Source organism: Oncorhynchus masou, unplaced genomic scaffold (assembly GCF_036934945.1).
Source record: "Oncorhynchus masou masou isolate Uvic2021 unplaced genomic scaffold, UVic_Omas_1.1 unplaced_scaffold_2138, whole genome shotgun sequence".
Taxonomy (NCBI): domain Eukaryota; kingdom Metazoa; phylum Chordata; class Actinopteri; order Salmoniformes; family Salmonidae; genus Oncorhynchus; species Oncorhynchus masou.
Genome location: NW_027008615.1, coordinates 1 through 72,089, shown reverse-complemented (window position 1 = coordinate 72,089; position 72,089 = coordinate 1). Strand labels below are relative to the sequence as shown.

Here is a 72,089-nt window from a genome sequence, read left to right as displayed (position 1 = left end):
GGAGTGCCAGAGTGCGCTTGGGCGTTCGTAAATTCAGAGCGTTGTCAGACTGTCAGTTCGTATCGCTCTCGGAGCGTTCAGAGCCACACTGGACGCTCTGGCGGAGGAGGAGGGTTGATTCAAGCGTTCTGACCTCACAACGGCAGTCAAGCATCCAAGATAACTGGTTAACATTGGCTTGCTTGCTTGCTAATTCCAATACAAATCAGAGAACCTTGACCATTTTACTCGCCTTAAAAGAGCTGGTTAGGCTGTGTTCATGTTATCCAGAGCATTGGTGACTTCAAATGTGCTACAGGCAACAATTTAATTACGTTTTTTTTGCCGACGTTTACTGACACCGGCGTATTCCCTTGAATATTATTATTCTGCCCTCTGGGACTCAGACGAGAGTCCTCTGAAATCGGAGCGAATTTAGAAATGCACTCTGTCTGAGTGTTGGAGTGTGCCCCTGACTATCCGTACATTTAAACAACAAGAAAATCGGTTGCTTAATATAATGAATTTGAAATGATTTATTTTACATTTGATACTTAAGTATATTTTAGCAATAACATTTACTTTTGATACCGCACGTACAATTAATCTTTACAATCGGTATCCTTCAACTGGTGAACGACGTTATGAATCTCAACAGGCTGTGGGGACATCCACTGCCATAGCTTCCTCAGCACCAATCGCTCTTTAAACTATTTCCTGCGCCTCCCAGTATGATAACTACTGTACAGTTTATTTTTGTGGATGTTCCCTGATATATATTTTTTATACATGCCATTGGTCAGTTCCAGTGTTATGAAACTGACGGAGACTATTTGGTAAAAAAATTGTTTTATATTTTTTATTTAACTAGGCAAATAGCTTTACATAACAGGTTAGGATAATTAAAGTGGCAGGTTAGGAGACTGAGGTTAACGTTAGGAAAAGGTTGAGGGTTAGGGATTTGTTTACAAAGCAGGTTTGGATAACTAACATGGCAGGTTATGATAATTCAAGTGGCGGTTAGGAGACTGAAATTAAGGTTAGGGTTAGCTACAGTGGAAAACAACTGTTGTCTCAAAGCAAAAGAAACGGCCACGTACCAATGGGGAGCATCAATTGTTGCAAACATGATATCGTTAAACACCCGATATCAGAGAACGCCCCTATTTGCGGTCTGCAATTACACCCTTCTCGGATCAAGGGGCCAGGCTTCCAGTCTGTAAGCATGCTTTCCACTGTGCTCAGAGGGCATCTTCAGTACTGCAGTTCAGCTGAAGCACGGCCCAACTCCCATTGACGGCCCCATAGCGAAGTCACTTAATTAAAAAAACATATATTTTTTTACAATTTACTCATCAAGTTTGTAAACAAAACATCCATTGAATTTGTCAAGTAATTGCCTTGGAGTCTGATTTTCCCCAATACTCACAGCCAAGGTTATTAACCATTTTAGATTCATGCTGTGAGGTGGGTGAGCTTATGCCACATGAAGATGCTGAAGGGAAAACACACCTCTTGAACTGCATGTGCATCATGTAGGTCAAGGAGCAGCCTCATCTCATAGACTAAATGTAACATAGCAAATATAAATCTGGGACTGAAAATAGTATGATACGTTACGTTTTTATGGTTACTTAAGACAGTTGGTTACTTAAAAAATGGAATTTGGTGGTGCTGTACTGTAACAGCGAGCTGAGCCAGTTGAAAGTATTGTCGCCAGGGATATATTGTTGGTGACTGTGTGTTCCTTCATTAGTTTTGTGTTTTTTATTCATTAAAATCTGGTATTCTCCTACCTGAGAGGCATGAGGCCTGTGTGGCGTTGCACTGTTAAAATCATCCCAGTGTGGAGATGAAATACTTGTGTGTTGCAAAGCCACATGCTCTGTCCTCTCTGTTCTACCTAGGTGTTTTAATCTGGGTAATACAGAGATAATACTAATACCGAGAGAACCACTGCTCTACCTAGGTGTTTTAATGTGGGTAATACTAATACAGCGAACCATTGGACATGCATTTTCCATTATGCCATTGTGTTTATCACTTCAGTTCCTTAAATGTGTAGTTTAAAGCATATACAGGGCATTATACTTTCCAGCCTTATTCGAAAATTGATTAAATGCATTTTTTTACCCCTCATCAATATACACACAATAACCCATAATGACAAAGCACATTTTTAAGCAAATTTATAAAAATGAATACCTTAATTTGCATAAGTATTCAGACCCTTTGACCTGAGAAAATTGATGCCAAATCATCCTGTTTCCATTGATGATTCTTGAGATGTTTCTACAACTTGACTGGATTTACCACCTGTGGTAAATTCAAATGATTGGACATGATTGGAAAAGGAACACACCTGTCTATATAAAGTCCTACGGTTGACATTGCAAGTCAGAGCAAAAACCAAGCATTGAGGTCAAAGAAATTGTCCATCGAGGTCCGAGACAGGTTTGTGGTGAGGCACAGATCTGGGGAAGAATACCAAAACATTTCTCAAATCTCTGTTGGCTGGGCTCCCCGCTTGTGCTGTCAAACTCCTGCCCCACGTTGGGCGCAAACCTTTTAAGGTCCCACGAGTGGCGCAGCTGTCTAAGAAACTGCATCTCAGTGCAAGAGACATCACTACAGTCCCTGGTTCGAATTCAGGCTGAATCACATCAGGCCGTGATTGTGAGTTCCATATGGAAGCGCACAATTGGCCCAGCATCGTCCGGGTTTGTCCGTCATCGTAAATAAGAATTTGTTCTTAACTGACTTGACTAGTTAAATAATGATTAAATTTAAAACATTAAAAAGTGGGATGCATTCCAGCAAAGCCACTACACAACACAATACTAAACAATACATTAATTGCACAATAATGGTGCCCACAAACTGTTAGGTCCTACATAAAGCTGACCCAACAGCATAGTCACAACAACTTACCACTGGCACTTCTAATGTAACTCTATGGCAGCACCCAAGGGGCTTGAATTTTCAAGTTCTACCCTTAGACTTGGCAGTGACGTATTGTCCCCATGAATGACAGAACACTGAGCCAATCACGGCACATCGTTCCATATTTTCTCCTGGCTTGCCCCACCTCCACAGAAGGCAATGAGCTTGGCTGAAAGACCTGCATTTTGGAGCTGCCTTACTCAAGAAAACAAAAAAAGAGACCATGTTTTTATTTTACCTTTATTTAACTAGGCAAGTCAGTTAAGAACAAATTCTTATTTTCAATGACAGCCTAGGAACAGTGGGTTAACTGCCTGTTCAGGGGCAGAACGACAGTACCTTGTCAGCTCGGAGGTTTGAACTTGCAACCTTCCGGTTACTAGTCCAACGCTCTAACCACTAGGCTACCCTGCCATTTGTATGTGGCTTTGTTAATAACTCAATATATGTTTTTTTTTACATTGTTGCAAACATATAATTTTTTCCACACTTTTTTATTGCTAAAACAGTGGGGCTCAAAACAGGTGGCTCACCTGCCCTGAATGATGGGTCACCTCTAAACTTATCTAGAACACTGCAGTCCGTCTGGGTGTTTTAACCTTCCCAAGTTCCCCAATGTCACCCTGCTCATCCGTACATTCCACTGGCTTCCAGTCGAAGCTCACATCCACTACAAGACAATGGTGTTTACTTACGGTGCAGCAAGAAGAACTGCCCCATCTCTACCTTCAGGCTCAAACCCTGTATCCCAACCCGAGCACTCAGTTCTGCCACCTCTGGTCTCATGGCCGTCCCACTGCTACAGGAGGTCAAGCTCCCTCTTAGCCCAGTCAAAGCACTTCTCTGTCCTGGCACCCCAATGGAGGAAACAGCTTCCCTCTGATGCTCGGACAGCAGAGTCCCTTGGCCATCGGCCCGAAAAGGTCTGAAACCCTACGTCTTTAAAGAGTATCCCGCCCCCCCAAAAAATATGTATTTTTTTATTTAACCTTTATTTAACCAGGTAGGCAAGTTGAGAACAAGTTCTCATTTCCAATTGTGACCTGGCCAAGATAAAGCAAAGCAGTTCGACACATACAACAACACAGAGTTACGCATGGAGTAAAACAAACATACAGTCAATAATACAGTAGAAAAATAAGTCTATATACAATGTGAGCAAATGAGGTGAGATAAGGGAGGTAAAGGCAAAAAAAGGCCATGGTGGCGAAGTAAATACAATATAGCAAGTAAAGCACTGGAATGGTAGATTTGCAGTAGAAGAATGTGCAAAGTAGAGATTGAAATAATGGGGTGCAAAGGAGCAAAATAAATAAATACTGTAGGGCGAGAGGTAGTTGTTTGGGCTAAATTATAGATGGGCTAAATTATAGATGGGCTATGTACAGGTGCAGTAATCTGTGAGCTGCTCTGACAGCTGGTGCTTAAAGTGAGGGAGATAAGTATTTCCAGTTTCAGAGATTTTTGTAGTTTGTTCCAGTCATTGGCAGCAGAGAACTGGAAGGAGAGGCGGCCAAAGGAAGAATTGGTTTCGGGGGTGACCAGAGAGATAAACCTGCTGGAGCGTGTGCTACCGGTGGGTGCTGCTACAGTGACCAGCGAGCTGAGATAAGTTGGGACTTTACCTAGCAGGGTCTTTCAGATGACTTGGAGCCAGTGGGATTGGTGACGAGTATGAAGTGAGGGCAGGCAGCCCAACGAGAGCGTACAGGTCGCAGTGGTGGGTAGTATATGGGGCTTTGCTGACAAAAAGGATGGCGATGTGATAGACTGCATCAAATTTATTGAGTAGGGTATTGGAGGCTATTTTGTAAATGACAAAGTCGAGGATCGGTAGGATGGTCAGTTTTACAAGGGTATGTTTGGCAGCATGAGTGAAGGATGCTTTGTTGCGAAATAGGAGATGTTTGATGTGAGTCTGGAAGGAGAGTTTACAGTCTAACCAGACACCTAGGTATTTGTAGTTGTCCACATATTCTATGTCAGAACCGTCCAGAGTAGTGATTTTGGACTTGCGGGCAGGTGGAGACAGCGATCGGTTGAAGAGCATGCACTTAATTTTACTTGTATTTAAGAGCAATTGGAGGCCACGGAAGGAGAGTTGTATGGCATTGAACCTCGTCTGGAGGGTTGTTAACACAGTGTCCAAAGAAGGGCCAGAAGTATATAGAATGGTGTCGTCTGCGTAGAGGTGGATCAGAGACTCAAAATAAAATGGGCAAAGTAAAAATACAATAATAATAATACAAATAATAATGTTTCACTGACTAATTGAGGAAGATACATGTATTTACTGTGATATGTGATTTTATCTTTCATTCATCTTAAGTCAGGTGAGACATGTACTTAATGTGCTGGTGACATCACAGGGTCCGAGAGTACTCCTGACTGTCACCATACAAAAACACTCCAGGCACTCAGCCCAAAATAACCATTCATACTGTCAGATCTAATATGAAGAACTGAATACAACCATAAGAACCATTCATACAGTCAGATCTAATATGAACTGAATACAACCAAAAGATACATTCATACAGTCAGATCTAATATGAAGAGCTGAATACAACCATAAGAACCATTCATACTGTCAGATCTAATATGAAGAACTGAATACAACCATAAGAACCATTCATACTGTCAGATCTAATATGAAGAACTGAATACTAAAGAGAAGAAGAGGTTGACCAGTACATATTCATGTAACTTTATTTTTCATTGGCAGATCAATGAAGTTTGCTTCAATGCAGTTATCCAAACACATTCTTGATCAGTAACTAAAATAACTCATCTAGTTTTAAAGACAATTAATAAACACATGTATTAATTTCATAAACTGTATATCATTAAATAAAGTTGTAAAAGAATACCCCCAAACTAGTGGTGAAAAGTGATCATCTCTATCTGATACATGTTAGGGGCGGAAGGTAGCCTAGTGGTGAGAGCATTGGGGCAGTAACCAAAAGGTTGCAAGCCCGAATCCCCGAGCTGACATGGTAAATCTGTTGTTCTGCCTCTGAACAAGGCAGTTAACCCACTGTTCCTAGGCCATCATTGTTAATAAGAATTTGTTCTTAACTGACTTGCCTAATTAAATAAAGGTTCAATAAAAAAAGTGTCCACTAGCTCCTTCCCACAGAATACTGCAGAGGGACAACTTGGTCTCAGAGCAAAACGTATTATGTATTACAAAAACATCCGTGCCACTCCATTTAGTATGTTAGGTTATATTACATTGGCCTACCAATAAAAACTTAACTAAAATATAAACTAAACATGTAAAGTGTTGGTTTCATGAGCTGAAATAAAACATTCCAGCAATGTTCCATGTGCAGAAAAAGCTCATTTCTCTCAAATGTTGTGCACAACTTTGTTTATATCCCTGTTAGTGAGCATTTCAGCCTTGGTCAAGATAATCAATCCACCTGACAGGTGTGGCATATCAAGATGCTGATAAAACAGCATTATCATTACACAGGTGCACCTTGTGCTGGGGGACAATAAATGGCCACACAACATAATGTCGCAGATGTCTCAAGTTTAGGGAATATGCAATTGTCATGATGACTGCAGGAACGTCCACCATAGCCAGATAACTCAATATTTATATCTCTACCATAAGCAACCTCGAACATCCTTTTGGAGAATTTGGCAGTACATCCAACCGGCCTCACAACTGCAGATCACATGTAACCACGGCAGCCCAGGACCTCTTCACCTGCAGGATTGTCTGAGGGGGGCTGAGTAGTATTTCTGTCTGTAATAAAAACCTTTTATGGGGAAAAACTCATGCTGGTTGGCTGGGCCTGGCTCCCAAGTGGGCCTATGCCCTCCCAAGTCACACCCATGGCTGAGCCCCTGCCCAGTCATGTGAAATCCATAGATTAGAGCCTGATTTATTATTTCCTTACACAACTGTAAATATTTGAAATGGTTGTATTTAGATTGTTGTTTAGTATAATACGACTTGTAGGATGTATCGTATGTTACGATTTACAATTGGTATGTTATTTTACGCATTGCTATTCATACAACATGTTACGAACTTGTAATATGTATGGTATGTTACGAATTCCAATTTGTTGTTGCTGACGTTAGCTTGGTTAGGGGTGAGGGGTTTAAGATTGAGTTAAATGGGTTTAGGAGAAAGGGTAGCTAACATGCTAAGTAATAGCTAAAAAGTAGTAAGTAGTTGCCAAGTTGGTAATTAGCTAAAATGCTAAAGTCCTCTATGATGAGATTCAAACACAACCTTTGGCATGACGTTTGTTGTTGCGAACGTTAGCTAGGTTAGGGTGAGGGGCGTAAGGTAGAGTTAAATGGGTTTAGGGAAAGGTTAGCTAACATGCTAAGTAGTTGCATGCTAAGCTAACATGCTAACATAGATAAAAAGTAGTAAGTTGTTGCAAAGTTGCTTAATTAGCTAAAATGCTAAAGTACTCCTTGATGAGATTCAAACACACAGCCTTTGGCTAGACATTTAACTTACACGCCCAACCCTCCACAGAGCAGGAGTAAGGCTTCTCCCCTGTGTGAATACATTGGTGTGTTAAGTTGCTATGGTGAGAGAAACTCACCCAGATGTCAGAACAGATGTAAGCATGCTTCTCTCATGAGTGTGTTCTCTGATGAACTTTTAGCTCAGTTGCAGTTTTGAAGCATTTTACACAGGCAGAGCAGAGCACGTATATGTTGGTGTTTTTAAGGGATCCAGGCAGAGCAGGAGTATGGCTTCTCTCCATGTATATGTTGATGTTTTTTTAACGTATCCAGTCGAGAGAAACTCACCCCACAGTCAGAACAGGAGTAAGGCTTTTCTCCTGTATGTGTTCTCTGGTGAACTTTTAGATGAGTTGATGTTTTGAAGCACTTTCCACAGTCAGAACAGACATAAGGCTTCTCTCCTGTGTGTGTTCTCTGATGAACTTTTAGCTCATTTGATGTTTTGAAGCACTTTCCACAGTCAGAACAGACGTAAGGCTTCTCTCCTGTGTGCGTTCTCTGATGAACTTTTAGATGAGTTGGTTTTGAGAAGCCTTTTCCACAGTCAGAGCAGACGTAAGACGTCTCTCCTGTGTGTGTTCTCTGATGAACCTTAAGCTCAGTTGATGTTTTGAAGCATTTTACACAATCAGAGCAGACGTAAGGCTGCTCTCCTGTGTGTGTTCTCTGATGAACTTTTAGCTCATTTGTTGTTTTAAAACATTTTCCACAGTCAGAGCAGGAGTATGGCTTCTCCCTTGTATGTATTCGTCCATGTGATTTTAAGTGGGAAAGTTGAGAGAAACTAGTCCCACAGTCAGAGCAGATGTAAGGCTTCTCTCCTGTGTGTGTTCTCTGATGTACTTTTAGCTCCTTTAATGTTTTAAAACATTTTCCACAGTCAGAGCAGGAGTATGGCTTCTCCCCTGTATGTATACGTTCATGTGATTTGAAGTGGTAAAGTTTAGAGAAACTAGTTCCACAGTCAGGGCAGGAATAAGGCTTCACTCCTGTGTGTGTTCTCTGGTGAACATTTAGCTCAGTTGATGTTTTAAAACATTTTCCACAGTCAGAGCAGGAGTATGGCTTCTCTCCTGTGTGTGTTCTCTGGTGAACTTTTAGCTCAGTTGATGTTTTGAAATATTTTACACAGTCAGAGCAGGAGTAAGGCTTCTCTCCTGTATGTATACGTTCATGTGATTTTAAGTTGGAAAGTTGAGAGAAACTAATTCCACAGTCAGTGCAGAAGAAAGGCTTCTCTCCTGTGTGTGTTCTTTGATGAACTTTTAGATCACTTGATGTTGTGAAGCATTTTCCACAGTCAGAGCACACGTAAGGCTTCTCTCCTGTGTGTGTTCTCTGGTGAACTTTTAGCTCATTTAATGTTTTAAAACATTTTTCACAGTCAGAGCAGGGGTATGGCTTCTCCCCTGTATGTATAAGTTTGTGTCTTTTTAAGTGGAAAACTCGAGAGAAACTAGTTCCACAGTCAGGGCAGAAGAAAGGCTTCTCACCTGTGTGTGTTCTCTGATGGACTTTTAGCTCATTTAATGTTTTAAAACATTTTCCACAGTCAGAGCAGGAGTATGGCTTCTCCCCTGTATGTATAAGTTTGTGTCTTTTTAAGTGGGAAACTCGAGAGAAACTAGTTCCACAGTCAGGGCAGAAGAAATGCTTCTCTCCTGTGTGAGAATTCTGTTGAACTTTTAGCTGAGTTGATGTTTTAAAACGTTTTCCAAAGTCAGAGCAGTAATACGGCTTCTCTCCTGTGTGTGTGCTCTGATGAAGTTTTAGCACTGTTGATGTTTTGAAGCATTTTCCACAGCCAGAGCAGGAGTAAGGCTTCTCTCCTGTGTGTATTTCTAGGTGTATTTGTAGCTTTGATAGAAATGGGAAAATCTCTTCACAATGTGGGCAGTGATGAGACCTCTTAGCTCTGTCATCTTCCTGCTGTTGCTCTCTGGATGTAGAGAATGTCTCAACATGGTATCCTGTGTGAAAATCAGAAGAACCAGTCAGTTGGTGTGATATACATGTCAATCAAATGTATTTTATGAAGCCCTTTTTACATCAGAAGATGTCACAAAGTGCTTAACAGAAACCCAGCCTAAAATCCCCAAAGAGCAAGCAATGCAGATGTAGAAGCACAGTGGCCACAAAAAACTCCCTAGAAAGCAGGAACCTAGGAAGAAGCTTAGAGATGAACCAGGCTCAGAGCGGTGACCAGTCCTCTTCTGGCCATACCGGGTGACAGGTAACCTAGTAGTTAAAGCAACCGAAAGATTGCAAGATCGAATCCCCGAGCTGAGAAGGTAAAAATCTGTCGTTCTGCCCCTGAACAAGGCAGTTAACCCACTGTTCCTAGGCCGTCATTGAAAATAAGAATTTGTTCTTAACTGACTTGCCTTGTTAACCTGTTTGAGCGCATGTCCAAACGCTAGCCGGACATCTACAACAACATCCGGTGAAATTGCAGAGCGCGAAATTCAGAATACAAAAATCGTAATATTAACTTCTTGAGTGTAGGGGGCAGTATTTTCATGTCTGACTAAAAAACGTACCCATTTGAAACTGCCTATTTCTCAGGCCCAGAATACTTTTCAAAATACTTTTTCAACCAGCACAGGCGTCACAAAATCACAGACAGCAATTAAATAAATCACTTACCTTTGAAGATCTTCCTCTGTTTGCAATCCATTGGAAAAAAAACGGTGACCTCAAAAAATAAAAATTCCGGATGGATTTTACTCAAGGTTTTCGCCTGTCATATCAGTTCTGTTATACCCACAGACATTATTTTAACAGTTTTAGAAACTTCAGAGTGTTTTCTATCCAATCCTATCAAGTATGTGCATATCCTAGCTTCTGGGCACTTTACCGGCAGTTTACTTTGGGCACGTCAGTCATCCAAAATTCCGGACAATAACAGGTATGATAAGGACATAAAATAAAGGTTTAAAAAAATCAAATAAATACACTGCCATTGGTGGTGAAATAAATGAATAAATGTTAAAGTTTGGGGTCCCTTACAAATGTCCTTGTTTTTGAAAGAAAAGCGCATTTTTTTGTCCATTCAAATAATGTCAAACTGATCAGTATATACATTGTTAATTTTGTAAATGACTATTGTAGCTGGAAACAGCTGAAGATCTCATACAATGCAGTGTAATACTCCCTTCACAGAACAGCGCAAACTGTCTCTATCCAGAATAGTGTCTAGAAGGCCAGCATCCCGGAGTCGCCTCTTCACTGTTGACGTTGAGACTGGTGTTTTGCGGGTACTATTTAATGAAGCTGCCAGTTGAGGACTTGTGAGACGTCTGTTTCTCGAATGAAACACTCTAAAAATACTTGTCCTCTTGCCCAGTTGTGCACCGGGGCCTCCCACTCCCCTTTCTATTCGAGTTAGAGACAGTGTGCGCTGTTCTGTGAAGGGAGTAGTACATAGTGTTGTACGAGATCTTCAGTTTCTTGGCAATTTCTCACATTGAATAGCCTTCATTTCTCAGAACAAGAATAGACTGATGAGTTTCAGAAGAAAGGTCTTTGTTTCTGGCCATTTTGAGCCTGTAATCTAACCGACAAATGACCCAGATACTAAACTAGTCTAAAGAAGGACCGTTTTATTGCTTCTTTAATCAGCACCACAGTCTTCAGCTGTGCTAACATAATTGCAAAAGGGTTTTGTAATGATGAATTAGCCTTTTAAAATGATAAACTTGGATTAGCTAACACAACGTTCCATTGGATCACAGGAGTGATGGTTGCTGATAATGGGCCTCTGTACACATATTTAGATATTCCATTTTAAAAAATCATCCGTTTCCAGCTACAATAGTCATTTACAACATTAAAAATGTCTACACTGTATTAATGGTCAATTTGATGTTATTTTAATGGACCATAAAAGCATCCATCGCTAGTTCGGTGCAGCAGACTGCAGGGGTGTAGTGCTGCAAGAGCGATGAGCCGCCACATAGGCGTTTGTTTAGTAGAGTTAGATCAATGTCTTGGACGATCACCTAATGATTAACTAGGCAAGTCAGTTAAGAACAAGTCTTATTTACAATGACGGCCTTCCGGGTAACAGTGGGTTAACTGCCTGTTCAGGGGCAGAACAACAGTACCTTGTCAGCTCAGGGGCTTGAACTTGCAACTTTCTGGTTACTAGTCCAACGCTCTAAACACTAGGCTACCCTGCCGCCCCAGCTATACCATCCTCCACTCAACATCACAAGGGTGATAGTAGAATTTGTGTGTTTAAAGTAATGACTAAGATATTTCACCCTGAAACTGTATCACTGTGTGTGAAATCCATTAGACACATAAGACTATAAGTTGATAATGTGTGTAGCGTAGGCAGGATAGTATTACAACATTGTGTTCCTTACAGGACATTCTGTCCCCACCCGGAGTGGAGAAACTGTTAGGCTTGCAGAAAATCATGAAACATGTTGCAGAATATGATAAACAATGTAAGTGTACAGTGGAACAATACAGCCATCCTAAAGCAGGGTGAGGTTCTCGACTGATGTGTGTATAAAAGATGGGCTCTGAACTTGAGAGGGCAGAGCTCTCTGAATAAAGAACTGATCATTTGTATGCTGGGGCTCTGTTTATTAAAACGTAGAGCCTTACAACCTCTAGGATACAGATGGAGTTATAAAATAGTTCAGGTAGAACATTGGGATAGAAATTCTCGTGACAAAGGGGGTTAGTAACTACACAGACTCATTTCATAGAACTTCAAAACACTGGCAGTTTGTCTACTCCACTTCTTTAGTCTACACTCTGATCACTCCAGATAACCCAGTGAATAAAACAAATGCTGGCAATACTGTTGTCATCCATACAAGTCTTAGCAGCATGAAATAACGTTTACAATGCATTCAAAAAGTATTCAGACCCCTTGACTTTTTCCACATTTTGTTACATTAGTCTTATTCTAAAATTGATTCGATTGTTTTTTCCCCCTCATCAATCTACACACAATACCCCATTATGACATCACAATACCCCATTATGACAAAGCAAAAACAGGTTTTTAGAAATAACTGAAATATTACATTTACATAAGTATTCAGACCCTTCAGACAATAGTTAGTTGAAGCACCTTTGGCAGCGTTTACAGCCTTGAGTCTTGTTAGGTATGAAGCTACAAGCTTGGCACATGAGTTTCTCCCATTCTTCTCTGCAGATCCTCTCAAGCTCTGCCAGGTTGGATGGGGAGCATCTCTGCAAATCTATTTTCAGGTCTCTCCAGAGATGTTTGATCGGGTTCCGGTCCACGCTCTGGCTGGGCCACTCAATGGCATTCAGAAACTTGTACCGAAGCCACTCCCACATTGTCTTGGCTGTGTGCTTAGGGTCATTGTCCTGTTGGAAGGTAAACCTTCACCCCAGTCTGAGGTCCCGAGCGCTTTCAAGTAGGTTTTCATCAAGGATCTCTCTATACTTTGCTACGTTAATCTTTCCCTTGATCCTGACTAGTCACCCAGTCCCTACCACTGAAAAACATCCCCACAGCATGCTGCTGCCACCAACATGCTTCACCGTAGGGATGGTGCCAGGTTTGCTCCAGACATGCTGCAGAGATGGTTGTCCTTCTGGAAGGCTCTCATTTCCACAGAGGAACTCTGGAGCTCTGTCAGAGTGACCATCGGGTTCTTGGCCACCTGCCCGAACAAGGCCCTTCTCCCTCGATTGCTCAGTTTGGCCGGGTGGACAGCTCTAGGAAGAGTCTTGGTGGTTCCAAACTTCTTCCATTGAAGAATGATGGAGGCCTCTGTGTTCTTGGGGACCTTTAATGCAGCAGAAATGTTTTGGTACCGGTCCCCAGATCTGTGCTGACACAATCCTGTCTCGGAGCTCTACAGACAAATCCTTCAACCTCATGGCTTGGTTTTTACTCTGACATGCACTGTCAACTGTTGGACCTTATATAGACAGGTGTGTGCCTGTCCAAATCATGTCCAATCAATTGAATTTACCACAGGTGGACTCCAATCAAGTTGTAGAAACATCTCCAGGATCATCTCATAGCAAAGGGTCTGAAAACTTAAACATAGATAAGCAATTATAATTTTCTTTGACATTTGCAAGAATTACTAAAAATCCTGTTTTGGCTTTGTCATTATGGGGTATTGTGATGTCATAATGGGGTATTGTGTGTAGATTGACAAGGAAAAACATGTAATCAATTTTAGAATAATGCTGTAAACGTACCAAAATGGGAAGGGGTCTGACAGTGCCTTGACTTTTTCCACATTTTGTTATGTTACAGCCTTATTCTAAAATGTAATTAAAAAATTATTCAGCAATCTACACACCCCCATAATGACAAAGCTAAAACAGGTTTAGAAATTTTTGCAAATTTATAAAAAATAATTTAAAAAGAAAAGAAAAACAAGACACTCAAAATTGAGTTCAGATGCATCCTGTTTCATTGATCATCCTTGAGATGTTTCTACAACTTGATATATAAAACATTAAATATACACTACTGTTCTATACTAAAAATGTCCTTGTCTTGAAAGAACAGCACATTTTGTGTCCATTAAAATAACATCAAATTGATCAGAAATACAGTGAAGACATTGTTATTGTTGTAAATTACTATTGTAGCTGGAAATGGCAGATATTTTATGGAATATCTACATAGGAGTACAGAGGCCCATTATCAGCAACCATCACTCCTGTGATCCAATGGCATGTTGTGTTAGCTAATCCAAGTTTATCATTAGAAAACCCTTCTGAATTTATGTTAGCACAGCTGAAAACTGTGGTGCTCATTAAAGAAGCAATAAAACTGGCCTTTGCAACTCTGCCTAGAAGGCCAGCATCCCGGAGTCGCCTCTTCACTGTTGACGTTGAGACTGGTGTTAAGTGACCCCAAACATTAGAATTGAGCTCAGGTGCATCCTGTTTCCATTGATCATCATTGAGATGTTTCTACAACTTTATACAAACAATGGTGTTTGTTTAGTAAAGTTAGATCAATGTCTTGGACGATCACCTAATGATTAATTAGTAGTCAACATAACCAAATATTATAGCATAACATTACTGTTACAACAAATACAACACCTAATTTCTTAGGAGATTTTAGGATGGTTTACTGAATCGTCCCAAACTCAACAGCGTGCCATTAGGAAGGATGTGCTTTGATTAAAACAAAATACAGGAAGTCTATATAATTTAACACCATCTGCTCTAATTTGCTCACCAAACAGTAATTCAAGAAGATTTGCATGAAATGCATATTCCCATGAAACTGATTGAGATCAAACGATTGGCATGCAGACGCAGCTTGGTCATTTCACTGGTTAAACGTGAAGAATTATCATTCAATATTGACAGTGATGATGCCATGGCCTATTTTGAAATGAGGTATGCCTAACTTAGTGATTGAGGGTATTAAACATTTTCAAAGTTCTTGAGACATTGCGTGGGCATAGGCAGGCGATACAAGTTTTCTTTAAATTTGCTTCGTTGTGGAGTCTTGAGTTGTTCAGGGATGTGTGATGTCAGAATTACAGAATTCAACCAAGCAATAGACTGGTCATAACTTATAGAGGTCTAATATATGAAGATAACTTATAGATAGAACCAGCTCTTACCATGACGAACAGTTGTCCTAATCTTCTCCTCCTCTTCTTCATCTTTAATGTTGACATTCAGCTCCAGTGTTTGACTGCAGTCTTCCAGCTTCACTGATGCCATCTCTGGATCCTGCAGTGCAAACTGGGCTCCACTGTCACAATCAGGACCCAGTCGGTTTCTACTCAGTGTGGAAGGAGAGTGGCAGGCTGGGATTGTCCTCACTGTTGATGTTAACGGCCTCAGACTTAATCTGAGTTGGCCTGTAGTAATAAAGACAAACGGACACAAAAGTTTTTTTCTTGACAGTTCTGGCACTTTATTCTGTAAAATGATTTATATTTTTTCTTGTTCAATTATCTCATTTCAGTAGATCAGGTAGCTAATCCTTGACAAAATATTCATTACCATTAGACAACGTACACATTATAAATTGCACAACATAAATGCACTTAATCTATAGTAGATTTCTAAATTCACATACAGTGCCTTGCGAAAGTATTCGGCCCCCTTGAACTTTGTGACCTTTTGCCACATTTCAGGCTTCAAACATAAAGATATAAAACTGTATTTTTTTGTGAAGAATCAACAACAAGTGGGACACAATCATGAAGTGGAACGACATTTATTGGATATTTCAAACTTTTTTAACAAATCAAAAACTGAAAAATTGGGCGTGCAAAATTATTCAGCCCCTTTACTTTCAGTGCAGCAAACTCTCTCCAGAAGTTCAGTGAGGATCTCTGAATGATCCAATGTTGACCTAAATGACTAATGATAATAAATACAATCCACCTGTGTGTAATCAAGTCTCTGTATAAATGCACCTGCACTGTGATAGACTCAGAGGTCCGTTAAAACCTCTTGAAACTCCCCATCCCGGATCCGGGATTGTGACTAAGCCTCAGGCTCATTAGCATAACGCAACGTTAACGATTTCTGAAAATCGCTGCACTGTGATAGTCTCAGAGGTCCGTTAAAAGCGCAGAGAGCATCATGAAGAACAAGGAACACACCAGGCAGGTCCGAGATACTGTTGTGAAGAAGTTTAAAGCCGGATATGGATACAAAAAGATTTCCCAAGCTTTAAACATCCCAAGGAGCACTGTGCAAGCGATAATATTGAAATGGAAGGAGTATCAGACCACTGCAAATCGACCAAGACCTGGCCGTCCCTCTAAACTTTCAGCTCATACAAGAAGAAGACTGATCAGAGATGCAGCCAAGAGGCCCATGATCACTCTGGATGAACTGCAGAGATCTACAGCTGAGGTGGGAGACTCTGTCCATAGGACAACAATCAGTCGTATATTGCACAAATCTGGCCTTTATGGAAGAGTGGCAAGAAGAAAGCCATTTCTTAAAGATATCCATAAAAAGTGTCATTTAAAAGTTTGCCACAAGCCACACCAAACATGTGGAAGAAGGTGCTCTGGTCAGATGAAACCAAAATTGAACTTTTTGGCAACAATGCAAAACGTTATGTTTGGCGTGAAAGCAACACAGCTCATCACCCTGAACACACCATCTCCACTGTCAAACATGGTGGTGGCAGCATCATGGTTTGGGCCTGCTTTTCTTCAGCAGGGACAGGGAAGATGGTTAAAATTGATGGGAAGATGGATGGAGCCAAATACAGGACCATTCTGGAAGAACCTGATGGAGTCTGCAAAAGACCTGAGACTGGGACGGAGATTTGTCTTCCAACAAGACAATGATCCAAAACATAAAGCAAAATCTACAATGGAATGGTTCAAAAATAAACATATCCAGGTGTTAGAATGGCCAAGTCAAAGTCCAGACCTGAATCCAATCGAGAATCTGTGGAAAGAACTGAAAACTGCTGTTCACAAATGCTCTCCATCCAACCTCACTGAGCTCGAGCTGTTTTGCAAGGAGGAATGGGAAAAAAATTCAGTCTCTCGATGTGCAAAACTGATAGAGACATACCCCAAGCAACTTACAGCTGTAATCGCAGCAAAAGGTGGCGCTACAAAGTATTAACTTAAGGGGGCTGAATAATTTTGCACGCCCAATTTTTCAGTTTTTGATTTGTTAAAAAAGTTTGAAATATCCAATAAATGTCGTTCCACTTCATGATTGTGTCCCACTTGTTGTTGATTCTTCACAAAAAATACAGTTTTATATCTTTATGTTTGAAGCCTGAAATGTGGCAAAAGGTCGCAAAGTTCAAGGGGGCCGAATACTTTCGCAAGGCACTGTAAATGCATAAATGACTCAAAAACCACCATTGAGTACAAGATTGCAGTATGTTTCAGGCAGCACTATGTACTATTTTCCTGAATAACCTTGTCTTCCTGTATTATTTCACTCACAAAAACCAATTGTATTTCCCATTCACACCATATTAAGAATTATCAGGGGTCGTACAGTGGCAAGTCAAATTCAAGGACTTTTCAGGCACTAATATTTATTTACTTTAAGCCCCTTGTGCAAACCCTGAATTATAGATAAATATAGAAACTGTATGTGTCTGAATAGTAGTACACATGTAAAAAACTGGCAATATTTACATTCAGCTTCAAAACTGTAGTGCAACTGAAATGTTCTCTCTCTGATGATGCACTACCTGCACTGAAGTCCGTTGATGCAGACCTCCTATGGTATCATGGAGGTCCACAAACAAACCTTTAAGGTCCATGTCTGTCTAATTCAGTACTAAGAAAATAAAACAAGAAATCCCTATTAACTTCTACCACACCCTCCCCTTCCCCAAAACCCTCCCACACCCCCCAATAAACTATATCAATAGATCCCTTTCTATGTTTGCAAACATTGGGGTCGATATCATGCTGAGACAATCCACCCTTAGGTTATCCAGCTTATCAAAAACCATACCTACAGTAACATCTGTTACCCCCAACAACTCTGCTGCAGTTTACAAGATAACTTTCAGCCTGGTATTTCTGCTTTACACAATCCAAGTTGTTGATAACCTTACCAATGAAAGCTATGAAGTACATATTATTCAATATTAAAGTATCCTTTGTCACAGTGCATTTATGGTTGCAAGATTTCTGAACAGGCCTCGAAACCATGTCAGGACTAGTAGAAAGACCAGTTCTGACAGGAGGTCCTCTTACTACGGGACCAGCCATGGAAGCTCCATCAGTCTGACAGTAGGTCCTCTTACTACGGGACCAACCATGGAAGCTCCATCAGTCTGACAGTAGGTCCTCTTACTACAGGACCAGCCATGGAAGCTCCATCAGTCTGACAGTAGGTCCTCTTACTACAGGACCAATCATGGAAGTTCCATTAGTCGGCACTGTAGTTCCACCAGTCTGTCTTACAGCCTCTGCATATGATTCATCAAGACAGATTCTATATATCTGAGCATCTCTCTGCACCTGGCATCCACCAAATGCTGCTCTTTGTCCTCCACACAATTGCAACACTTAACAGTCACATTGGTCCAACATTCACTGTAATCATGTTCCCCACCACACTTGGCACATCTTTTCACTCAACAGCTACATGTCCCATTCTTTGGCATTTAAAAACACTGTGATGATTGACCGTTGCTGCTCCAGTTTCAACTGTTCTGCCTGCTGTCATAGAACCCTGACCTGTTCACTGGACGTGCTACCTGTCCCAAATCTGCTGTTTTCAACTCTCTAGAGACAGCAGGAGCGGTAGAGAAACTCTCAATGATCGGCTATGAAAAGCCAACTGACATTTACTCCTGGGGGCTGACCTGTTGCACCTTCGACAACCACTGTGATTATTATTTGACCCTGCTGGTCATCTATGAACATTAGAACATCTTGGCGATGTTCTGTTATAATCTCCACCCGGCACAGTCAGAAGAGGACTGGCCACTGCTCATAGCCTGGTTCCTCTCAAGGTTTCTTCCTAGGTTCTGACCTTCTAGGGAGTTTTTCCTAGCCACTGTGCTTCTACACCTGCATTGCTTTATGCAGGGTTTCTGTACAGCACTTTGTGACATCAGCTGATGTAAGAAGGGCTTTATAAATACATTTGATTGGTTGATTGATGAGACTGGGTCAAATTCTCTGACATTGAAGCTAAGGAATCATTTTCTGTACTTTTCCAGACAAAACCTTTTCAAACCTCAACAGCACTGATAAGCTTTCACTTCTTTAAATCTCTTTCCTACTGATCAACCTTTAGGCTTCAACCACTCTGTTTCCCTTCACATGTTCTTTAACAATATCATCCATGGACATAGATATTGGGACCTCAGAGATTATTACTCCCTTCAATGTAGCATCAGCTCCAAGGTCATGGCTTCTGAGCTTCGTCCCATTATGATTTTCCAATTGAAGAATCTTCCCTTGCTGAACCTGACCAGCACAAGATATTAACAATCTACCACTTGTTTTTTATTTCACCTTTATTTAACCAGGTTGGCTAGTTGAGAACAAGTTCTAATTTACACAGATGAAGCCCAGTTTAACTTCACCTCTCTTTTTATAGCTTTGGTTAATCAGGGTGTAAACGAGGCCCTGTGGTCTCCTCAAACACCATCCCAATGTTCCACTGTGACACATTATTACTCCAGCTCCCTACCAGGGGCCTCTAGAGTTACTATACTACACGCCCCATTGCTTCCAGTATCACCAGTATCTGTTCTTCCTATGTCTTCCCACTACAGAACATTCACATACTAGGCCCTCATCCTCCCGCTCCATATCATCAGAACTGTCCCCCACATTGATTGCATTCCAGCACAGCTATTGCTTCTCAAACTCTTTATTTCCAATGTTTTAGGAGTATCAAACTCATGCCATTGATGGCCGAGCCTTCCAGGTTTTCGTTTTTTCATTTAAATTTAAACCTAGACAATCAGATGAGGGGAGTTCCTTTCTAATTAGTGACCTTAATTCATTAATCAAGTACAAGGGTGGAGCGAAAACCCGCAGACACTTGGTTCTCCATGGAATGATTTTTACAAGTGCTCCGATTCATCCGCATTAATCGACGCCATTCCATGCAGTTGGCCTCTCTCTCCAAATGGTGAAGGATAACTTCAGTTTGCTTCCCTCTATTTTGACACTCCATCACACAGCCTCATGTCGCTATTTCACCACGAGCAAAGTCCTCGAAAGACGACCGAAACCGTTGAAGCCGCCACTTGACCAGTCTCTTCCAAACCATCCCGATCTCGCGAGCTTACATGAACGAAACAGTGTATGTAAACTCGCGAGATTAGGATGGTTCGGACGTGGCTATTTACCAGCTCATAAAGAACATTTTACACAAAACCAAGAACATGTAAAAACGAACTCGAATAAGTGGAATCTTTATGAAATGACTTTGATGAAATTATGTACATACACTCAGATAAACCCAATGTCTATCTATGTGACTTGTAAAATCGTTTTTAATCACGTTCTTCACTACCTCGGTTTGACCCCAAAACAACACATACAATTAAAACCTTTACAATACGTGATAATACTTTGACGGATTTGTTACCTAATATATTATTTCGACATTAGAAAGTTTAAACGTGCTATTACCTACCTGTAATAATACATTTGAAACGGACACAACCACTATAGACATAACAGCACAGTTCTGTCGTTTTCTACCCGGAACTTCCTGTTCCCAACTACGACAGTGTTCAGCGTCATCTTCTTCTCTGGTATACGTTACATTTACACAAATATAACGTGTCTGCCGCTATCTACTGTACGGTTAGTAAACTGTAAAAAGAAATACATATCCGTTGCGGAAACAACGACATCAAAACTAAATACAATAATAGATCAAATAAAAAACATCGCAATGGAAGGTTTCCTAGTGGTTAGATCGTTGGGCCCGTAACCAAAAGGTTGCTCAATCGAATCCCTGAGGTGATAAGGTAAAAAGCATTTCAGCCTTTGTCAAGATAATCCATCCACCTGACAGGTGTGGCATATCAAAATGCTGATAAAACAGCATTATCGTTACACAGGTGCACCTTGTGCTGGGGGACAATAAAAGGCAATGTTGGCACCAGCTTCCATCTGATGCTAAAGTCCTCCTGGTGAGATTCAAACACGCAACCTTTGGCTAGTCATTTGAGTTACACGCCCACCCTTCCACAGAGCAGTTGTGCTTTGTTGGTGTGTTTTTAAGTTGCTCTGGTGAGAGAAACTCTTCCCACAGTCAGAACAGACTTAAGGCTTCTCCCCTGTATGTATACGTTCATGTGATTTCAAGTGGGAAAGTTGAGAGAAACTAGTTCCACAGTCAGGGCAGAAGAAAGGCTTCTCTCCTGTGTGTGTTCTCTGATGAACTTACAGTTCACTTGATGTTTTAAAACATTTTCCACAGACAGGAGAGAAGCCTTACGTCTGCCCTGTGTGTGTTCTCTGATTAACTTTTAACTCATTTGATGTTGTGAAGCATTTTCCACATTCAAAGCAGGAGTAAGGCTTCTCTCCTGTGTGTATTTTTAGGTAAATTTTAGCTTTGATAGAAATTGGAAAATCTCCTCACAATGTGGGCAGTGGTGAGACCTCTTTGCTCTGTGATCTTCCTGCTGTTGCTCTCTGGATGTAGAGAATGTCTCAACATGGTATCCTGTGTGAACATCAGAAGAACCAGTCAGTTGGTGTGATATACATGTCAGTCAAATGTATTTTATGAAGCCCTTTTTACATCAGTAGTTGTCATAAAGTGCTTAACAGAAACCCAGCCTAAAATCCACAAAGTGCAAGCAATGCAGGTGTAGAAGCACACAGTGGCCACAAAAAACTCCCTAGAAAGCAGGAACCTAGGAAGAAACCTAGAGAGTAACCAGGCACAGAGCGGTGACCTTTTGGCCATACCGGGTGACAGGTAGCCTAGTGGTTAGAGCAACCGGAAGGTTGCAAGATAGAATCCCCGAGCTGACAAGGTAACAATCTGTCATTCTGCCCCTGAACAAGGCAGCTAACCCACTGTTCCTTAGCCGGTTGTTGTCAAATCGATCCGGTTAGCAGAATTTCAGCCAGAAGAACAGTCTAAACTCACATTACATCATTCCACAAATAGTTCCATCTTTACTCATTCATTCTATACAACAACTAGATGTAAGCCTCATAACTGAGACTTTTGTATAAACAGTATTATGGTAATGTGGCTGTATTGTTGCTCATGAGTTTACCAAAATTGTACCAAACGGACCAGTTCGTAGCTCGTTACTTCACCGATCTTTTATACATTCTCCAGAACATGAATGTCGTTTGGTTCTCCAGTTCTGTGAGGTGGAAGAAATTCCTTTGTTCTCTCTATGAAACTCACTCTCTCTCTATACTCTCTGGCCATGAGGCAGGATTCTCCTCCCGGAATTTACGACCTGAGGTCGCAGCAGCCTGAGTGTAGGAGAGACAGAGAGTGGGGGATGGTGCATAGGGAGGGGGTGGTGCTCACTGTTCCCAAAGAGGGCAACGTCATGACAGCAGGTAGTTTGCCCCTGGTGTTGCGTTGTGCAAACCTCACCATTCTCTGGAGAGCCTTGCGGTTGATGGCAGCACAGTTGGCATACCAGGCTGTGATACAGCCCGACAGGATGCTTGATTGTGCATCTGTAAAAGTTTGTCAGGGTTTTGGGTGACAAGCTCATTTCTTCAGCCTCCTGAAGTTGAAGAGGCGCTGTTGCACCTTCTTCACCACACTGTCTGTGTGGGTGGACTATTTCAGTTTGTCTGTGATGTATCGGCCCAGTAACTTAAAACTTTAATTTCAACTTGCTGTCTTGTTCAGCTTCAGAAAAACAGTAAATATGTCACTTGAAACATAGTTTTTTGTAATTCATTACACTAAAGAGAAGAGTTGAACCAGTACAAATTCATATACAAACTTTATGTTTCATTGGCAGATCAATTTAGTCAACTTGAATGTGGTTTTCCAACCACATTTATTATCAATGACTAAAATAACAAATCTAGTTTTGAAAATACAATTTAATAAACACATGTAGTCAGTCATTTCATAGCCTGTTTATCATTAAAGAAACAGTAATTTAGTAGTAAAAAATGATCCCAAACTCGTGGTGAAAACTGATCATCACAACATCACAACACAATGTTGTCTTTGACATCATTCGCACAGAAAACTGCAGAGGGAAGCAGTACCACCCAGTCAACTCACAGATTTGCTGAGGGAGACGAGGGTGGCTATGATCCTGTGCTTTAGCAGACACCTCCAGCAGTGTGATGGGCTGCAGTGATGGGCACCAATATGGAAAGTATATATCAATAACAGTAGGACTTTTTCAAACTGATATCGATAACAAACTCAGGAGGTTGGTGGCACTTTAATCTTTACGTCACACACATAGAAACTCCTCTTTATGTTAATGATTATCCCCTCTGGCATTTAGCCACCATTATCTGTTTGCCTTGCACTAACTTTTTAGCTTGGTTTCATATTAGGGATGGAAACATTAGAGCCATACAATGGTTAATAAATAAACAGTCATGGTCAGTCCCCAGACAGGTGCATGTCTAATGGTGTCTAATGACCTAGACACACATACATACACATACACATACATACATACATACATACACATACATATACATATATATATATAGTGCACTCATCCAGCTGACGACAACAAAATGTGTCATGGACACATATGTACTGGTAGATGTCCAATACCTACTGATGTGATGCTGGGAGATGTAAGATACACAGTGAGAGCTATTGTGAATAAACCACTGCAGTTATGACATTTATAAAATAATGGCCATGTATCAAGTGTGTGCCGACGGAATATTTCTGGTATTTATTAGGATCCCCATTAAACGCTGCAAAAGTATCAGAATTGTTCACTTCTCATTGACTTCTCAAACCCCGGCTTGGTCTGTTTCACAAGCCTTATCTGAAGTCTCGCGTTGTTACGTCTCTGGGTTGAGAAACTGGTTGTGGGGAACAGGAAGTTCCGCGCAGGCGCGCATCATTCTTCAGAATAAAGGATACGCCAGAATTGTGCAGCCGAGACGACAACTTCTGTGTCCGTGTATTACTACTGGTATGTAATAGCACGTTTTAATATCGAAAGAACATGTCAGGTAGTAAATGCGTCAAGTTATTATCACGTTTGATGAAGGTTTTATGTGCTATTTTTGTGTCAAACCGCGTGGGTTAACGTGATCACTTTTCTACAAGTCACATAGTTATAGACTTTGGGTTAGTCTGAGTGGATGTAACGTTATATAATTTCGTCAAGGTATTTTCATTAAGGATCAATCTATTTGAGATTTCTGGGTTCGCTTTACATGTCGTTTTTGGTTTTGTGTAAAATTCACGAGCTGGGAAAATGGCGGTTCCCCCTCGGTCTGCATCAACACACTTCAGTGCAGGCAGTGAAGGTGCAGCAGAGACCATTTCACGGTTGCACTACTGTTTTGGAGCTAAATGTAATGATGATCAGTTTTCTACATGTGTACTAATATTCAGAGACATTCAGTTGTTTCTGTCTATCTATAAATGTTACTATGGTGTGAACGGAAATTCTATTGGTTTTTGATTGTAATAATACAGTGATTGAAAAATACAGACAAGGTTATTCAGGAAAATAGTACATAGTGCTGCCTAAAACACTGCAATCTTGTACTAAATGGTTTTGGGGGCATTTATGTAAATTCAGGAAGTCTACTATAGATTAACTGCATTTACAGTTGTAGCCTAATTTAAAGTGTATACTTTGTCTTATGTGAATGTTTTGTCAATGCTTAGTTACCAGATCTATTGAAATGAGATCCGTGCTTGACTTGGAGCTGAGCTGAGTACCGTCACCTCAAATGTTTACTGTTTGAGCTCATGTTCATCTTATAGAATATTAGCTCAACAGTATTGTGGAGCTCCTGCACCTAAATATAAACCTTATATTTGATAATAAACTAAGTCTTGACAGTTCTGGCACTAACTTTTGTGTCCGTGTCTCTTTATTACAACAGGCTGACTCAGATTAAGTCTGAGGCCGGTAACATCAACAGTGAGGACAAACCCAGTCCTGCCTCTCTCCTTCCACACTGAGTCCAAACCTACAGTCACTGGGTCCTGATTGTGACAGTGGAGCCCAGTTTGCACTGCAGGATCCATAGATGGCATCAGTGAAGCTGGAAGACTGCAGTCAAACACTGGAGCTGAATGTCAACATTAAAGATGAAGAAGAGGAGGAGAAGATTGGGAAATCTGTTTTTCATGGTAAGAGCAGGTTCTATCTAACTTAGTTGGTGTTTTTCATTCCAACTTCCCACTGTGCATGAAAACGTTGCAGTAGAACTGTTTTATTTATTTTATTTCACCTTTTATTTAACCAGGTGGGCCAGTAGAGAACGAATTCTCATTTACAACTTTGACCTGGTCAAGATAAAGCAAAGCAGTTCACCAAAAACAACACAGTTACACATGGGATAAACAAACGTTCAGTCAATAACACAATAGAAAAAATCTATATGCAGTGTGTGCAAATGAGGTAAGATTAGGGAGGTAAGGCAATAAATAGGCCGTAGTGGTGAAATGTTTACAATTTAGCATTAACACTGGAGTGATAAATGTGCAGATGATGATGTGCAAGTAGAGATACTGGGGTACAAAAGAGAAAAAATGAATAACAATATGGGGATGAGGTAGTTGGGTGGGCTATTTACAGATGGGCTGTGTACAGGTGCAGTGATCGGTAAGCTGCTCTGACAGCTGATGCTTAAAGTTAGTGAGGAAGATATGTCTCCAGCTTCAGTGATTTTTGCAATTTGTTCCAGTCATTGGCAGCAGAGAACTGGAAGGACAGGCGGCCAAATGAGGAGTTGGCTTTGGGGATGACCAGTGAAATATACCTGCTGGACCGCGTGCTACGGGTGGGTGTTGCTATGGTGACCAGTGAGCTGAGATTAGGTGGGGCTTTACCTAGCAAAGACTTATAGATGACCTGGAGCCAGTGGGTTTTTGCGACGAGTATAGAGCGATGGCCAGCCAACGAGAGCGTACAGGTTGCCGTGGTAGGTAGTATATGAGGCTTTGGTGACAAAACGGATGGCACTGTGATAGACTGCATCCAATTTGTTGAGTAGAGTGTTGGAGGTTATTTTGTAAATGACATCGCCGAAGTCAAGGATCGGGAGGATAGTCCGTTTTACGAGGGTGTGTTCGGCAGCATGAGTGAAGGAGGCTTTGTTGCGGAATAGGAAGCCGATTCTAGATTTAATTTTGGTTTGGAGATGCTTAATATGAGTTTGGAAGGAGAGTTTACAGTCTAACCAGGCACCTAAGTATTTGTAGTTGTCCACATATTCTAAGTCAGAACCGTCCAGAGTAGTGATGGACGGGCGGGCAGGTGTGGACAGCGATCGGTTGAAGAGCATGCATTTAGTTTTACTTGCATTTAAGAGCAGTTTGAGGCCATGGAAGGAGAGTTGTATTGCATTGAAGCTCGTCTGGAGGTTAGTTAACACAGTGTCCAAAGAAGGGCCAGAAGTACACAGACTGGTGTTGTCTGCATAGAGGTGGATCAGAGAGTCACCAGCAGCAAGATCTACATCATTGATATATATATATATAGAGAGAGAAAAGAGTTGGCCCGAGACTTGAACCCTGTGACACCCCCATAGAGACTGCCAGAGGTCCGGACAACAGGCCCTCCGATTTGACACACTGAACTCTATCAGAAAAGTAGTTGGTGAACCGGGCAAGGCAGTCATTTGAGAAACCAAGACTGTTGAGTCTGCCGATAAGAATGTGGTGATTGACAGAGTCGAAGGCCTTGGCCAGGTCGATGAAGACGGCTGCAAAGTACTGTCTTTTATCGATGGTGGTTATGATATGGTTTAGGACCTTGAGCGTGGCTGAGGTGCACCGATGACCAGCTCGGAAACCAGATTGCATAGCTCAGATCCATGACCACGGTTGCACTACTGTTTTGAAGCTAAATGTAATGATTATCGGTTTACTACATGTGAAATAATATTGACACATTCAGTTTGTCTTTAGCTATAAACATTACTATGGTGTGAACAGGAAATACAATTGTTTTTCGAAGTAAAAGAGTGAATACAAGGTTATTAATGAAAATATCACCTAGTGATACCTAAAACAAACTGTAACCTTGTACTAAATGGTTTGAGTCTTTTATGCATTTATCTTCTATTTGTTAAGTATTATCTCAAAAGGTATTGTGGAGCTCCTGCACTTAAATATAAACAGTACCGGCACCCAAAATGAGTATTGACAACTATTTCAGTCCAAGTCAAGCAATGAATTAATTGGATAATTGAACATATATATATATATATATATATATATATATATGAGAATAAAGAATAAAGACCTTGCCAAACTGTCAAGAAAATAACTTTTGTGTCTGTTTCTCTTATACTATTTGCCGACTCAGGTATGAGGCCGGTAACATCAACAATGAGGACAAACCCAGCCTGCCTCTCTCCTTCCACACTGAGTCCAAACCTACAGTCACTGGGTCCTGATTGTGACAGTGGAGCCCAGTTTGCACTGCAGGATCCAGAGATGGCATCAGTGAAGCTGGAAGACTGCAGTCAAACACTGGAGCTGGATGTCAACATTAAAGATGAAGAAGAGGAGGAGAAGATTGGGACATCTGTTAGTCATGGTAAGAGCTGGTTCTGTCTAATTTTGTTGTTCATTCCAACTTCCCACTGTGTATGAAAAGTTGCTGTAGAACTGTTTCATGATTTAACTGTTTGAATGAGAAGGTAGATGTTATTTCATGCTACTGAGACTTGCATGGTTTGACACCAGTATTGTCAGCATTTGTTTTATTCACTGGGCTGTTTGGAGTGATCAGAGAGTAGACTAAAGAAGTGAAGTAGACCAACTGCCAGTGTTTTAAAGTTCTATGAATTGAGTCTGTGTTGTTACTAACCCTTGTGATAGTGAGTGGAGGATGATATGAAATGAGACTGTGTTGTTACTAACCCTTGTGATAGTGAGTGGAGGATGATATGAAATGAGACTGTGTAGTTACTAACCCTTGTGATAGTGAGTGGAGGATAATAGAGCTCAACATATTCATGATACTTATAGAATAGTTTTGTTCCCCCTGTATTTCACAGCCTACTTATATGAATACTTACAGGTAGCCTAGTGGTTAGAGCATTGGACTAGTAACCGAAAGGTTGCTGGATCGAATCCCCGAGCTGACAAGGTAAAAATGTGTTCTGTCCATGAGCATAGCAGTTAACCCACTGTTCCCCGGGTGCTGAAGACGTGGTTGTTGATTCTGGCAGCCCCCCGCACCTCTCTGATTAGAGGGGTTGGGTTAAATGTGGAAGACACATTTCAGTTGAATGCATTCAGTTGTACAACTGACTAGGTATCCCCTCTCCCATTCAGAAAGTATTTAGACCCCTTGACCTTTCCCACATTTTGTTACATTACAGCCATATTCTAAAATTGATTAAATAAAACATGTTCCTCATCAATCTACACACAATACGCCATAATGACAAAGCAAACACAGGTTTTTAGAAATGTTTTCAAATGTTATCAAAAATTTGAAGCAGAAATACATTATTTACATAACTATTCAGACTCTTTGCTATGAGACTCGACATTGAGCTCCGATGCATCCTGTTTCCATCCTTGAGATGTTTCTACAACTTGATTGCTGTCCACCTGTGGTAAATTCAATTTATTGGACATGATTTGGAAAGGCACACACCTGTCTATATAAGGTCCCACAGTTGACAGTGCATGTCAGAGCAAACACCAAGCCATGAGGTCAACGGAATTGTCCGTAGAGCTCCATGAAAGGGAATATTCACATGCTGGTAAAATGGCAGCGCCCAGTCGGTTTGCGTCAACAGACTTCAGTGCAGGCAGTGCGGGTGCAGCAGAGAGAAACAATTTCACAGTTGCTCTACTGTTTTGAAGCTAAATGTAATGATTATCGTGTTTCTACATGTATACTAATATTCAGATGTATGCAGTTGTTTCTATATTTATCTGTAAATGTTACTATGGTGTGAACAGGAAATACTATTGGTTTTTGATTGAAATAATACAGCGAATACAAGGTTATTCAGGAAAATAGTACATATTGCTGCTTAAAGCATACTGAAACCTTGTACTAAATGGTTTTTAGTCATTTATGTGAATTTGGGAAAATTTACTAGAGGTTAAGTGCACTTACGTTGTGTAGACAAATTTAAAGCAGGTACTTTGTCTAATTTTAATGAATTAATGTTTTGTTCTTAATGTTTATCTACCTGATCCATTGAAATGAGATCAGTGCTTGACTTGGACAGGAGCTCACTGGAGCAGAGAACCGGCACCTCAAATTTCTACTGTTTGAGCTCAAATGTCTACTGTTTGAGCTCATGTTCCTCTTATAATATATTAGCTCAACAGTATTTTGGAGCTCCTGAATCCTAAAAATGAGTACCGGCACATATTTCAGTCCAAGTCAAGCGCTGAATTAGATGATTGAACAAGAAGAAATATAATGTATTTAATAGAGAATAAAGTGCCAGCACTGTCAAGACAAACTTTTTGTGTCTGTTTCTCAATGTTAATACAGGACGACTAGAATTATGTCTGAGGCCGGTAACATCAACAGTGACGACAAACCCAGCCTGCCTCTCTCCTTCCACACTGAGTCCAAACCTACAGTCACTGGGTCCTGATTGTGACAGTGGAGCCCAGTTTGCACTGCAGGATCCAGAGATGACATCAGTGAAGCTGGAAGACTGCAGTCAAACACTGAAACTGAATGTCAACATTAAAGATGAAGAAGAGAAGATTGGGAAATCTCTTTCTCATGGTAAAAGAATACTAGGATTGTGCAAAGCTGTCATCAAGGCAAAGGGTGACTATTTGATGAATCGCAAATATAATATATTTTGGTTTGTTTATCACTTTTTTTTGGTTACTACATGATTCCAAATGTGTTATTTCATAGTTTTGATGTCTTCACTATTATTCTACGATGTAGAAAATTGTAAAATTAAGAAACCCTTGAATGAGTAGGTGTTCTAAAATGTTTGACCTGTAGTGTATATCACACAACTGACTGGTTCTTCTGATGTTTTCACACAGGAGACCATGTTGAGACATTCTCTACATCCAGAGAGCAACAGCAGGAAGATCACAGAGCTAAGAGGTCTCACCACTGCCCACATTGTGAGGAGAATTTTTCAGTTATATCAACACTAAAAATACATCTAAAAATACACCTAGGAGAGAATCTGTATTCCTGCACTGACTGTGGGAAGAGTTTCTCAACATCAAAGGTTCTAACAGTTCATCAGAGAGTGCACACTGGAGACAAGCCTTACTCCTGCTCTGACTGTGGAAAGAGTTTCTCTCAAATGGGCACCTTAAAACGACATGAACGTGTACACACAGGAGAGAAGCCTTACTCTTGCTCTGACTGTGGAAAGAGTTTTCTCGACCCGATGACTTAAAAACACACAAACGTATACATACAGGAGTGAAGCCTTACTCCTGCTCTGACTGTGGAAAGAGTTTTTCTCGACTGGGCCACTTCAAAACACATAAACGTATACATACAGGAGTGAAGCCTTACTCCTGCTCTGACTGTGGAAAGAGTTTCTCTCAACTGGGTGAATTAAAAATACACGACCGTATACATACAGGAGTGAAGCCTTACTCCTGCTCTGACTGTGGAAAAAGTTTCTCTCAACTGAACAGCGTGAAAACACATGAACGTATACACACAGGAGAGAAGCCCTACTCCTGCTCTGACTGTGGAAAAAGTTTCTCTAAACTGGACAACTTAAAAAGACATGAACGTGTACATACAGGAGTGAAGCCATACTCCTGCTCTGACTGTGGAAAGAGTTTCTCTCGACTGGGCCACTTAAAAACACATGAACGTATACACACAGGAGAGAAGCCTTAATGCTGCTCTAATTGTGTAAAATGCTTCACACCAACTCACCTAAAATTTAATCAGAGAACACACAAGGGAGAGAAGCCTTACTACTGCTCTGACTGTGGAAAATGTTTATTTTTGTCTGTTAAAAAGACACCAAGGTAAAGAAGAGAAGACTTACCACATAAAGAAGAGAATACTTACCACTGATCTGACTGTATGTTATTATTTTGTAAACAGCTGAGCTAAAAGTTCACCAGAGAACAGACACAGGAGGGAAGCCTTACTTCTGCTTTGACTGTGGCAGGAGTTTCTCTGGCCAGATTGTGTCTTTACATTGCCACCAACTGATACACACTTGAGAGAAGCCTTATCACTGCACTGACTGAGAATAGATTCTACAATTTGGGCCATTTTAAAAAGACACCATTGTGTACATAAAGGAGAGGCCTCATCAGTTCTCTCAGACCAGCTAAGGTTAGCCACTCCGCTTAATTCTCATGTCATTAAATAATTGGCGATGTTGAATTTGATCAAATGAAGAAAGTGTAGAACACTATTGTAATCCTATTGTTTCTCACTGTGAGAGAACAATGCAGAGGAAAGGGAGTGTTATAGAATGTTAGCCTCTCTTTACTTTACTGATCAGTGTGCACCTTGTCAGTTTGTGTGTTTTGTAAGCTTCTACTGTAAAGATATTGAGATGACCTTGGATTTGCCCTTAGGGTTGAATATCCTCTGTGAGGCGTCTCACTATGGAGTCTGATGGTTGACTGCTTGGTACGGCTTCCCTTTGCAGTTTTCTGTGGGAATGAGCTGGTAGACACAACATGTACAGAGTGTACAAAACATTAAGGACGCCTGCTCTTTCCATGAAATAGACTGACCAGGTGAACCCAGGTGAAAACTATAATTGTTAATGATGTTGTTTTTATTATGGATTTATTATGGATCCCTATTAGCTTCCAGCAGAAAACAAGAGACTGCAGTTGCAGTGGGCTAAAAATTGAAAAGACTGGACGCTGGAGAATTTGAAAAACATACTGCCTGGTCTGATGAATCCCTGGTTCCTGCTGTTTCATGCTGATGGGAGGACTGGGGTAATGATACCTTAAAAAAATGACTCAAGTGAAAGTCACCCAGTAAAATACTACTTGAGTAAAGTATTTGGTTGTAAATATTCTTATGTATCAAAAGTTAAAGTATGAATAATTTCAAATTCCTGAAATTAAGCAAACCAGATGGCACAACTGAGTTGTTTTTTTTATATCACGGATAGCCAGGGGCAGATTCCAACACTCAGACATAATTTACAAACTAAGCATTTCTGTTTAGTGAGTCTGCCAAATCAGAGGCAGTAGGGAGGACCAGGGATGTTATCTTATAAGTGTGTGAATTGGACCATTTTCTGTCCTGCTAATCATAAAAAAATGTAACAAGTACGTTTGGGTGTCAGGGAAAATGTATGGAGTAAAAAGTACATTATTTTCTTTAGGAATGTAGTGAAGTAAAAGTTGTCAACAATATAAATAGTAAAGTACAGATACGCCCAAAAACGTCAATTCTTAGCCTGTTTATCATTAAACAAAACTTGTTTAGATATATAAAATATTCCGCCAAAACTGATCATCACACCATCTTTATCTGATATACACGGAGTGTACAAAATATTAGGAACATGGAGTTGCACCCCTGTTTGTCCTCAGAACAGCATCAAATTGTCAATGCATAGATTGTCCAAGGTGTTGATAACATTTCACAGAGATGCTGGTCCACGATGACACCAATGCTTCCCACAATTGTGTCGGGTTGGCTGGAAGTGGATCACTACTCTGAATAGCTCGTTCCATCTCCTCCCACAGATGCACAATTGGATTGAGATCAGGTGACTGCAGGCCACTGCAGTAAACTGAATTCCCTGTCATGTTCTTGGAACCATTCCTGGACAAGCCTTGTGGCGTAATCCTGCTGAAGAAATCTATTTGTGTTCCCCAATCCTGGTCCCAAAAGGGGTGTACATGTGTGTTTTTGCCCTCGCACTCACATACATTAGAAAATAAAAGAAAGTAACACAAAAAATAACAATAACAAGGCTATATACAGGGGGTTGTGTTTCTAGCACAGGAGGCTGCTGAGGAGAGAACGGCTCATAATATTGTCTGGAACGGAGCCAATGGAATGACATCAAACACCTGGAAACCATGTGTCTGTCATCTATTGTAACATTCCACTAATTAACAGAGTCCACTAATTCCTGTGGTTTCTAGGGACTGATATTGATTCTTGTAGAATATGTTTCATATTCTTCCATATTGTTATTGTGTTCTTAACTCTGTTGTTCATGTTCTTGGCTTTTCCTTGTGAATATAAACACGTAAAATATTCTGGGGATGAACGCGCATGTTTTCAATATGAACCAAACACCCATTGTTCCTCTTTAGTGCATTTAACTACATGTTGCAAGTTAAAGCCTTGAGTAGTGAGTTGATACAATTCCAAATCTGGAAGGTTAAAACCACCCTCAGATTTAGGAAGAAGTGAAACTTTCCTTTTTACTCTATGAATTTTATTTGTCCATATACAGTGTTATGACAGTACACTTTTTAAAGAATGTGGGGTAATTGGTATTATGGAAAATAAATACTAAAACTTTGGGAGCCATGCCATTCTTTAGAGGTTTACTCTACCTGCCAGATTGGGAAGATTATTCCATTTAAATACATCTGCTGTCATATTGTTAACTTTATTCCATTACTTATCTTTATATAGTGTTTTATTTGTTATCACTTATTAAGCATCCAAAGTATTTCATATTTTGTGGTCCCAAATTGGTCAGGTATATCAGGAGATCATCTGTAAATAAGTTTATTTTATATTCATGTTTACCAATACTGATACTTGTTACATTTGGGTCCTGTGTAATTCTTTCTGCCAGCGGTTCAACTGCCAGTGCAAAACAGCAGGGAGAGGACGGACATCCCTGTCTTGTGCTCCTTTATAAAACAATTTCATCAGATAATATATTTTTGTATATTTTAGCTTTCTGACATTTATACAATCTTTTTATAAATAGTATTATTTTTTGCTCAAATTTTAAGTTCCTAAAGTTTTGAATAGAAAAGGCCCTTCAAGACAGTCAAAAGCCTTTTCGGCATCAACCACCATTTTTGATAAATCTATATGTTTTTTTTTGTGTATTGTATTAAACTGAAATGTTTTTGTTTGTCTATTTTTAATAAACTCTGTTTGATATGTTAAGTCTGGTAATACTTTTGCCATTCTTATAAGCTTTATTATTTGATTGTCACAGTTGATTAAACTTGTGGGTCTATAATCAGTAGGGGACTCTCCAGGTGTTCCTGAATTTAATATAACTGAAATTGTTTGATACATAACGTGTGTTGTCATTTGCGTAAATTGGGCTGCTACTTTGTCCCAGATTGTCAAATAAAATTCTGTGGGAAATCTGGTGCTTTCCATACCTGGTGCTTTTCTTCACGTGAATGTTTAACAGTGTCTAATATTTACTTTTAGGTGATTTCTTTGATCATTGTTTTGCTGATAGTTGAGTCTAAGAAGGCTGTAGATCAGTCCAACTGTTATTTCATTCTGATTGATATTGATTTTCATAGAAGCTTTTTAAGTTGATATTAATAGCTTTTATTTGTTTTATAATTATATCTGGTTTGACATGTTTTTGTTTTGTGAGGGCTGTGATTGTCTATTGAGATTGACTGTATGCCTAGGTTGGACTTGAGACACCCCATTAGAAAATCTGGATTTAGAGGGGTTTTTTCCTCACAAAATTGTCACATGGTCAGGATCATGTGTCTAAAGGAGGAATGGTGGATCTTGTAAATAAATATTGGTGTACAGTAGTTTGGCTGTTTTTGCAGAACGTTTCTGCAAGAAATGTTTGATTTGTTTGACAAACAATGATGGACGTTTCAACGTTCCATCCGAGGCCTGAAGGACCCTTTGAGCACTTAATGATGGACTTCATTGAGTTGATCCCTTGCGAGGGGAATAATTGTTGTTTGGTGATTGTTGACATGTTTTCTAAACGGATTGAAGCTTACCCTTGCAGGAGAGCCACAGCGGCTGTTGTGACGAAAGCCCTCGTGAGAGAGATCAAATCACGTTATTGGTCACATACACATGGTCAGCAGATGTTAATGCAAGTGTAGCGAAATGCTTGTGTTTCTAGTTCCGACAGCAACAAGTAATTTATCAATTCCACAACAACTACCTTATACACAGAACTGTAAAAGGATGGAATCAGAGTATGTCCATTTAAATATATGGATGAGCGATGGCCGAGTGGCATAGGCAAGATGCAATAAATGGTATAAAATACAGTATATACAGTGGGGCAAAAAAGTATTTAGTCAGCCACCAATTGTGCAAGTTCTCCCACTTAAAAAGATGAGGGCCTGTAATTGTCATCATAGGTACACTTCAAAGCCTATGATGGACAAAATTAGAAAAAAAAAAAAATCCAGAAAATCACATTGTAGGATTTTTTTATTTGCAAATTATGGTGGAAAATAAGTATTTGGTCACCGACAAACAAGCAAGATTTCTGGCTCTCACAGACCTGTAACTTCTTCAAGAGGCTCCTCTGTCCTCCACTCTTTACCTGTATTAATGGCACCTGTTTGAACTTGTTATCAGTATAAAAGACCCCTGTCCACAACCTCAAAACAGACTTAATCTGCTTATTTCTTGATGAAAGTAAAAACACCCTTTTCCACCTGCATTTTGTCAGGCCAGTGAACATGGTGGTAAACTACTATTTGTATGGACCCTGGGTTACCTAGGTTACCCTTTGTTATCATACTAACTGTATGTCGTATAACCTTAATTAGTGCTCCCGCTCACCTGATGTACCATGCCGATGTCGATAAATCGAATGTATGCACCACACAGAACGCACTGCAACTACCTCTGCAACGCAATGCTGCAAGGCAAATGCAGCGTCCCATTGGAAATGAATGTACTTCTGGTGTATCGAAACGCATTAACGTAGTCGGTGTGTTCGAAGCGTTTGGTTTTCATAACTGTGACCTTAATCGCCTACCGTCTGTAAGCTGTTAGTGTCTTAACGACCGTTCCACAGGTGCATGTTCATGAATTGTTTATGGTTCATTGGACAGGCATGGGAAACAGTGTTTAAACCCTTAACAATGAAGATCTGTGAAGTTATTTGGATTTTTACGAATTATCTTTGAAAGACAGAGTCCTGAAAAAGGGATGTTACTTGTTTTGCTCAGTTTAGATAAGTCACTTATGTATTTTTACGTCATAAAATCAAATTCTGAACGTTGCAAAATTCTTGGATATCTGCACGAACCCAAGTCTAGATGATGAATCAGTGATACACAAATTGTCTTAATTAATTATTACTAACTAACTAAATAATCACACAGAAACACAAACACACAGGATCGATTATACATCGATTACTAACATGATGCAATGAAAAGTCCCTAGAGGACTAATCCGATATGATGGCTTGTTACACAATGAAAGGGGGGGCAAGAGAAGATGCAAAGGAATTCAGCTATCGTACATACAGTTGAATAATACGGTCATTTACGTTTGTATGTCTTTGTCGTCTCTCTGTTGAAATCACCCGATCCGTCTGTGACAAATAGTTAGACAGAAAGTCTGAGGTCACCATGTCCTTAGTAGTTGTAGTAGGCTGTTCTGAAAATGTGTTAGAATGGATACATCCGTTAGAAAATGGATCCTTCAAAAAGGTACACAAGTTGGTTCTCGGTCGAATTTACTTGACTAAAGTCTTTAAACAGCTGCGGACTGAATGTTCTGATGCAGTCTTTCTTTTTAACTCGAAAGTTTGAAGGTCTTACCATTTGTAACGTATTCAGCTCGCGCTGTACGTATTCTGATCTGGTCCACCTACTTGGTCTGAGGTAGTTTTAAACCATTTGTCAGCGGTGTAGTCACCCCTAGTAACCACGCAAACCCCCTAGCTGACAAGGTCTGATCTGCCCCTGAACAGGCAGTTAACCCACTAGTTTTAAACCATTTGCCTCAGCACGGTTGTTGTTTTTTAAATGGTCACCGCTCCACGCTGTCTGATCTGGTCATTTTAAACCATTTTACACGTCAGTAGCAACCTGTCAATGTACTGGTCTAACATGTTAATTATAAAGCAAATATTTTTAAGCACTCAACTTGGAGGGCGGTTCCGTCACGTTGTCACAATGTCTGTGCTCACGTGGGCGTGGTTACTGACTTGGCAAAAGTCTGAAAAAACATGATCTCATTTAGAAGGCTAAAATCACATTTAATCTTTTCACAAATAGTTTAATTTAATCATATGTTTTACAACATTTAGATGTAACTCTGACATATACATTGTGAAAGCTCTTAAAGTTCCAATGTTTCCGTTCTAACGTCTTCAATGATATCGCAAAACAATTGATTTAACATGATTGTTCTTTAAGACTGGCTGCCTGTCGAGGACAAGTGACAGGAAGAATTAGCCACAGCACCTGATCAAGCATCTCTTGATCCCCTTCCTCATCCAGTGACAGGAAGAATTTAACTCTTTCCTCCTCATCTTTAACCCTCACCTCCAGATGAAATTCTGCATCTAGTGACTTCTGATTTCCCAACAATCTGCCCACTCATCCCAACCATCTCATTACATCATTTAAAGCTACTGTTATTGTCATGTTGTCATTATCTGCTAATAAAGTTTGCAAGCCATATCATACTGGGCATATAATATGTGAGGTACACAGATGAACTAAAAACTACTAGCACTGCAGTGCCTGGACTTCGCAGTCTCCCTCTTCAAGTCCCCCTTCCGAGACTACCTATTGAGAACAAGTGACAGGCAGAACCTCCCAACCACACAGCACCCACCTCTTTATTCCACACACCAGAGTTTAGTATGTCTGCCATGTGTTTACAAAAAAAATAATCTGTGAAAATAAAAACGATCAGAGTTTATGTATTACAATCTTAAATATTGCCAGGCATCCTTTGATGGTATTTATTTGTTCCACATTATTCATTGTTGTATGCTAGGACCTACAATAGATACACATATACATATATTTCAACCACAAGGGCTAGGTTAAAATAACAGCTAAAATAAAACAGGACAGCCAGACAATCAAATGGAAATTAGCTGACTTTGTGATCTGTAAGGTAAGTCACTTTAATGTGTCAAGCAGATTACATGCGTTCATTGCCATTTCCGAAATGTAGCAACATGTAAGACGTGGATTTCATGTTGCAATGTTAACAAGGTACCAAAAAGCAGTAGGAATTCATGTTTGTATTTGATTAGCTAAACAAAACTTTTAAACAGCGAAATTGTTGGGGAAATCAGCCTTGTTTGCATAGCGATGATGAAAAGAACATAATTTAGGCTGTAATGATCTCCAAAATTATAATCATTAGGTCATCACAACATTCGTTTAGCAACGGACGCTAAGTTTATCGAATCCCATTGTGGCGTAGAGGGGGACATTATTTGGCATGACAGGCCCAATGTGTGCCATGAAAACAAACCATCACACAACCACCACCAGCCTGAAATGCTGACACACAGCATTAATGCATGGAATGATGTTTTTTTCCATACCCTAGTCCTACCATCAGCATGAAACAGCAGGAACAGGGATTCATCAGACCAGGCAAAGATTTTCAAATCCTCCAGTGTCCAGTCTTTTCAATTCTTAGCCCACTCCAACTGCAGTTTCTTGTTTTCTGCTGAAAGCTAATGGGGATCCATAATAAATAAACAGCATTAAGGATGATAGTTTTCACCTGGGTTCATCTGGTCAGTCTGTCATGGAAAGAGCAGGTGTCCTTAATGTTTGGTACACTCAGTGCATGTTGTCTACCAGCTCAATCCCACAGAAAACTGCAGAGGGAAGCAGTACCATCCAGTCAACCATCAGAATCCATTGTGAGAAGCCTCACAGAGGATATTCAACCTTAAGGGCAAATCCTAGATCATCTCAATATCTTTACAGTAGAAGCTAACAAAACACACCAAAACCGACAAGGTGCACACTGATCAGTAAAGTAAAGAGGCTAACATCCTATAAACCACTCCCTTTCCTCTGCACAGTTCTCTCACAGTGAGAAAAAAAGATTAAGTGCTCTACGCTTTCTTCATTTGATCCAATTCAACATTGCCAATTATTTAATGACATGATAATTAAGTGGAGAATCTAATCTTCACTGGTCTGAGAGAACTGATGAGGCTTCTCTCCTTTATGTATACATTTGTGTCTTTTTAAATTGCTCTGTTGAGAGAATCTCTTCTCACAGTCAGTGCAGTGATAAGGCTTCTCTCCAGTGTGTATCCGTTGGTGTATTTTCACATTTCCCAATCGGGAGAAACTCTTGCCACAGTAAAAGCAGAAGTAAGGTTTCTCTCTTGATCTCTGATGACCTTTTAGCTCCGCTGATGATTTCAAATATTTTCTGTCGTCAGAGCAGTAGGAAGGCTTCTCTCCTTTATGTATACCTTGGTGTCTTTTTAAGTGGCTCGGTTGAGAGAAACTCTTTCCACAGTCAGAGCAGGAGTAAGGTTTCTCTCCTGTGTGTGTTCTCTGATGACCTTTTAGCTCAGCTGTTGTTTTAAAACATTTTTCACAGTCGGAGCAGATGTAAGGCTTCTCTCCTGTATGTACACGTTCATGTAGTTTTATGTGGTCCAGTCGAGAGAAACTCGCCCCACAGTCATAGCATAAGTAAGGCTTCTCTCCTGTGTGTGTTCTCTGATGAACTTTTAGATCAGTTGATGTTGTGAAGCCTTTTAAACAATTAGAGCAGATGTAAGGCTTCTCTCCTGTATGTACACATTTATGTAGTTTAAGTTGCCCAGTCGAGAGAAACTCGCCCCACAGTCAGAGCATAAGTAAGGTTTCTCTCCTGTGTGTGTTCTCTGATGAACTTTTAGCTCAGCTGTTGTTTTAAAGAATTTTCCACAGTCAGAGCAGACATAAGGCTTCTCTCCTGTATGTATACGTTCATGTGTGTTTAAATTATCCAATCGGGAGAAACTCTTCCCACAATCAGAGCAGGAATAAGGCTTCTCTCTCGTTTGTGTTCTCTGATGAACTTTTAGCTTAGTTGATGTTGTGAAGCTCTTCCCACAGTCAGTACTGGAATACAGATTATTTTCTGTGTGTATTTTTAGCTTTGATAGAAATGGCAAAATCTTCTCACAATGTGGGCAATGGTGAAACTGCTTAGCTCTGCGATCTTCCAGCTGCTCTCTAGATGTAGAGAATGTCTCAACATGGTCTCCTGTGTGAACAACATCAGAAGAACCAGTCAGTTAGTGTGATATACATGTCAATCAAATGTATTTTATGAAGCCCTTTTTACATCAGCAGTTGTCACAAAGTGCTTTTCAGAAACCCAGCCTAAAACACCAAAGAGTAAGCAATGCAGATTTAGAAGCACAGTGGCCTGGAAAAACTCGGAAGAAGAAACGTAGAGAGGGAACCAGGCTCAAGGGGTGGCCAGTCCTCTTCCTACTGTAATTGGTGACATGTATCTGTACAACACAAAAAGAGAATTACAACTATTCTAAAAGGGGGTAAGAGTCAAAAGCTAAAAGAGGAGTGAAAATGAGGAGCCATTTCATCCTTCACCGCCATCACAAGGGTTAGTCACTACACAGACTCCTTCTACAGCAACTTTTCATGCACAGTGGGAAGTTGGGACAAACAACAAACTTAAAACTTGTGCTTACCATGAGAAACAGATTTCCCAATCTTCTCCTCCTCTTCTTCATCTTTAATGTTGGCATTAAGGTCCAGTGTTTGACTGCAGTCTTCCAGCTTCACTGATGCCAACTCTGGATCCTGCAGTGCAAACTGGGCTCCACTGTCACAATCAGGACACGGTGACTGTAGGTTTGGACTCAGTGTGGAAGGAGAGAGGAGGGCTGGGTTTGTCCTCACTGTTGATGTAGTAATAAAGAGAAACAGACACAAAGTTATTGTCTTGACAGTTCTGGCACTTTATTCTCTAAAAATTATATTTCTTAATGTTCAATTATCTAAGTCGTCTACTGGCTGCACCGGGTAACAGTATTCAGATTCCTTGACTTTTTCCACATTTTGTTGCATTACGTTTTTCTAAAATGATTCAAATGTTTATTCCCCCTCATCAATCTACATACATTTTATTTTTATTTCACCTATATTTAATCAAGTGGGCTAGTTGAGAACAAGTTCTCATTTGCAACTGCGACCTGGCCAAGGTAAAGCATAGCAATTCGACACATACAACACAGAGTTACACATGGAATAAACAAAAACATAGTCAATAATACAGTAGAACAAAAGAAAACAAAAAGTCTACATACAGTGAGTGCAAATAAGGTAAGTTAAGGAAATAAATAGGCCATGGTGGCAAAGTAATTACAATATAGCAATTAAAACACTAATTAAACAATACCCCACAATTACAAAGTAAAAGTTTTTTTTCATGTTTGCAAATTAAAATAAATAACCGAAATATCACAGTTACATAAGTATTCAGACCCTTTAATCAGTACTTTATTGAAGCACCTTTGGCAGCGAGTACAGCCTTGAGTCTTCTTGGGTATGACGCTACAAGCTTGGCACACCTGTATTTGGGGAGATTCTCCCATTTTTCTCTGCAGATCCTCTCAAGCTCTGTCAGGTTGGATGGGAGCGTCGCCGCACAGCTATTTTCAGGTCTCTCCAGAGAAGTTTGAACGGGTTCAAGTCCGGTCTCTGGTTGGGCCACTCAAGGACATTGAGAATTGTCCTGAAGCCACTCCTGTGTTGTCTTAGCTGTGTGCTTAGGGTCATTGTCCTGTTGGAACGTGAACTTTCGCCCCAGTATGAGGTCCTGAGCACTCGAGCAGGTTTTCGTCGAGGATCTCTGTACTATTCTCTGTTCATCTTTCCCCTTGATCCTGACAAGTCTTCAAGGCCCTGCCGCTGAAAAACACCCCCACAGCATGATAGTGTCACCAACATACTTCCCCGTAGGGATAGTGCCAGGTTTCCCCCAGACATCACGCTTGGCATTCAGGCCAAAGAGTTCAATATTGATTTCATCCAACCAGAGAATCTTGTTTCTCATGGTCAGAGTCCTTTAGGTTCCTTTTGGCAAACTCCAAGTGGGCTTTCACGTGCCTTTTACTCAGGGGTGGCTTCCGTCTGCCCACTCTACCATAAAGGCCTAATTGGTGGAGTAATGCAGAGATGATTGTCCTTCTGGAAGGTTCACCCATCTCCACAGAGGAACTCTGGAGCTCTGTCAGTGACCATCAGGTTCTTGCTCACCTCCCTGACTAAGGCCCTTCTCCCCAGCTTGTTCAGTTTGGCAGGCCGGCCAGACAGCTATTGGAAGAGTCTTGGTAGTTCCAAACTTCTATCATTATGGAATGATGGAGAGGACACTGTGTTCTTGGGGACCTTCAAAGCTGCAGAAATGTTTTGGTACCCTTCCCCAGATCTGTGCCTCGACACAATCCTGTCACAGAGCTCTACATACAATTCCGTCGACCTCATGGCTTGGTTTTTGCACTGACATGCACTGTGGGGCCTTACATAGACAGGTGTTTGCCTTTCCAAATCATGTCCAATTCATTGAATTTACCACAGGTGAACTCCAAGTTATAGAAACATCTCAAGGATGATCAATGGAAACTGGAAGCAAAAATGTTTTCGCTTTGTCATGAGGATTATTTATATATTTTGCATCCATTTTAGAATAAGGCTGTAATGTAACATTATATGGAAAAAGTCAAGGGATCTGAATACTTTCTGAATGCCCTGTACATCATCCACTCACTATCACAAGGGTTAATAATGACAGACTCATTTCATAGAACAATACTGGTGTCAAACCATGCAAGTCTCAGTAGCATGAAATAACATTACCTTCTCATTGAAACAGTTATACAGCAACTTCTCATACAGTTGGAGGTTGGAACGAACAACAAACTTAGAGATAGAACCTGCTCTTACCATGAGAAACAGATGTCCCCATCTTCTCCTCCTCTTCTTCATCTTTAATGTTGACATTCAGCTCCAGTGTTTGACTGCAGTCTTCTAGCTTCATTGATGCCATCTCTGGATCCTGCAGTGCAAACTGGACTCCACTGTAACAATCAGGACCCAGTGGCTGTAGGTTTGGACTCAGTGTGGAAGGAGAGATCAGGCTGGGTTTGTCCTCACTGTTGATGTTACCGGCCTCAGACTTTATTCAAGTCGGCCAGTAGTAATAAAGAGAAACAGACAAAAGTTAGTCTTGAAAGTTCTGGCATTTTCTAAAAATATATTATATTTCTTGTTCAATTATCCAAGTCAGCGTTTGACTTGTTTAGACTTGAAATGGGGACCAGTACTGTTTATATTTAGGTGCAGGATCTCCACAACACTTTTGAGTGAATATTCTATAAGAGGAACATGAGCTCAAATGAGGTGCTGGTACTCAGCTCCGGTGAGCTGCTGTCCAAGTCAAGCACTGATCTCATTTCAATGGATCAGGTAGATAAGCATTGGCAACAAAACATTAATTCATTCACATTAGACGTAAAGTACATGCTTTAAATTAGGCTATGCAACTTAAAAGCACTTCATCTATAGTAGATACAGGATGTACATGCATAAATGACAAAAACCATGTATTACAAGGTTGCAGCTTGTTTGTACTATGTTCCTGAATAACCTTGGCTTCGATATATTGTTACAATACAAAACCAATAGCATTTCCGTTCACACCATACTAACATGTATTAAGATTGAAACAACTGAATATGTCTGAATATTACTACACATGTCGAAAACGGATAATTACTTTCAGCTTCAAAACAGTACTGCAACCGTCAAATTGTCTCTCTGCTGCACCCGCACTGCCCGAAGCCCGTTTACGCAGAATTACTTTGAGAAAAGTATGTACATCCACTCAGACAAACCAAGTCTCTAGTTATGGAACTTGTCAAGTAGTTATCACGTTCTTCATTCTGTTTGACACAAAAATAACACATCAAACCTTAACCAAACGTGATAATACCGTAATAGATGTGTCACCTAGCATTGCATGACATGTTCTTTCGATATTAGAAATCTAAACATTCTATTACATACCTGTAGTAATAAATAGAGACGGACACAATGATTATCTTCTAGACTGCACGCTTTCTTTATTCTGAAGAATGTTGCGCGCCTGTCCGGAAATTCCTGTTCCCCACTACCACAGTGCAACCGTCCGTACGTTCCGGGATCATTGGAATAGCCCTACCCCATTACATGAGAAGGGTGTTGGTGCCACCGACTCCTCCTCCTCCGAGACATTGAGTCCTAAGAAAAGCCGTGCGTGAAACATGTAACGTAACCGTAAAAAAATAATCATCTGTAAACGTACTATGTTACGACCATGAATGAACATTTACACTTAAGTGTTTACTTTACGTCTCCCTTTACTCGGTTACAGATCTTTTTTATATATACACATTTTTGTCTGGAATGTGGAATCTGAAAAACCGAATGTAGCTCGTCAATAATTGCAGCTTCCCGTTTCATTTTCAAAATAAAAGTCTAGATCTTGTTTTAGAACAGCATTGTACCAGTAGATAGCGTAATATATGCTTGAGCCTTCAGCAAATGACTTGTGTGAGAATTATACAATAGAGACACAGAAGAGCATTGTCTAGAAAAACCGCCTGAGCTGCAAAACAGAAAGTAAATATGATTTAGACTAGGCCTATTCCACTATCTAAATAAGGCATGATGTTGTGTGTTATTTAATGGCCATAAAATTGCATAATTTATTTTTATAGCCATGTGGGGCTAATGAATCATGTAACATTATGAATCACACTATTTCTACTATTTGGGAGCACGGACTTCCATAAAAAAAAAATCTGCCGTTTCCAGCTACAATAGTTAGTTACAACATTAACAATTTTATGTTATTTTAATGGACCTAAAATGTAACACTAAGATTACAAACTTCTAATGACTACTGAAAAGTTCAAATTCAAACCCTCCTTGTAAAATATAATTTTTTACTTTTCAGTAGTAATTAGAAGTTATGTAATCTTATTGTGATATATATATATATTTAGCAAATATTTTCGTAACTCTATTTCTTGAACTGCATTGTTGGGTAAAGGGTCTTTAAGTATGCCTTTCACGCTAAGGTTTACACCTGTTGTATTCCGCGCATGTGACAAGAACAATTTGATTTGAGTGACATACTGTATGCTTCATTAAGGTTGGCATCGTAGAAGGTTGGCTTCATCTGTACCTCAGAGGTGGAACGTAAGTCACAGAAAATAATTGAGGCAGCTGCAGAGAAGTATCTGGGTATTTAACTTCAGAAGAGTTACAGGATGTGTTGGGTGGTGGTGTCCCGTCCTCCCAGGCCGTTGGCATGGTGCAGGAGCAGATCGGGTCAAAGTAGTGGAATGGGGTAGTGGGTTTTTAATGATTGTAGAGTTCTTAAAAAAAAATACGTTTTTGCTTTTCCCGTTTTGTATTTTAAAGTGCAATGTGTTTATATTATAGTCCAGTTGGGGGCGGTAATACAACATTTTCGATTCCAACCGCCGTTAAACTCCAAAGCAGAGGGAGAAGTAGTTCCGGGGAAGCGCGGACCATTCTTCAGATAAAGGAAGCGCTAGAACTGTGCTGTGAACACGGTATCCTTTGTGTCCATTATTACAGGTATGTAATAGCTAGTTTAAACTTTCCAATGTCGAAAGACCACGTCATAACATGCTAGGTAACACATCCGTCAAGGTATTACCACGTTTTGTAAAGGTTGTGTGTGTTATTTATGTGTCAAACCGAGTGAGTGAAAACGTGAAACGATTTTGCAAGTCACGTAGCTAGATTTTTCTTTTTGAACGTGTATCAAAATGTAAATTTATATATAATCAATGTATTTGAGATTTTATTGGCTTTGTGTAAAAATAAAGTCTTACGAGTTGGTAAAATGGCGGTGCGCACTCTGCGTTTAATGATGACGTACAATAGAACCACATCAATCAAATTGTAATCAGTCAAGAAAAAACACGTGCAAATGTGTATCTTACACGAAAATCAATGATTTTCTCAAAACAACTGCATTTTACACAACTTTCAAATGATGATATAGAAAAACTATTTTGTAAGGATTGGTAATCTGAAATCAGATATAAATAAATGTTTCCAATGCATGGGAAGTCACTGCAGAAGCCAAGCCCCAAAAAACAAACAAACATATAACAACCTATGTGTGTGCACATTAAGCTGTTAGTTCATATGTCTTGCCACCGTGATATATAGGCCTAAGGCCCGAGACAATAAGAAGACACGGGCAGAATAAATTCAACCACACACTCGTTTTCATTACAAAACCGGAGAGCAACATCTGTTGGGTGAAGTCTATTAAACATATTGTGTGTAACAAACAATTACATTACCTACAGCATGGTCAAGCAAGGTAGTTTCCAACATTTTGACTACTTGTAGAGAAACACCAATGCCATCCCCCTCGTTCATTTTGCCTAAAAGGTCTATGACTGTCTTTGAGTAAATGCGTTTAGTTTCTGTTGTCCTCGGCTACCTGGCAAAACGTTTTGCTCATTAGTCTAACTTACTTTCATGGGAAACGATGCGCCAGGCCAGCTAGGTAATATTAGCATATTACATCTAGCTACATGTTGAACTTCCATCCTCTCAGGTCACGGGCGCAATGTATGGTTGGATCAGAATCACTGTTATAATCATTGGCCAGTGGAGAATTAAGTAAGGCCGTAAGTCTAAATCCCTATATCTCCATCCATGGCTAAAATCGTCCCTTTTCTAAGTTAGCCAACTATTCACCAGAGGACAACAACACATTGAGATGTCAGTTATGTTTGGCTTCTGATGTGATTGGTCTGAAGGCAAATCCAAACTGGCTTCTCTTGACACTTGTTTTTGGTGGGCCAGGACCAATCACAGCTGAGCCCAGTCAGTTTAGGTCAATGCTGATTGGCTATTATTATTATTATTATTTTTTTTTTAAGGGAGGACAAACGATTGCTGGCTTCCCTTGCATTCAATGTCTGGAAAATACATATTTTAGATGTCTTTTCAACTTCATTTTACTAACTGGGACTGTTAGTTTAGCTGGGGGTGGAATTTTTGGAGCAGAATGGCAAATAGCGGCCCTGGCTATAGGTCAGGCCCTATTGTGCCCTATTCGGACGGGAGTCGTTTTACTGGGGGAGGTCGGGTTATGGAATTATGTGCACGAGCACAAAACACCATCTTTCATTTGTCCCGTTAGAATCTGCCATGGCAGTAAGATTTACATGGCAGGAGAGTAACAATTCCAACCAGAATAACCTACTGTTTTGGGGCAAAATCCAAAGTCCTCTGATAATACTAGTCCGGTGCAAATCGACATCCCTGTGTTTTGAGAGAAATGTCTGCGTTTGACAGGTGTTGCTCTCGGTTTACACAAGAAAACAATAGTTCAATTTATCGAATCAGTTAAGTACTGCGCATAATGAATGGGCTACATGCAGCCTAGCAACTTTCACAGTGAATGCTTTTGTTTATATGTTTTGTGTTTATGAATTGAATATTACCAAATGCATCAGTAAAAAATATTGAGTCAATTTAATGCAACCTTTGCTGTTAATAGATCGCAAAGCAGCAGCATACAACTGACCAAAAGTTTTGTAAATGATTAACGTTCTCATCCATAGGCTTAAAATGCATCTGGGGTGAAATTGAACTGTTTAGCTCACATCTGAAGGCTGAGGGGCATTTAGGATGTACTGCAGATCGCTAAAATATGCCAATGATTATGATCACACTTTCTCAATTCAAATATTAGGGTGACACTATAGGATAGATGGTTTAGAAACCAAGCTGGAGTTACCAGTGTGGCCCGATCACCTGGACATGTTGAAATACTGCATCTTCACTCCTAGAATAAAATCCTCCAGGCTTGCATCATAACTGCCACTTGTGGAAAAATAAGGAATTACAGGGGGCCGTTTGGGGGGGGGGAGAATCCCGTCCGACTCGTCCTCTGGAATAACAGACATTCTGGGGTAATAATAACAGAAGGTTCTCTAGCCATGCATACATGTGTCACGTAAAGAGAGCAAGGGTTGAGGGACAGGGAATGTTTTTCCTAAACAAATTAGGGATTTTGGGTACAGAACGTTAGCCTGAAATTAGCTTTAAAACTGCTAAATGTTCTCTCCGCCAACAAGAGGGGTGGGTGATTCTATATATATTTTTATTTGTAATAAATCTGCAAACATTTCTGAACCTGTTTTGGCTTTGATTATGGGTTATTGTCTGTAGATTGATGAGGGGAAAAACAATTTAATCAATTTTAGAATAAGGCTGTCACTTAACAAAATGTGGAAAAAGACTAGTGTCATGGATCTTAGAAAACTCCCCTGGTCAGAAGATACTATCGTCAATAAGTACTAAAGCAGTTAGCATCTATGAATGGGGCAGCAGTGCAGGTGCATGAGTGAGACAATTTCACGGTCGCATAACTGTTTTGAAGCTGAATGTAATGATCATCAGTTTCTACATGTGTACTAATATTCAGACACCTTCAGTTGCTTCTCTTTATCTATAATTGTTACTATGGTGGAACGGGAAATACAATTGGCAGTGGTGTAAAGTAACTAAGTAAAAACACTTTGAAGTACTGCTTAAAGGAGACGTTCTTTTTTTATAAATGGCATGTTATGGTTACGTGCACTTGTGTTGTGTAATTTAAAGTATGTACTTTGTCTAATGAGAATTAATTAATGTTTTGTTGTCAATGCTTATGTTACGAATCCCTTTTGGCCCGACAGTCTAGGGGGGATGGTAATGAGACCCGTAACAACTCATGCAAATTATAAGTGTGACAAAGCAAGTGTGAACGAAATAACCAGGACGGACGGACGGGGGGGGCAGGAAAAGGGGCTGAGCTGGACCCAAGGAAAGAAACAATAAGTATTAAAAAAAAACCTAAGCTAGACTAGCCTACTTTAACAACAGCTAACTAACCAAAAATATAGTGGGTGGTCCGCCCAGTTCTAACTAGTGTATTTAAAATTCTGCCTACGGGTAGTGTATGCCCATGGGCGACTTGTCTTGGTTTCCCCTTTTCCCACCAGCAATCAAACACAAACACCATAACCAAAACAATACTCACAGGTGATGACAAAGTGCTATGGAGGTGCTCAAACAAAAGAGAGGTTAATACACACCGAAAGAGTGAAACACAGAGACCTACAGACATGGTATTTACAGAGAGATTGAGCTCTAGAGCAAACAACTGACAGGGTTTTTAAACCAAGGGAAAGGAACTGTGATTGGGTAGGAAAACAGGAGGAGGTGTGTCTTCTGATTGATGATTGATTGGTGACTGATTGGAGAGTGATGATTTTCAACTGTGAGTGGAGAAGGAGAGCAAACACAGGATACACACACACACACACACACACACACACACACACACACAGACACAGACACAGGATACCTGTAGCCGTAACAGCTTAGCTACCTGATCTATTGTAATTACATAATTGACTAGATTAAAGAAAGTGACAGAACTGTCAAAACAATAACTTGTGTTCGTTTCTCTTTATTACTACAGGCCAAATCAGATTAAGTCTGAGGCCGGTAACATCAACAGTGAGGACAAACCCAGCCTGCCTCTCTCCTTCCACACTGAGTCCAAACCTACAGTCACTGGGTCCTGATTGTGACAGTGGAGCCCAGTTTGCTCTGCAGGATCCAGAGATGGCATCAGTGAAGCTGGAAGACTGCAGTCAAACACTGGAGCTGAATGTCAACATTAAAGATGAAGAAGAGGAGAAATCGGTTTCTCTTAGTAAGCACTTTTTTTCTAATTAAGTCTGTGTTCATTCCAACTTCCCACTGTGCATGAAAAGTTGCAGTATAACTGTTTCAATGAGAAGGTAGATGTTATTTCATGCTACTGACACTTGCATGGTTTGACACCAGTATTGTCAGCATTTGTTTTATTCACTGGGCTGTCTGGAGTGTTCAGAGAGTAGCCTAAGAGGTGAAGTAGACAAACTGCCAGTGTTTTAGGGTTCTATTATGAAATGAGTGTGTAGTTTCTAACCCCTGTGATAGTGAGGATGATATGGCTCATAATTTTCACCCCCCACCCCCCCTTTTTTAACTCTGACCCACTTTTAGAATATTTTTATTCCCCCTTTGTATTGCACAGCCTACTGATATGAATACATATAGTGCATTCGGAAAGTATTCAGCCCCCTTGACTTTTTCCACATTTTGTTACGTTACAGCCTTATTCTAAAATGGATTAAATAAAAAGTTCCCCATCAATCTGCACACAATACCCCATAATTACATTTATTTTGAGAAATGTTTGCTCATTTATTAAAAATTAAAAACAGAAATACCTTATTTACACAAGTATTCAGACCCATTGCTATGAGACTCAACCTTAAACTCAGGTACATCCTGTTTCCATTAATCATCCTTGAGATGTTTCTACAACTTGATTGAGATTCCACCTGTGGTGAATTAAATTGATTGGACCAGATTTAGAAAGGAACACATCTGTGTATATAAGGTCCCACATTTGACAGTGCATGTCAGAGCAAAAACCAAGCCATGAGGTTGAAGGAATTGTCCATAGAGCTCCATGAAAGGATTATGTTGAGGAACAGATCTGGGGAAGGGAACCAGAACATTTCCAATAATAAAAAGTGATAATGTGCAGTCGCAGATAATGCAGATTGCATTTCGACTATCGCCAAAATTCACATAAAAAAAAGAATATACAGTTTTACAGTTCCAATGATACTGTACGTCAAGCCAGTATCACTGGCTTCTACAGTATCACTGGCTTCTACAGTATCACTTGCTTCTACAGTATCACTGGCTTCTACAGTATCACTGGCTTCTACAGTATCACTGGCTTAAATTATTATTATTATTTTTAAACCTTTTATTTAACTTTATTTAACAGTTTTAAGAACAAATTCTTATTTTCAACGATGGCCTATTAAGTGGGTTAACTGCCTTGTTCAGGGGCAGAACAACAGATATTTTTTTACCTTGTCAGCTCGGAGATTCGATCTTGCAACCTTTCGGTTACTAGTCCAACGCTCTAACCACTAGGCTACATGCCGCCCCAACAATACTTGTCAATTCTTTAAACCAGTCCATTACTTTAACAATACCTGTCGTTATCAATTCTTTAAACCAGTCCATTACTTTAACAATACCTGTCCTTGTCAATTCTTTAAAGGCCTGCTACAGCTGGTCATTTAGGAGCGTCTTCTGCGTGCAAACCTGCTACGCCAGCGCTGGTCACACTGAAGGTTAGGAGCGTCTGTCTGCGTGCAAGGCACGCCAGCGCTGGTCACACTGAAGGTTAGGAGGGTCTGTGCTACGCCAGTCAATTTGGTCACACTGAAGGTTAGGAGCGTCTGTCTGTCTGCTGTGCACAGGCCTGCTACGCCAGCGCTGGCGCACACTGAAGGTTAGGAGGGTCTGTCTGCGTGCAAGGCCTGCTACGCCAGCGCTGGTCACACTGAAGGTTAGGAGTGTCTGCGTCTGCCTGGTCACTGGCCTGCTAAGGAAGGTTAGGACCAGTATCCCTTCTGCTGCAAGGCGCTCCAGCGCTGGTCACACTGAAGGTTCTGCGTGCAGCGCCTGTCTGCGTGGTCAATGGCTTCTCGATCCAGCTGGTCACACTGAAGGTCAGGAGCGTCTGTCTGCGTGCAAGGCCTGCTACGCCAGCGCTGGTCACACTGAAGGTTAGGAGCGTCTGTCTGCGTGCAAGGCCTGCTACGCCAGCGCTGGTCACACTGAAGGTTAGGATCCTCCAAGGCCTCTCCAATGTCTCCGAGCCAGCTGGTCACACTGAAGGTCCTGTCTGCGTGCAAGGCCTGCTACGCCAGCGCTGGTCACACTGAAGGTCTAGGAGGTGTGCTACTGTCACACTGAAGGTTAGGAGGTCTGTCTGCGGGCAAGGCCTGCTACGCCAGCGCTGGTCACACTGAAGGTTAGGAGCGTCTGTCTGCGTGCAGGGCTTGCTACGCCAGCTGGTCACACTGAAGGTCAGGAGCGTCTGTCTCCTCGCCACGCGCTGCCACTGGTGTCCAAGGCCTCTGTCTACGGCCAGCGCTGGTCACACTGAAGGTTAGGAGCGTCTGTCTGCGTGCAAGCGCCACACTGAAGGTTAGGAGCGTCTCTCCGCCAGCGCTGGTCACACTGAAGGTTAGGTCTGTCTGCGTGCAGGCCTGCTACGCCAGTGGTCACACTGAAGGTTAGGGCTTCTGTCTGCGTGCAAGGCCTGCTGGTGCTGGTCACACTGAAGGTTAGGAGCGTCTGTCTGCGTGCAAGGCCTCTACGCACAGCGCTGGTCAACTGAAGGTTAGGAGCGGTCTGCGTGCAAGGCCTGTTACGCCAGCTGGTCACACTGAAGGTTAGGAGGGTCTGTCTGCGTGCAAGGCCTGCTACGCCAGCTGGTCACACTGAAGGTCAGGAACTCCTGTCACACTGAAGGTCAGGAGCGTCGTGCAAGGCCTGCTACGCCAGCGCTGGTCACACTGAAGGTTAGGAGCGTCTGTCTGCGTGCAAGGCCTGCTACGCCAGCGCTGGTCACACTGAAGGTTAGGAGGGTCTGTCTGCGTGCAAGGCAAGGCCTGTACGCCAGCGCTGGTCACACTGAAGGTAGGTCTGCGTGCAAGGCCTGCTAGCGTCTGTCTGCGTGCAAGGCCTGCTACGCCAGCGGTGAAGTCACACCTGAAGGTCACACTGAGGAGGAGCGTCTGTCTGCGTGCAAGGCCTGCTCACGCCACACTGCGTTGTGTGGCTGGTCACCTGCCTGTCTGAAGGTTAGGAGCTTCTGTCTGCATGTGCTGTGGTGTTCACACTGAAGGTTAGGAGCGTCTGTCTGCAAGGCCTGCTACGCCAGCGCTGGTCACACTGAAGGTTAGGAGCGTCTGTCTGCGTGCAAGGCCTGCTACGCCAGCGCTGGTCACACTGAAGGTTAGGAGCGTCTGTCTGCGTGCAAGGCCTGTTACGCCAGCGCTGGTCACACTGAAGGCCCTAGGAGCAAGGGCTACGCCAGCGTGGTCACCAAGGTTAGGAGCCTGTCTGGTCCTGCTCGCCACACTGAAGGTTGAGGAGGTCTGTCTGCGGGCAAGGCCTGCTACGCCAGCGCTGGTGCCACACTGAAGGTTAGGAGCAAAGGTTAGAGCTGTCTGCGTGCAAGGCCTGCTACGCCAGCGCTGGTCACACTGAAGGTCAATCACCAAGCGTCTGTCTGTCAGAAGGTTAGGAGCGTCTGTCTGCGTGCAAGGCCTGCTACGCCAGCGCTGGTCACACTGAAGGTTAGGAGCGTCTGTCTGTGCAAGGGCTGTTACAGCTGGTCAGAAGCTGTCTGCGTGCACCTGCTACGCCAGCGGTCTGGGTCAGGAGCACCTGCTTAAATTGGTCAAACTGAAGGTTAGGAGTGTCTGTCTGCGGGCAAGGCCTCTACGCCTTGTGAGATTCAACCTGAAGGTTACATTGATTGGACAAGTCTAGAAAGGCTTGCTACAGCTGGTCACACTGAAGGTCAGGAGCGTCTGTCTGCATGTCAGGCAAAAACGCAAGGCCTGCTAGCCAGCGCTGGTCACACTGAAGGTTAGGAGCGTCTGTCTGTGTGCAAGGCCTGAAAGGATCATGTTGAACACTGAAGGTTAGGAGCTTCTGTTCCAATGCACACTGTGCTGCCAGTGCTGGTCACACTGAAGGTTAGGAGCGTCTGTCTGCGTGCAAGGCCTGTTACGCCAGCTGGTCACACTGAAGGTTAGGAGCGTCTGTCTGCGTGCAAGGCCTGCTACGCCAGCGCTGGTCACACTGAAGGTTAGGAGGGTCTGTCTGCGGGCAAGGCCTGCTACGCCAGCGCTGGTGCACACTGAAGGTTAGGAGCGTCTGTCTTCACACTGAAGGTCAGGCCTGTCTGCGTAAAACCTGCCAGCGCTGGTCACACTGAAGGTTAGGAGCGTCTGTCTGTCAAGGCCTGCCAGCTGGTCAACTGGGTTAGGAGCTTATGTTCCTGCTACGCCAGCGCTGGTCACACTGAAGGTTAGGAGCGTCTGTCTGCGTGCAAGGCCTGCTACGCCAGCGCTGGTCACACTGAAGGTTAGGAGCTGTCTGTCTGCGTGCAAGGCCTGTTGGTCACACTGAAGGTTAGGAGCGTCTGTCTGCGTGCAAGGCCTGCTACGCCAGCGCTGGTCACACTGAAGGTTAGGAGCGTCTGTCTGCGTGCAAGGCCTGCTACGCCAGCGCTGGTCACACTGAAGGTTAGGAGCGTCTGTCTGCGTGCAAGGCCTCACTGGGTCACACTGAAGGTTAGGAGCGGAGAAGCTGGTCATCAGATTGGAAAACCTGATGCACCTTGGGCCATGGGAACATCTACGTTCTGCACACAGTCTACTGGTTGTTCACACCTGTGCTGAAATACCTCTAAAATCCGGCATTATGTATCTGTTACTGTAAGCTCACACTGAAGGTTAGGAGCGTCAATGCCATCCTGGCCAGCGCTTAAAGGCCTGGATGATCCAATGGTCGTGTGAAGGTTAGGATCTGTCTGTGTGCAAGGCCTGCTACGTCGCTGGTCACACTGAAGGTTAGGATTGGTGCAAAACCTGATGCACACTGAAGGTTAGGAGCCTGCGTGCAAAAGCCCTTGGGAACATCTACATTCTGCACAACAGTCTACTGGTTGTTCACACCTGTGCTGAAATACCTCTAAAATCCGGCATTATGTATCTGTTACTGTGCCTGCTCTTTACTCAATGCCATCCTGGATTAAATAGGCTGGATGATCAATGGGTCAGTGAATTATCTTCGCCTTATGTCCTACAATTTGCAAACACTCCGACGAGACCATCATGTCAATACCACCAGGAACTTGGTCTCTGCATTTATACCACTCAAACGCAACTGGACCTACACTTGATGGCATACTTCCAAAATCTCAAACTATTGATTTACTTTTTTTCCTGTGTCAAAAGACTGTTTGTTTTATTGACAATGGTGCTGGCTCTGCCAAGTCCTCACACATTGGGCAACTGAGATATATTGTTATGCTTTTATTGTTGACCTCTGGTAATGTGCGACCAAACCCTGGGTCGGTAGATACCATGCAATCTCTACCGACTCCCTATGATTTTAAAAACAGAGACGGTTTTGTCCTCTTGCATGTTAATGCTATTTCCAAAAATAGACATGATTAGAATACAGGCCAAAACAACAAATTGCTGACATAATGGTTTTATCAGAAACTTGGCTGAAGAAATCTGTGTCAAATAACTGGATTTCTATTGATGGGTACATGGTTTTTAGAGCTGATCGGATGAGTAAAGGAGGAGGGGATGGAATTTATGTTAAATCTGAGTTTAACACCTCTTGATATTCTCTCGATTACCAAGCCAAACATTTTGAATTGCTTGCGGTTAAAGTGAAAGTATATAAGCACTCCCACATCACTGTAGTCGGCTGCTACAGACCGGCCTTGGCTTCGGGAGACGCACTAAACTCTTTCTGATGTCCTGCACAAGTTAAAGGATCTGAATTCATTATTTTGGGCGATTTGAACTGGAACATTCTTACATCTGTATCAGACTGTTTTAAAGAACTGTGTGACTCTCTGGATCTCGCTCAATTAATTAATGCGCCGACCAGACCGAATCCCAGAGCACCTAACAAATCAACTCTTTTGGACATTATTCTAACGAATACCCCTCACAAATACACATCAACTGGGATATTCTGTAATGATGTCAGTGATCACTGTGCAATTGCTTGTGTTAGAAATACAAAAATGACCAAATCCAAACCCCGTTATATTTAGAAAATACATTTTAGACAGTTTTATGAGCAAGTGTTCTTACATGATCTGTACCATAATATATAATACTAATATTGACAGGGTAAGTCTGATTCCCGATGTTGACACTGCCTGGGACTATTTTTATATGAAATTTGTGTCCATTTGTGATAAGCCTGCCCCTGTGAAGAAATGTAGAATCAGTGGAAGGGACACTCCCTGGTTTTCAGATAACTTGGCACAATTAATTAGAAAGATAAATATATCTTGGGCTCAAACTAGACATACAAAAGCTTCTGTTGACTGGGCCTCCTTCAGAGCGCTAAGAAACACATGCACAAGGTTGATCAGGAAGTCCAAATCAGATTACTATTTAAATGTAGTCACCGAGAACCTAAACACCCCTACCAAGTTCTGGAAGCAAATCAAATCAGTGTCAGGTTCTAATGTATCCTCTGACCTTCCTGACCATTTAATGATGGATTCTAATGAAGTGAAAGATGAAGCCCATATTGTAGGGGTTTTAACAAGCACTTCATATCTGCTGGTTCAGTTGTTGATAATGGTGGGGCCCAGGCCTCTAATGTCAGCTCTGTTACAGTCAACTATGATATAGGCCCTCATGTGAACCATTTTAACTTTGAGCCTGTTTCTTATACTGATGTCTATAAAGCACTAAAGGCCATAGACACTACAAAGTCTGCAGGTCCAGAGAACCTGGACTCCGACCTCCTTAAAGATAGCAGCCGGTATTATAACTGAACCTGTGGCTCACATTTTCAATTTGAGTCTCTTGACCAATTCCACACTCCCAGAATTTGGATATCAGCTTATGTCCTCCCACTGCTAAAGGGTGGAGATCCCTCAGATGCTAATAACTATGGTCTTATCTCTAAACTCCCTATCCTGGCCAAAGTCTATGAATCCCTAGTGAACTCACAGTTAAAAAGCTTCTTCATTGAAAAGAACATACTGAGCAGGGTTCAGTCTGCCTTTTCTGTTTGTGGATTCATCAAAGGCCTTTGATTCAGTTGACCATGAATTGTTGCTAGCTAGACTCAGAAACATTGGTCTCTGTGAAGGGGCAGTAAATTGGTTTAGGAATTATCTTTCTGACAGAACACAATGTGTATATACTGGCAATCACAAGACTCGCTTTCTTGAAATGAATATAGATGTCCCAGGGTTCCATTTTAGCTCCAGTGTTCTCAATTTTTATTAATGATTTGGGAAATGGGATGCAACCAGCAGAGTTACATCTATTTGCAGATGATACAGTCATATATTCATGTGCTCCTTCTATGGTTCAGGCTGTTGAAGAGCTCCAGTCACTGCAGGCCTCTCTTTTATGGTCTCAAACTGGTCTTGAATGTACAAAAAACTAAATTCATGACCTTTCCCAGAGCTAGAACTCTGCCAGAGAAGGTTAGCATTGTCAAATCTGGTGGCTTATCCATTGAAAAAGTGTCATCCTACAAATAACTAGGTATTTGGTTGGATGACAAGTTGTCCTTCAAAGTTCATGTGGATAATCTTGTGACAAAGCTGCTTAAATTTTCTCTCTGTTGTTGATTTATGGTGACTTGTTGTATATGCATGCAGTCTCCTCTGTCTTACAGAGACTGGACTCTGTTTATCATGCATCCTTGCGCTTTATTACAAATGCCAAGTCACTCACCCACCATTGGACCTCACTTTATTTGCACAGAAAGATACATTTGTATGTGTTCATCTACAAAGCCCTTTTGGGTAAACTCCCTCTTTACCTCTGTAGTCTATCCTTCACCACCAGCAGTTACCATACCCGGTCTGCTAGGTGGTTGCTACTCAAAGTCCCCAGGACATTCACAGTATTTGGCAAGACTGCCTTCTCTTCTTGTGCACCAGAGGCATGGAATAGTCTACAATCCATGCTTCAACTAGATATGTTAGTGCCACTGAATGAATTTAAAATATTGATGGGATGCTTTTTTGGGGGTGCTGGATCATGTTGTATGTTTTTAATTATGTAATGTATTGATTGTTGCTGCCTTCTTGCCCAGGTCTCCCTTGAAAAAGAGACTCTGGGTCTCAATAGTCTTTTCCTGGTTAAATAAGAAAAATGGAGAGGGAAGAGTTCTTTAGATCTGTTAGGAATAAGAGGGTATCATCAGCATTCAGGTCCACTCGATGTTCGAAATCTGATGTTTTAATTCCACTAATTGACGTTTGGGCCCTTACTGCAAAGGCAAAGGATTCTATAGCTAAAAGAAAGAGCCCTGGACTGGCCGGACATCCTTGTCTCATCCCCCTAAAAATCTGAAAAATTGTGAAAAAAGTTGTTAGTTGCAACTTCTGCAGTGGGGTCTGTATATCATATCTTAATCCATTTACCAAAGTAGTTCCCAAATCTCTTAAGCACTTGAAATAAGACCACTCAACTCTATGGAATGCCTTCTCTGCATCAAGTGAGAGTATGGCAGTATCAGTGCACATGTGAAGGGTCCCCCATGTTTAGTACTCTCCTCACATTGTGAAAACCTTGATGGTTTTTCAGGAAGCCATTTTGGTCTTTGGACAGAGTTCTCCCATATCTAATACACAATTTCCTGGCTAAGGCTTGAGCACAAATTCTTGAGTCGGATTTCAGAAGAGAAATCGGTCTGAACTTTCACATTTTGTTGGGGATTATACAGCTTCAGGAAAATAGTAAAACACTCCTTAGAGAGGAGGGGAAGCAACCTTGCTGAAAGGATTCAGCACACAGTGATTTGGAAAATTATTCAGACCCCATGACTTTTTCCACATTTTGTTATGTTACAGCCTTATTATAAAATAGATTGTTTTTTCCCTCATCAATCTACACACTACCCCATAATGACAAAGCAAACACAGGTTTTTTAGAAATTTTGGAGCAGGTTTTCATCAAGGATCTCTCTGTATCTTGCTCCTTTCATCTTTCCACTCGATCCTGATTAGTCACCTCCCAGACCAAGGCCCTTCTCCCCCGAGCTCAGTTTGGCCGGACGGCCAGCTCTAGAAAGATTATTGGTGGTTCCAAACTTCTTCCATTTTAAGAATGATTGAGGCCTTTCGATCATATCCTTGGACTAAAATGATTGTCACTCACATGCAAGCCTAACATCATGTGCAAAGGGCCTCTGGGTAACGTAGCACATTATTCAATGGTATCGCTTTTTCTACACAGGCTGTTCATTTCTGATCTTTGATACTTTCTTGGTTTATTAAGGTATCATGGTGTATATATACTACGTTAATGCTATATATATATGGACCATTTTGTTACTTAGTATTGTTAGGTTCTAATTCTCAGAGTAAAAACTCAACGGACTCTATGAAAGCTCAAACCAAGTTTATTCTTCCCAGAGGATCAATACAGCTGCATTAGACAAAGACATTGTTCACACAAGCACTGATATTTAACCCTTTCTCCTAGGCTGAGTCTCCTCCTACACATCTGAACAAATATTGTATCTTAACTGCCAGGCAGGAAACTAAATGATACAGACATAAACGTGTCTTTTCCCCTTAAGATCAGATGTTTCATTGATTAGAACATTTGCAGAATGTCGGCCAAAATCCATCTTCTCTCACTGCCAGACATTGGGCTTCCTCTCAATACCCAATACCATATTTGGTAGTGAGTGGAAACACTAAGCAGATGCTTCACATTCCTACATCCAGTGAAATATCTCTCATTGTTCTATCTGTGGCTGCACTGTGGTAGTGGGAGAACAGTAAGTTCCAGGCAGGCACGCACCATTCTTCAGAATAAAGAAAGAGCCAGAACTGTGATGTCAAGAACCTTTGTGTTGGTTTCTATTTATTACTACAGGTATGTAATAGCCGGTTTAAACTTCCTAATATCAAAACAACATGTTATACCATGCTAGGTAACATCTGTTAACGTATTATCTCGTTTGGTAAAGGTTTGATGTGTTGTGTCAAAGTGAGTGAAGAACGTGATAAACTATTTTACAAGTCACATAGCTAACGTTAGATACTTTGGGTTTTGTGGTGGCATATTTCTGCTTTACCAAATGAGGAGAGTTAAACTTCACACACCAGTCAGAGTTATACTTAAACTACATCTTTAATAATAAGAGCTTTGCAATAGCCTTTGACTTTCAATGATGCGCCATCTCTAATGAACCATCGAAAAGTCACAACAGAAAAGTACAAAGAACTTTTATAGCCAAGATACACCCCTCTCAACTTTACATGACAAACCACAGATCTTATGAACAGTTCACAAAGAAAGACTTTTACTTGAGAGAGAGGAGTATCCCATAGCCAGATAGCATTCGCTATTAATTATCGTTCAGTTTGGTCCCTAAGATGAGGTTCTAATCTCGTTCCTGGTACTTCATAGCACAAATACATTACCTCATGTTATCTGTAATGCTCTTTAGGTTTTATCAGAAGGTGAATTCACCAATTTGTAAGTCGCTTGGATAAGAGCGTCTGCTAAATGACTTAAATGTAAATGTAAATGTAAATCGCCCAAAGACATTGTAAATCTCCTCTGTCAGTGCTCTATCATAGAGGCCCATCCTCAGTGGAACACACACAATAGTTAACAGAATACTCTATTCTGTCGAATAAAACAACCATTATAGTGCAATACAAGCATTATAACAATCTTGCAATTTTCCACGACAGTTTGTCTGAGGAAATTATGTACATCCATTCAATCAATTTATTTGAGATATCTGAGCTTGTTTAGCATGTTATTGGTTTTGTGTCAAATTCACAAGCTGGTAAAATGGTGGCACCCACTCTGTCTGTGTCAACAGACTTCAGTGCAGGCAGTGTTGGTGCAGAGAGTCAATTTCACGGTCACACTACAGTTTTAAAGCTGAATGTAATGATGATCAGTTTTCTACATGTGTACTAATATTCAGACACATGAAGATGTTTCTATATCTATAAATGTTACTATGGTGTGAATGTGAAATAAAATTGTTTTTTCATTGAAATAATACAGTAAAGACAAGGTTATTCAGGAAAATAGTACATAGTGATGCCTAAAACATATACTGCAACTTTGTACTAAATGGTTTTTAGTCATTTATGCAAATTTGGGAAACTCTACTCTTGGTTAAGTACATTTACGTTGTGTAGACAAATTTTAAAGCAGGTACTTTGTCTAATTGCAATGAATTCATGTTTTGTTCTAAATGCTTATCTACCAGATCTATTGAAATGAGATCAGTGTTTGACCAGTATTGCACCTAAAAATGATTACCAGCACCTATTTCAGTCCAAGTCCAGCACTGAAATAGATCATTTAACAAGAAGAAATATATATATATTTTTAGAATATAGTGCCAGAACTGTCAAGACAACTTTCTGTCTGTTTCTCAATGTTACTACAGGACAACTGGAATTAAGTCTGAGGCCGGTAACATCAATAGTGAGGACAAACCCAGCCTGCCTCTCTCCTTCCACACTGATTCCAAACCTACTGTCACTGGGTCCTAAATGTGACAGTGGAGCCCAGTTTGCACTGCAGGATCCAGAGATGACATCAGTGAAGCTGGAAGATTGCAGTCAAACACTGGAGCTGAATGTCAACATTAAAGATGAAGAAGAGAAGATTGAGAAATCTCTTTCTCAAGGTAAGAGAATACCAATATTGTGCAATACTGTCATCAAGGCAAAGGGTGGCAATTTGAAGAATCTCAGTTATAATGTATTTTGAATTGTTTAACAACTTTTTGTTTACTACATGATATGTGTTATTTCATAGTTTTGATGTCTTCACTATTATACAATGTAGAACATAGTCAAATAAAGAAAAACCCTTAAATGAGTATGTGTTCTGAAACTTTTGACCTGTAGTGTATATCACACAACTGACTGGTTCTTCTGATGTTGTTCTCACAGGAGACCATGTTGAGACATTCTCTACATCCAGAGAGAAACAGCAGGAAGATCACAGAGCTAAGAGGTCTCACCACTGCCCACATTGTGAGGAGAAGTTTTCAATTCTATCAAAGCTAAAATTACATGTACAAATACACATAGGAGAGAATCTGTTTTCCTGTACTGACTGTGGGAAGAATTTCACAACCTCAAAGGCTCTGACAGTTCATCAGAGAGTACACAGAGGAGAGAAGTCATACCCCTGCTCTGACTGTGGAAAGAGTTTCTCTCAACTGTGCACCTTAAAAAGACATGAACATATACATACAGGAGAGAAGCCTTACTCCTGCTCTGACTGTGGGGCGAGTTTCTCTCAACTGTACAACTTAAAAAGACATGAACGCATACATACAGGAGAGAAGACTTACTCCTGCTCTGACTGTGACAAATGCTTCAAAAGATCAACTGCTCTAAAGGTTCATCAGAGAACACACACAGGAGAGAAGCCTTACTCCTGCTCTGACTGTGAAAAATGCTTCAAAAGATCAACTGCTCTAAAGGTTCATCAGAGAACACACACAGGAGAAAAGCCTTACTCCTGCTCTGACTGTGGAAGGAGCTTCTCTAAACTGTACAACTTAAAAACACATGAACGTGTACATACAGGAGAGAAGCCTTACTCCTGCTTTTACTGTGAAAAAATCTTCAGAACATCATCTGATCAAAAAGTTCATCAGAGAACACACACAGGAGAGAAGCCTTACTGCTGCTCTGACTGTGGAAAGCGATACTCTCAACTGGGCCACTTAAAAACACATGAACATATACATACAGGAAAGAAGCCTTACTCCTGCTCTGACTGTGAAAAATGCGTAAAAACATCAGCTGAGCAAAAAGTTCACCAGAGAACACACACGGGAGAGAAGCCTTACTCCTGCTCTGACTGTGAAAAATGCTTCAAAACATCAACTGATCGAAAAGTTCATCAGAGAACACACACAGGAGAGAAGCCTTACTCCTGCTTTTACTGTGAAAAATGCTTCAAAACATCAACTGATCGAAAAATTCATCAGAGAACACACACAGGAGAGAAGCCTTACTCCTGCTCTGACTGTAAAAAATGCTTCAAAAGATCAACTGCTCTAAAAGTTCATCAGAGAAATCACACAGGAGATAAGCCTTACACCTGTTCTGACTGTGGAAAGAGTTTCTCTCAACTGGGCGACTTTAAAACACATGAACGTATACACACAGGAGAGAAGCCTTTCTCCTGCTCTGACTGTGAAAAATGCTTCAAAACATCAACTGAGCAAAAGGTTCATCAGAGAACACACACAGGAGAGAAGCCTTACTCCTGCTCTGGCTGTGGAAAGAGATTCTCTCAACTGGGCCACTTAAGAAGACATGAACTTATACATACAGGAGTGAAGCCTTACTCCTGCTCTGACTGTGGAAAGAGTTTCTCTCAACTGGGCGACTTAAAAACACATGAACGTGTACATACAGGAGAGAAGCCTTACTCCTGCTTTTACTGTGAAAAAATCTTCAGAACATCAACTGAGCAAAACGTTCATCAGAGAACACACACAGGAGAGAAGCCGTACTCCTGCTCTGACTGTGGAAAGAGTTTCTCTAAACTGGGGGACTTAAAAACACATGAACGTATACACACAGGAGAGAAGCCTTACTCCTGCTCTGACTGTGGAAAGAGTTTCTATAAACTGTACAACTTAAAAAGACATGAACGTATGCATATAGGAGTGAAGCCTTAATCCTGCTCTGATTGTGTAAAATGTTTCACAACATCAACTGACCTAAAAGTTTGTCGGAACACACACTGGAGAGAAGCCTTACTCCTGCTCTTAATGTGGCAAGAGTTTCTCCCGATTGGGAAATGTAAAGACACACCAACGGATACATAGTTGACCGAAGCCTTATCAAAGCACTGACTGTGAGAAGATATTCTACAGATCGGGCCATTTAAAAAGACACCAATGTATACATAAAGGAGAGAAGTCTCATCAGTTCTCTCAGACCAGCTAAGATTAGACACTCCACTTAATTCTCATGTCATTAAATAATTGGCAACATTGAATTGGATCAAATGAAGCGTAGAACACTGTATTGTAAAAATAATAAATAAAAAAACATTTAAGGACACCTGCTTTTTCCATAGCAGAACAGGTGGGCTAAGGAATGAAAAGACTGGACGCTGGAGAATTTGAAAAACATACTGCCTGGTCTGATGAATCCCTGTTCCTGCTGTTTCATGCTGATGGGAGGACTGGGGTATGGAGGAAACCACGAGTACATACATCCAGTGGTGGAAAAAGTACCTAACTGTCAGACTGAGTGAAAGTAATGAAACCTTAATAGAAAATTACTGAAGTCAAAGTGAGTCACCCAGTAAAATACTACCTCAGTAAAAGTCTAAAAGCTTTTGGTTGTAAATATAATTATGTATTAAAAGTAATTGCTAAAATATACTCCATCAAAAGTAAAAGTATGAATAATTTCAAATTCCTTAAATTAAACAAACCAGACTGTACAACTGCGTTGTGTTTTTTTAATATTACAGATAGCCAGATAGCCAGGGGCTCAAAACTCAGACATAATTTACGAATGGTGCATTTGTGTTTAGTGAGTCTGCCAGATCAGAGGCAGTAGGATGACCAGGGATGTTCTCTGTTTAGTGAGTCTGCCAGATCAGAGGCAGTAGGGATGACCAGGGATGTTCTCTGTTTAGTGAGTCTGCCAGATCAGAGGCAGTAGGAATGACCAGGGATGTTCTCTGTTTAGTGAGTCTACCAGATCAGGGCAGTAGGGATGACCAGGGATGTTCTCTGTTTAGTGAGTCTACCAGATCAGAGGCAGTAGGGATGACCAGGGATGTTCTCTGTTTAGTGAGTCTGCCACAGAGGCAGATCAGAGGCAGTAGGGATGACCAGGGATGTTCTCTGTTTAGTGAGTCTTCCAGATCAGAGGCAGTAGGAATGACCAGGGATGTTCTCTTGATAAGTGCGTGAATTGGACCATTTTCTGTTCTGCTATTCATAAAAAATATAACAAGTACTTTTGGGTGTCAGGGCAAATGTATGTAGTAAAAAGTACATTTTGTTTAGGAATGTAGTGAAGTAAAAGTTGTCAAAAATATAAATAGTAAAGTACAGATACTACTAAAACTACTAAAGTAGTTCTTTAAATAATTTTTACTTCAGTACTTTACACTGCATGCATCCATGCCGTGTGTCAGCATTTCAGGCTGGTGGTGTGTTTTCAGGGCTCACATTGGGCCCCTTGATAAAAGTTGAGCAATGTTTGAATGCCACGGGATATTGTGAGAGCAAAATTGCAAGATTATGTTATATTTGTTTAATTTTATCAAATGGTTGTTTTGTGCAACAGAATAGAGGGTTCTTATAACTATGGTTTCTGTGTGAACTGAAAAGTGGGCCTCTGGGAGATTTAACACTGACAGAAGATTTACATTGTCTTGGGTTGATAAACCTAACAAGACCGCATTCCATAGCATGAGTTAATGTTTCTGTCCTGAGGTACCAGGGGGAGATTGCTCCAATGTGGAGTTGGGGGCCAGACCCTGGTCTCTACACAATGAGAAATTAGTATATTTCATACAAATCCTTACCTTGTGGCCCATTTCATAAAGCTGTTGTTTGTAATGAACATCCAGGAGGATGGACTTTGCTATAAAATGCTGTGGCTTTAGTCCTGCTGGTTGGGCTCTCAACGAATCACCTACGGCACGGTCATTGACCAGCTCCATTACTGCAGTAATTAATTAATAAAGTTAGATTGTTTTGAAGAAATGTATAAGTCGCTCCTTTTGATTACAATAATTCCACCACAATATCTAAACATCATTGCTAATCAGGTGCATCCCTTCATGGCGGCAGTTTATCCTGCAAATTGATTTTCTTTTCATTAGGATTATGCCACAAGGCTTGTCCAGGAATGGTTCCCAGAACAGCTCACTGAATTCCCTGTAATTGTACATCTGTGGGAGGAGATGGAACGAGCTATTCGGAGAAGATCCACTCCCAGCCAACTTGACACGATTGTAGGAAGCATTGGAGTCAACATGGACCAGCATCCCTGTCGAATGCTCTCAACACCTTGGACAGTCTATGCCCAAAGATTTTAGGCTGACATTCTAGATGATTCTGTGTATCGTAAGTTCAAATAAAGTTCACATAAAAATAATTTCTAAAATCTAACAATTTGATGAAATTATATCCTATTTGGTAATGACAGTCATGACACACTTTTTTTTTAAACTGGTGCATTAAATATTTTTAAAGAATTTTGGAAGTGTGATACATAGAATAATGTCACGTCTGAGTGTGAGAATGCTTTATAAAATAAAACATTTTAAAAGCTGAAAAGAAATAGTGAGGTTATTTAGTATCTACTTAATGGATGTGAAATAAACATATCTAAATTAAAGTCTTCAAGACTATTTACATAATCAACTGGGCATTACAACAGTCTGACCCTCTATATAGTCTTGGGTATATATTGAGCTCTAACAAAGGGGTGTGGAAAAGGTGTGTTGAAATGAATACTGTAGTGGTGTGAGAAAGGAAACACAAGCTTCCTCTCTGGTTCCATTCCCCAATACTAACTGGGTCATTATTGAATTGCATGGGTAATGCAGTTTCTTGGCTTTGGTACGCTATAAAACACTTATTTAATAAGAAAACACAAGCACTTTATACTGATTAACATCTATTTGTATGCACTGTAGACATTACTGGTGCCTAACGGATGGGCTTGTCACCATGGTGATGTGTAGAGATGTAGTGACATGAATTAAACTAAGACATTCAGTAGATCAATAAAACTGCAGTAGTGTATCTGGTCTCAAAGCTGATGCTGAAAAACCCTGTCAGTACTGAGGTCAAATGTAATGCTCATTTACATTTCCTGTTTCAGCTTCATACAAACAGGAATTATTTAGCTTAAAATAGTTTTTAGTATTTAATGATATTGAAGAGATTGAAATTCATTCAAGTCCAACTTTATTTTATATTGTCAGATCAATTAAGTTCAATGGAGTAATTCAATCACGTTCATAATAAAATACAATTGAATAAACATGTAGTCATTTCATAGCCTGTGCATCAATAGTAAAATGTATCTACCCAAACTAGTGGTGAAAACTGATCATCACACCATCTCTTATACATGTAGTGTCTACCAGCTCATTCTCACAGAAAGCTGAAAACAGCATTTCCAATCCACCCTCCCCCAGATCATTGTGACAACTGTAATACAATGACAGAGGGCGATTTCTTTCTTCACCCTCATACCGGAAAGAACATGTATGTCAGGGGTTGAATTTCCTGTAAAACAACACGTGTGGTATATTTCCTGGCCATGTGGTTATTATTTTAGAAGGTATAATACTCCTGCCACAGATGAACAACTGGATTGAGATCTGGTGACTCGTCAGGCCACTGCAGTAAACTGAATCCACTGTCATGTTCTTAGGACCATTCCTGGACAAGCCTTGTGGCATAGTCCTGCAAAAAATATATATCTATTTGCATATGGATACACTGCTGCCATGAAGGGAGGCACCTGATTGGCAGTAATTATTTAGATATCCTGTGGCATTCAAACATTGCTCAACTTTTATCAAGAGGCCCAATGTGTGACCTGAAAACACACCCCAACCATCACACCACCAGCCTGCAAAGATGACACACAGCATGGATACATGTACTCATGGTTTCCTCCATACTCTAGTCCTCCCATCAGCATGAAACAGCAGGAACAGGGATTCATCAGACCAGGCAATATTGTTCATATTCATTCTCCAGTGTCCAGTCTTTTCATTTCTTAGCCCACTGCAACTGCAGTCTTGTTTTCTGCTGAAAGCTAATGGGGATCCATAATGAATCCATAATAAAAAACTACATTAAGGATTATAGCTTTCACCTGGGTTCACCTGGTCATCTATGTCATGAAAGAGCAGGCGTCCTACCAGCTCATTCCCACAGGAAACTGCAGAGGGAAGCAGTACCACCCAGTCAACCATCAGACTCTATTGTGAGACGCCTCACAGAGGATATTCAACCCTAAGGGCAAATCCAAGGTCATCTCAATATCTTTACAGTAGAAGCTAACACACACTGATCAGTAAAGAGAGGCTAACATTCTATAACGCTCCCTTTCCTCTGTACAGTTCTCTCACAGTGAGAAACAATTGGATTACAATAGTGTTCTACACTTTCTTCATTTGATCCAATTCAACATTGCCAATTATTTTATGAGATTATGAAGTGGAGTGTCCTATCTTAGCTGATTTGAGAGAACTGATGAGGCTTCTCTCCTTTATGTATACATTGGTGTCTTTTTAAATGGCCCAATCTGTAGAATCTCTTCTCACAGTCAGTGCCATGTGATGAGGCTTCTCTCCTGTGTGTATACATTCATGTCGTTTTAAGTGGCACAGTAGAGAGAAACTTGATGCACAGTCAGAGCTGATGTAAGGATTCTGGCACAGAGATTATCTCCTCATGGCCACAGTTATATGGCCACAGTATAGAGAGGGAGTTTTCATAGAAGAGAACAAAGGAATTTCTTCCACCTTACAGAACTTGAGGTCCGAACAACATATATGTTCTGGAGAAGGTATAAAAGATCAGTGAAGAATCCAGCTACAAACTGGTCCATTTTGTACAATTTGGTGAAACTCATGGGAGCCAACATGGCCACATTACCATACCTCTGTTTATATAATAGCCTCAGATATGAGGTTTACATCTAAGATGAATGGGTGAGGATGATACTGTTTGTAAAATTGTGTAATGTGATTTTGGACTGTTTAATGAAGGAAACTTGAATTCCCTTTTGAGTTTAACTAAATCAGAGGACCGCCCATGAGCACAGTTTTGACCTGGCGTTATGAGACAGCCTTTTTCTGCTCCCCCGAATAAAACCCCCACTTTGAGAATTTCTCAACAGACCATGTTTCCCTCCTTTATGAGAGGACAAAGGTTGCAGACCAGCTTACCTCGATAAGAGGGCCAAGGTTTGAGTAGATGGCTGAATCTTTTAACCATACCACGTGCTTAACCTCTTAGACTATCGATACCAACAGAATAAGAACAAGTCTTTGATATTAATTACTAGTCTGCAGCTTGGAATTCAGTATCATTGAACGCGAAGACCGACAACCGCCGAAACATCTATCCATAACGACATGAATGAATGTCACTCTGAACTATCCATTCTAACCACGACAGAGAGGGCGGACAGACTCTCCAACAGAAACAAACTTTTCAACAGAGATCCCAACAACACACTGAGTGTAAATATGTATATTGATTGCAATTGTTCCCAAATTAGTGAGCGTTCATGTGCAAAGGATTAGCATTTCAATTGTTATAATTATCAACTGTGTGTTTTCTTATCTCAGTCAATCCCCACTTCCCTTTTGTACACCAAGCCGCGATAATGGTATATCCCACTAGGGAAACTCTGTTTAATTTCCTTGTAACTATCAACTGTTTGTTTATGCATTTCTCTGAATTTCTTAGTTAGTAAATAAATTATTTAAGACAATTGATGTATGGATGACTCATAGGGAAGACTGGGTTTGTGCAGATAACCAACAATTAACTATGTTTGGAATGAGACTAACGTGAGGTAAAGTAAATAATTCATTAATTCGAAGACTAATTGATCAGATATAAAATATCTGAAAGTTATATTAGGAAAATTATAACTTTGTAATCTGAATATTTTCCTTGGTGCCCCGACTTCCTAGTTAATTACAGCTACATGATTAATCAGAGAATCTTTGATAAAAACTAAAAGTCTTCATTTAATGATAGTAAAGACATGACAACAGCTACAGCACTCACCAGTTTTCTTCCCAGAAGTCCATAGGTCATCCCTGTAGACTGCCCAAAACTAGTGCCTTACAGCTGTAGACTTATCATATAGTTATCAACTTAGGATAGTGCCTAAGCAACACACCAAGTAGGAAAGCCCTAGATATAACATTAGACAATGCCATGACAGGGCCATTTTGCCAAGACCTTGGACGTATATAGAATACAGTCCAATTAGATGATTAATGAGGCATAACTATATTTTGTTTTGTTTATGCTTTCATTCATTTTGTTTCATTTTCTTCGGCACTTAGAAAGTGATAGAGCCATAAACAACTCCCCAATACAACCATCAGTTAGTGCCACAACTCCGCTCGTTTGGGAGGAAATGTAATGATATATTTTGTGTGTGTGTGCGTTGTTAACATCTGCCTAAGTTACTGCCCAGATCTTCTAGTCTGGACGGAACGCCGATCCCAATCCGGACATCCGCTGCCCAGCCATGGAGCGGACTTCTTCATTCACAGAAACCCTACCTGGGTCGACCACCAGAGAGGGGACTGCAACAGCAATCAACTGGACATCTGCTGCCCTGCCTTGGTGCGGACTTCTTCATTCGCAGAAACCCTACCCGGATCGACCACCAGAGGGAGACCACAACCAGGACAACCCACGGTCATTTTTATGTTGCTTTGCAACGTGCAGGTTAATCGCAAGATTGAACCCAACATGAGAGGACTGTCATGACGTTGGCCTGTGGGTAAGATTTATGACCCCCCACATAAATACATTTCTCTCTTGACTTGACCGAAGGACTCTTGAAAAGCCTTTGTTAAACATTGAGAGTCGGGGAACATCAAAAGGTGGGGGAAAGGGACCATATTTCAGTAATCCAACCAGTTAAAAATATGCGTTGGTACTTCTTATGGCTGCAATCCCGTTAACGGGGTCGATATGATAACAGCCAGTGAAAGTGTAGGGCACCAAATTCAAAACAACAAATCTCAAAATTAAAATTCCTCAAACATACATGTATTTTATACCGTTTTAAAGGTAATCTTGTTGTTAATCCCACCACAGTGTCCGATTTTCCAATATGCTTTACGGCGAAAGCACCACAAACGATTATGTTAGGTCACCACCAAGCCACAGAATAAGCACAGCAATTTTTCCAGCCAAAGATAGCAGTCACAAAAAGCAGAAATATAAAAAGCAGATCAAATGAATCACTAAACTTTGATGATCTTCATCAGATGACACTCATAGGATTTCATGTTACACAATACATGTATGTGTTGTTTGATAAAGTTCATATTTATATAAAAAAACCTGAGTTTACATTGTTCACTAGTTCCAAAAACATCCAGTGATTTTGCATAGCCACATAGATTCAACAGAAATACTCATCATAAATGTAGATGATAATACAAGTTATACACATGGAATTATAGATATACCTCTCCTTAATGCAACCGATGTGTCAGATTTCAAAAAAACTTTATGGAAAAAGCAAACCATGCAGTAATCTGAGACGGCACTCAAAAATAACCAAATTAGCCACCATGTTGGAGTTAACAGAAACCATAAATTACATGATAAATATTCCCTTTGAAGATCATCAGAATGCACTCCCAGGAATCCTAGTTCCACAATAAATGTTTGATTTGTTCGATAATGTCCGTTATTTATGTCCAAATAGATCCTTTTGTTAGCTCGTTTGGTATACACATCCAAACGCTCCTTCAGGTCGAGGATTACTTCGGACAAAAACTTCCAAAAGTTCTATTACAGGTCGAAGAAACGTTTCAAATTAAGTATAGAATCAATCATTAGGATGTTTTTATCATAAATCTTCAATAAAGTTCCAACCGGAGAATTCCTTTCTGTCTTGAGGACTAATGGAATGCAGGTGGATATCATGTGAAATGCACGTGACCAGGAAATGGCTCTCTGCCAGTAACCTGACTCATTCAAATCAAATCAAATTTATTTGTCACATACACATGGTTAGCAGATGTTAATGCGAGTGTAGCGAAATGCTTGTGCTTCTAGTTCCGACAATGCAGTAATAACCAACAAGTAATCTAACTAACAATTACTAAACTACTGTCTTATACACAGTGTAAGGGGATAAAGAATATGTACATAAGGATATATGAATGAGTGATGGTACAGAGCAGCATAGGCAAGATACAGTAGATGGTATCGAGTACAGTATATACATATGAGATGAGTATGTAAACAAAGTGGCATAGTTAAAGTGGCTAGTGATACATGTATTACATAAGGATGCAGTCGATGATATAGAGTACAGTATATACGTATGCATATGAGATGAATAATGTAGGGTAAGTAACATTATATAAGGTAGCATTGTTTAAAGTGGCTAGTGATATATTTCCGTCATTTCCCATCAATTCCCATTATTAAAGTGGCTGGAGTTGAGTCAGTGTCAGTGTGTTGGCAACAGCCACTCAATGTTAGTGGTGGCTGTTTAACAGTCTGATGGCCTTGAGATAGAAGCTTTTTTCAGTCTCTCGGTCCCAGCTTTGATGCACCTGTACTGACCTCGTCTTCTGGATGATAGCGGGGTGAACAGGCAGTGGCTCGGGTGGTTGATGTCCTTGATGATCTTTATGGCCTTCCTGTAACATCAG

General features: G+C 40.8%; 3 protein-coding genes across 8 annotated transcripts; 2 read left to right on the top strand and 1 right to left on the bottom strand.

The window, feature by feature from the left end:
* Positions 1-5,613: 5,613 nt before the first annotated feature.
* On the bottom strand, positions 5,614-20,585 carry LOC135532982 (gastrula zinc finger protein XlCGF26.1-like). The gene is made up of 3 exons (XM_064960394.1): positions 20,515-20,585; positions 15,024-15,266; positions 5,614-9,395 (listed from the first exon to the last, which is right to left on the bottom strand). The coding sequence occupies exons 2-3, from the start codon at positions 15,124-15,126 to the stop codon at positions 7,624-7,626; spliced, it is 1,875 nt and encodes a 624-aa protein (XP_064816466.1). The 5' UTR covers positions 15,127-15,266; positions 20,515-20,585; the 3' UTR covers positions 5,614-7,623.
* A 3,319-nt stretch (positions 20,586-23,904) lies between these two features.
* On the top strand, positions 23,905-34,322 carry LOC135532980 (zinc finger and SCAN domain-containing protein 2-like). 4 transcript variants are annotated; one of them, XR_010454421.1, is made up of 6 exons: positions 23,905-23,995; positions 24,924-25,173; positions 25,731-25,826; positions 27,356-27,589; positions 29,519-29,761; positions 30,037-34,322. XR_010454421.1 is itself a non-coding variant. In XM_064960393.1 (6 exons), the coding sequence occupies exons 2-6, from the start codon at positions 25,071-25,073 to the stop codon at positions 32,712-32,714; spliced, it is 726 nt and encodes a 241-aa protein (XP_064816465.1). In that variant the 5' UTR covers positions 23,905-23,995; positions 24,924-25,070; the 3' UTR covers positions 32,715-34,322. The 4 variants fall into 4 exon arrangements, 3 of the variants coding, with proteins under 3 accessions (XP_064816465.1, XP_064816464.1, XP_064816463.1); XM_064960393.1 differs by lacking the exon at positions 25,731-25,826 and having other exon boundaries at positions 29,519-29,806; positions 30,037-30,120; positions 32,698-34,322; XM_064960392.1 differs by lacking the exon at positions 25,731-25,826.
* An 11,139-nt stretch (positions 34,323-45,461) lies between these two features.
* LOC135532979 (oocyte zinc finger protein XlCOF6-like) lies at positions 45,462-64,224 on the top strand. Of its 3 annotated transcripts, none has more exons than XM_064960390.1 (5): positions 45,462-45,549; positions 49,472-49,708; positions 61,081-61,323; positions 61,592-61,675; positions 63,750-64,224. In XM_064960390.1, coding segments are annotated over exons 2-5 (420 nt in total). In that variant the 5' UTR covers positions 45,462-45,549; positions 49,472-49,617; the 3' UTR covers positions 63,752-64,224. The 3 variants fall into 3 exon arrangements, with proteins under 3 accessions (XP_064816462.1, XP_064816461.1, XP_064816460.1); XM_064960389.1 differs by having other exon boundaries at positions 63,747-64,224; XM_064960388.1 differs by having other exon boundaries at positions 61,592-64,224.
* Positions 64,225-72,089: the final 7,865 nt, after the last annotated feature.

Bases quoted from the DNA above. Each gene is read 5' to 3' on its own strand.
- LOC135532979 (XM_064960388.1), top strand. From the start codon at position 49,618: ATGGCATCAGTGAAGCTGGAAGACTGCAGTCAAACACTGGAGCTGAAT. The intron at 49,709-61,080 runs GTAAGCACTTTT...ATGTTACTACAG, and splicing joins GGAGAAATCGGTTTCTCTTA to GACAACTGGAATTAAGTCTG. The intron at 61,324-61,591 runs GTAAGAGAATAC...TTGTTCTCACAG, and splicing joins TGAGAAATCTCTTTCTCAAG to GAGACCATGTTGAGACATTC.
- LOC135532980 (XM_064960391.1), top strand. From the start codon at position 25,071: ATGGCATCAGTGAAGCTGGAAGACTGCAGTCAAACACTGGAGCTGAAT. The intron at 25,174-27,355 runs GTAAGAGCAGGT...TTGCCGACTCAG, and splicing joins TGGGAAATCTGTTTTTCATG to GTATGAGGCCGGTAACATCA. The intron at 29,807-30,036 runs GTGACTATTTGA...GTTTTCACACAG, and splicing joins AGCTGTCATCAAGGCAAAGG to GAGACCATGTTGAGACATTC.
- LOC135532982 (XM_064960394.1), bottom strand. From the start codon at position 15,126: ATGGCATCAGTGAAGCTGGAAGACTGCAGTCAAACACTGGAGCTGAAT. The intron at 9,396-15,023 runs GTAAGAGCTGGT...ATTTTCACACAG, and splicing joins TAGGACAACTGTTCGTCATG to GATACCATGTTGAGACATTC.